The sequence below is a fragment of the Bufo bufo genome, chromosome 8 (assembly GCF_905171765.1).
Source record: "Bufo bufo chromosome 8, aBufBuf1.1, whole genome shotgun sequence".
Lineage (NCBI taxonomy): Eukaryota > Metazoa > Chordata > Amphibia > Anura > Bufonidae > Bufo > Bufo bufo.
The window spans coordinates 47,983,024-48,052,733 of NC_053396.1; the positions used below are offsets into that span (position 1 = coordinate 47,983,024).

Below are 69,710 nucleotides of genomic sequence, written 5' to 3' on the forward strand. Positions count from 1 at the left end.
GTAAAACTTTCTCTGCGCATGATGGTGTCCGGTGGCAACGTGTTGTTTGTTATGCATGCATGTGCACTTTCCCTTTAATGCTGTTGCCCTTACCATTTCTGGTATGTATGGAGTTAAGGTGTGTGCTAGGTGGAGCCGGGTGTGGCCTCTTGGGTCTTATTGTTCTGAGTTGTGAGTCTGAGGTCAGATTGTCTTCAATGTCTTGAGAAGCTGGTGCTTTTCCATCTGCCCAGTCCTTGAGGGCCACCTTATGGGACATCAATGTCACCTGATGTCTTCTGATGTCACCCCTTTGTGTCTGTTGCTGTATGTATGTTTGGTGTAGGTTTTTGTTTGGTGTTTTATGTCTGGCCTGTTTGGTGTTTCAGGTCAGCATGGATGCCGGACATGTCCTTTGTATGTCTTTACCTCCGGAAGAGGGTCCCTGGAGTTCCCCGGAGGGGAAACTACAAGAAGCTTGGCCTGGTGCCGCCATGGTTCATGCCTTATGGTGGTCCAGGATGTTTCTACTGGATTCTGTGTTTGTGCTGGGTCCTGCCTGGTGTGTGTGTTTGGGCCTATGCGCATTTCCAGTATCCAGTGGTTGCGGCATGAACAGCTCGAGTTGCTGTTGCAGCTGTGTCAGGTAGGTGTCCTTGTTGGTCCTGTTGGCAGTGGTGTTTTCTGCCTCTGGACACTTACCTGTCGTGTCGTCCACTGCTGGCTGCTTTCTTCCTCTTTGTTGCTTGGCCTGTTGAAGACTGCGATTCCTCCGTGTCGTGGAGGAATTGGTTGTCTCCACCTTATGACACGATATTGCAGGGACCGTTAGGGTCAGTAGGGCCCAGTTTCCAGAGTATAATAATTTAATCCTGTTCTTTTAGTTCAGTGGGCAACATATACTCATTTTTTAAGTGCACCTGCACTGCAAATGTGCCAGGGGAAGGGAAAATAATATAGGTAATCCATCCGTGAGTTCAGGGACCCAAGGGGTGACATATTCACATTTTATTCTGTAAAGTACCCCTGTGCTGCATATGTGAGTGTAATCAATACAGTAAATCCATCTGTTAGATTCTGGGGGGACAACTTTTTTATTTTTTTGCTAAAAAGTACATTTGCGCCCTGCACTGCATTTGTGATAGTGAAAGAAAATCTGTTAAATCCATCTGTTTAATTGTGGGTGAAAAAATCTTTTTTTTTTTTCTCCATAAAGTACCTTTGTGAACTGCGCTGCATTTCTGACAGTCCAATACAACTGTTAAATACTGCTGTTATATTGTGGTTTGAAAAAAACACCCTTTTTGTGCTAGATACTACATTTGCGGCCTTTGCTGCATTTCTGACAGTCCAATACAAGCTTTAAATACTGCTGTTATATTGTGGTTTGAAAAAAACACCCTTTTTGTGCTAGATACTACATTTGCGGCCTTTGCTGCATTTCTGACAGTCCAATACAACCGTTAAATACTGCTGTTATATTGTGGTTTGAAAAAAACACCCATTTTGTGCTAGATACTATATTTGCAGCCTTTGCTGCATTTCTGACAGTCAAATACAACCGTTAAATACTGCTGTTATATGATGTCATATGCCCCAAAAAAACAACCCAATAGATAAATAAAATCATTACACATTGTAGAATTAACAAAATAACTTTATTTATTGGTTGGGTATTTGAAGGCCGCGATGCTTATTACTTAACCAGCAATTGAATTATTTAATGATTAATTCACCAATCTTTTAACAATAAATATAATTATAGAAATCATTTCTACCAATAACTAATAAACCTCGAAGTCCACTTAAAAGAGTGACTTAACCCCCACATCGCCAAATCGCAAGCGAAGTGGCCCAATAAACATCGCAAGCCTTTTATTTAATACCATTATCTATCATGTTCTGAAGATCAGAAATGAATATATCACACCCTATATCAGATAGCTGGTCATGCTTGGCATGGTAAAGTCCTCTAACAAATCCCTCAAGTTCAACATGTCTATAAGAACGATGTCCTATCTTTTGCATGGAAATCTCCATCTTTTTATTAATCCTTTTCCTGATTGTTTCCAAAAAATATAATTCGGATTTGGACCAAGCAAACTTGGGGATGATGTCCGAAAATACCAGGACAGAATTATCCAGTAAGTGGCGTATTTTATGCAACAACTCTTTCAGTTCATAAATTAACAAGTATGTTTTAATTCTGCCCAATTCATGAGTACCAATGTGTAAAATAAATAAATCAGGTTTAGACATTTTAGAAAACATGTAAATGACTGTCGTAAATATTAGAAATTTTAAGGCCTGAAAATGCACTCCAAATTATGGAATAGTCTTTGGAAAAACCTAAGTTTAACGTAGATTGTCTACAGGTAGATCTTCTCCTTGCCAAATCAATAAATTCGTCCCCAATAATCCATACAACTTTCGCTGCTCCTGAAATTAATGAATAAGAAGGTTAGGCCGAATGTAATAGCTATAACAATTGGACCTCCATCTACCTATACGTTTGATATTAGTATTGTCTAAACCAATTTGAGCTGCATAAGCCACTGCACCTATTCTGAATGAATGTGCGGAGAGTTTGAAGTTTGAATAACCTAAATCATTCAAACATTTATGAAGAATATAATTAAACTGGTATTTAGACAGATGGGAGCCATCGAGGTGGTTAAATAAAGCACAGGTTTTCTTAGCTACAACCGTTTAATCATATTAACAACAGGATAAATTGACTTTACAGAAAAACTATTCATGTAAAGCCAAGTACCTTTACTAAGTTGATCTGTCTTGGATTTTTTAACATTTAAATTCATATAACTGCTCCCTATTATTATGTCCGACTTCAAAATTGGAGGATTTGAGTGTTTATTATCGGCAGCAATCTTACTTATCCTTAAAGCAGCGAAAAATGCTAATGAGAATGCGGTTGAAAATAATTGTACTTCATAATCGGAGGAACAGACCGCCACTAACTGGCCTACAACATTTTGCAATAAATCAATAGATAGAGGTCTAGTTTTTTCGTTGGGCACTGACTTTCTTTTAATACTTTTAATAATTTGTTTTAGTCTAAAATTATCCAAAATGGAGTTGAAACCTCTAACTTTAAAAAAAAAGGAAATACCAGATAATTTTTTTGATATAGATTCGGCCTGTAAACCTTTCTTCCACAAATGTAAAGTAAATGAAATGCTCAGAATTAAATTTGAATGGGGAAAACTTTTGAGATTCACAATAGAGTTTCCATTCAAGCCATGCGGCAGAATAAGCTGCCCATGTATTCTTAGCTACCGAACTTGAGATAAGTTCGTTAATTAGTCGTCCGTTATTTCCCATAGTTGAATAGGACATGGAATTCCCGTTCGGGAGACTCGAAGTGCCATCGAGAAAAACTCAGTGAAGCGCTGTCGGGACAGAGAATCAGCAAGATAATTAACTTTCCCTGAGATAAATTTAGCTTTTATCCAAATATTGAATTTAAGGCATTGTAATACTAACTTGCGAAGTAATGAAGAAACCAATGAGGATTTGGAAGATAAACAATTTATCGCAAAAACTACTCCTATGTTGTCTGATCGTAAAAGTATTCTCTTATTCTGAAATTCATTAGTCCAAATCGTCAATGAAGCCAGAACAGGGAATAATTCCAGAAAGACTAAATTTTTTTAATACTTTGTACACTGCTCAAAAAAATAAAGGGAACACTTAAACAACACAATGTAACTCCAAGTCAATCACACTTCTGTGAAATCAAACTGTCTACTTAGAAAGCAACACTGAGTGACAATCAATTTCACATGCTGTTGTGCAAATGGGATAGACAACAGGTGGAAATTATAGGCAATTAGCAAGACACCCCCAATAAAGGAGTGGTTCTGCAGGTGGTGACCACAGACCACTTCTCAGTTCCTATGCTTCCTGGCTGATGTTTTGGTCAATTTTGAATGCTGGCGGTGCTTTCACTCTAGTGGTAGCATGAGACGGAGTCTACAACCCACACAAGTGGCTCAGGTAGTGCAGCTTATCCAGGATGGTACATCAATGCGAGCTGTGGCAAGAAGGTTTGCTGTGTCTGTCAGCGTAGTGTCCAGAGCATGGAGGCGCTACCAGGAGACGTGGAGGAGGCCGTAGGAGGGCAACAACCCAGCAGCAGGACCGCTACCTCCGCCTTTGTGCAAGGAGGAACAGGAGGAGCACTGCCAGAGCCCTGCAAAATGACATCCAGCAGGCCACAAATGTGCATGTGTCTGCTCAAACGGTCAGAAACAGACTCCATGAGGGTGATATGAGGGCCCGACGTCCACAGGTGGGGGTTGGGCTTACAGCCCAACACCGTGCAGGACGTTTGGCATTTGCCAGAGAACACCAAGATTGGCAAATTCGCCACTGGCGCCCTGTGCTCTTCACAGATGAAAGCAGGTTCACACTGAGCACATGTGACAGATGTGACAGAGTCTTGAGACGCCGTGGAGAACGTTCTGCTGCCTGCAACATCCTCCAGCATGACCGGTTTGGCATTGGGTCAGTAATGGTGTGGGGTGGCATTTCTTTGGAGGGCCGCACAGCCCTCCATGTGCTCGCCAGAGGTAGCCTGACTGCCATTAGGTACGGAGATGAGATCCTCAGACCCCTTGTGAGACCATATGCTGGTGCGGTTGGCCCTGGGTTCCTCCTAATGCAAGACAATGCTAGACCTCATGTGGCTGGAGTGTGTCAGCAGTTCCTGCAAGACGAAGGCATTGATGCTATGGACTGACCCGCCCGTTCCCCAGACCTGAATCCAATTGAGCACATCTGAGACATCATGTCTCGCTCTATCCACCAACGTCACATTGCACCACAGACTGTCCAGGAGTTGGCAGATGCTTTAGTCCAGGTCTGGGAGGAGATCCCTCAGGAGACCGTCCGCCACCTCATCAGGAGCATGCACAGGCGTTGTAGGGAGGTCATACAGGCACGTGGAGGCCACACACACTACTGAGCCTCATTTTGACTTGATTTAAGGACATTACATCAAAGTTGGATCAGCCTGTAGTGTGTTTTTCCACTTTAATTTTGAGTGTGACTCCAAATCCAGACCTCCATGGGTTGAAAAATTTGATTTCCATTTTTTTATTTTTGTGTGATTTTGTTGTCAGCACATTCAACTATGTAAAGAAGAAAGTATTTCAGAAGAATATTTAATTAACTCAGATCTAGGATGTGTTATTTTTGTGTTCCTTTTATTTTTTTGAGCAGTGTATTATTGTTCCAGATTAAGGGCCATCGTTCAGCAGACCAAAAGTTGTTGAAATAAGCTCCATACCCAATGGCACCAGAAGCATCTGTATACAGAGACAATGTGTCAGAACCGACAAACTCTTCCTGCCAAATTGTATGACCATTAAAATCGCTCAAAAATTGCAACCAAATTGCGATATCATCTTTTAATTGTTTTATGATACGAATGTACCCCGCATCCCCTGACGAAGCCACAGCTAGTGGCGAAACATGTCGGGAGGGGTGGTATAGAGCGGAACATCTTTTAGTACAGTGCACAGTGTTAGGGAAATTATTACTAACATGCGGCGGTATTTAGCCGAGTAGACAAGGAGAGTGTTACAGCACAGGAAATGACTACAGTGGCGGTTGTGTCTGTAGGATATAGCAATAGAGGACGGAGTGCAGACTGAAATCAGTGGCAGAGAGGAGGCAAACAGTGGCTAGGGAGACTGGTGACATCACTCAGCCTTGTGGCTGAGACAAACAGCCATTCAATATAGAGGACTAGCAACATTGTTATCTTTCTAGCAACCTTGAAAAAAGGTACTAGATAGTAGCAAACATTGGCAGGAGAGGCATATTCACCAGTGCTCCTGTAGGTGATCCACTGTTAGCAAATTGAATCAGTAACCGCCAGTGGTGATACCATCCCATACCAGCTGGTGGGATGAGGTTACCCCATTTAGGGATCCCGATTCACCGTATATGTAGTCACCTCCTGAAAATGTAATCACACTACTCCGGCACTACCCCATAACATACACTGAAGCACTGATGATTTTAAAGTGTATTGTTGTTTTGTATAGAGTGTTTTGTCCATCAAACAATAAAGACAAAAATTTTAACATTTGTTAGGGACCCATACAGGGATTACAGGTCTCAACAGACCATTGCTACAATTATATAAATATCCCGAGGGTCTCTAAAAGGGACTTTGATTGTATACAATGTGAGAGCTAGGCGCAGACTTACCTGATGTGGCAGCATATAATCTATTAGAAAAACCCTTCCCATGGGAATCACGCGGGAAATGAAATTCAAAGAACCAAGAAGCGACTGGAGTTGCTTAAGGGTAATTTTTTCCTTTTTGGATGTAAAATTTAACTGCTGAATTGTTTGCTGAATTTTTTCCATTGGTATGCTAAATTCCATAGTAACTGTGTTTATAAAAATTCCCAAAAACTTCAAACTAGTAGTGGGATATACAGTCTTATCTAGGGCTAAAGGAATGTTGAAATAATTAGCAATACCAATGAATTTATTCAAGACATTCAAATAATCATCGGAGTCTTTACGACCTATAAATAAAAAGTCATCCAGGTAGTGCAAAATAAATCCGCTACCTGAATGAATATCTACTACCCAGTGCAAAAAGGTCGAAAATGCCTCAAAATAAAAGCATGATAATGAAGATTACACTTACCGGTAATCAAATTTTCCAGACCCCACGACAGCACCATAGAGAGAGGGATCCACCCCCAGGGACAGGAAACCTACAGTGGATTACAGAGCAAGAGAGGGACTCCTACACCATTAATCAGTCTGAGCTGAACAGCATATATTCGCATAAACAATACAAATCTTGAAAAAAAAAATATATTTTTTTTAAAACAGAAACTACCACCAAGGGAGGGGGATTAGGAAGGGTGCTGTCGTGGGGTCTGGAAAATCTGATTACCGGTAAGTGTAATCTTCATTTTTCCCCTCCCCCACGACAGCACCATAGAGAGAATTACAGAGGAAGAACCCTTCCTAGGGAGGGACCACCGCTTGCAAAACCTTTCTACCAAAAGAAAGATCAGAAGAAGAAGAGTGCAGATCCAAACGGTAGTGATGGAAAAAAGTAGAGGGAGAAGACCACGTGGCTGCCCTACAAATTTGCTCGATAGAGGCCCCTGACCTTTCTGCCCAAGAAGTGGAAACAGAGCGAGTAGAGTGAGCCTTCACCGAGACTGGAGGAGACAGGCCCTCCTCCAGGTAAGATTGTATAATGCCCAGTCTAAGCCACCTAGACAGGGTACTTTTGGTAGCCTTCTTCCCTTTATTTGGTCCTGAAAAGAGGATGAATAAAACAGAAGACTTTCTCCATTTTTTTGTAATTTTGAGATACTGAATTAGGCATCTCCGCACATCTAGAGTATGAAATGTCAACTCTCCAGAGTTTTTGGGATGGTCACAAAAGGAGGGAAGAATAATCTCTTGAGACCTATGAAATTTAGACGACACCTTGGGTAAAAAGGCTGGATCAGGCACAATGATAACTCTATCCTCCAGAATTGTAGTGAAAGGGGGTTAATGGAAATGGCCTGTAACTCGCTTATCCTTCTAGCAGTAGTGAGGGCCACTAGCAAAACAAGCTTGAACGTAAGAAGCTTTATGCTTACAGAATCAATAGGCTCAAAGGGTACTTTTGTTAAGGAGTTAAGTACAACATTAAGATCCCACGGGGGAACTCTAGGGGATGAAACTGGCGTCATCCTATCTACCGCTTTAAAGAATCTAGTGATCCATGAATTGGAGGCAAAGTTCTGCTCGAATAGAACTGACAGGGCAGAGACCTGTACCTTAAGGGTACTCTTAGCAAGACCTAAGGAAAGGCCTTTTTGTAAAAATTCAAGAACCTGGGAAATAGGGACAGACAAGGGTAAATGCCCTGGGTTCAGATTACTGAATTCAATAAATTTCTTCCAAGTTCTGGCATAGATGGAAATGGTAACAGGTTTTCTGCTTTTAAGCAAGGTCGTGATGAGCTCCTGGGAGAAACCTTTTTTGATCAATAGGCTCCGTTCAAATTCCATGCAGTCAGATGGAGACCACTGACCGCCTGATGAAAAACTGGACCTTGGGACAACAGATCTGGCAGGTCCGGCAGAATCCAGGGTTCTGAGATCGACATCGTCTGGAGCAGGGTGAACCATGCCCTCTTGGGCCAAAAGGGGGCAATAAGGATGACCCTTGCCCTGTCCTCTCTGATCTTTCTCAGGACTGCTGGAATCAACTGGAAGGGGGGAAAAGCATATGCTAGGGGAAAGTCCCACTTCAGTAGAAAAGCATCCACCCCATATGGGGATTCTCTTGGATTTAGGAAACAAAAGACTTCCACCTTTTTGTTCTGGCTTGTGCTAAAGAGATCTATGACTGGCATGCCCCATGACGCACTGATCCTGGAAAATACTGAGGAGTTCAGGGACCATTCCCCTTGCTTTAGTGGATGTCTGCTGAGAAAATCTGCTTGAATATTCTCCTTTCCCTTTATGTGGAGGGCCGATACGTGACTGACTTCTTTCTCTAGCAGCGCTAACAATTTTCCTGCTTCCCACTGTAGGGACGCTGACCTTGTCCCCCCTTGATGGTTCACATATGCCACAGTCGTCTGATTGTCCGAAAGAATTCTCACATGGCCTGTGCCTAATAGTGACAGAGCTGCTTTTACGGCTAGTCTTACAGCTACCAACTCTTTCCGGTTGGAAGAGAATGATTTTTGGACTGGTGACCAAAGACCCTGAAAATTGTATTGTCGAATGTGGGCTCCCCACCCCCAAGGGCTCGCATCCGTGGTCAGGACCATAGGATCTGGGTAGGACCATGGAACCCCCTGAACTAGATTGTCCCTGTCCAGCCACCAAGATAGACTCCTTCTGGTTGTATCTGAAATTTTTATCCTGACATTTAACATCCCCTTGTGTTTTTTGAAAGCTGTCAAGATCTCCGACTGTAACTGACGGGAATGAAGTTGGGCCCACTCTACCGCCGGGATGCAGGAGGTTAGGGATCCTAGGACTGACATGGCCTTTCGAAGAGTCAGGGATGTGGAAGAGAGGGATCTGACTTGATTCCAGATTTTTGTAATTTTTTCTTCTGGGAGATACACTTTCTGAGTCTCTTTCGTAAATATTCTTGGGGCCATAGTCAGGCCAAAGGGCAATGCCTGGAACTGAAATTGCCGAATCTGACCATCCATCGGAATTGCCACTCTCAGGAATTTTTGAAACCGCTGGTGCATTGGTATATGGAAGTAAGCGTCTTTTAAATCCAACACCGCCATGAAACAATGAGGAAAAAGAAGCTGGATCGTATTCCTCATTGTTTCCATCTTGAACTTTTTGAACACCAGAAATTTGTTCAAATCCCTGAGATTGATGATCGTCCTGTGTGTACCATCTGGTTTTGGAACCAGAAACAGGTGGGAGAAAAACCCTTTGAATTGTTCTTCTGGAGGAACGGGAATCAAAACATTTTTCTTGATAAGGTCTGAAACTTCTTTTATTATGGGAAACCGACCTTTTACACAAATGCTTTTTGTAATGGTGAATTTTTGCGGAGGCAAAGAATGGAATTCTGGTTTTAGACCTGAACAAATAATATCTAGAACCCAAGGCCCTGCAATCCTTCCCCAGGCTTCCTGAAAGAATTTTAGCCTTCCTCCCACCTCTAACCTGGCGTCATTGTTGGGATTGTTTCTTATTAGTAGAGGAAGGATTTCCGAACAGGAATCCTTTGCCCCCAAAATTTCTGGATCGGAATCTCTGATCCTTATCCCTGCCCTGCCTTCTGCCTGCATAATTTCTATAGGGACGAAAGGACTGCCTGCTCCGGGAACCAAAGATAGCAGCAGGATTAGGGACTGGAAACCTTTTCTTTCTATCGGCTGCCATTTCTAACAGATCGTCTAACTCTGGCCCAAACAAAAATTCTCCCTGACAGGGGATATTACATAACCTCTGTTTGGAGGCTATATCACCCCCATTCCAACTTTTTAACCAAAGAGCCCTACGCGCAGAATTGGTGAGGGAGGCTGACTGTGCGTTAAGCTTAATAGAATCAACTGACGCATCTGTTAGAAAGTCAGCTGCTTTTTGTAAAGTTGGCAACGAGGAGAATATCTGATCCCTAGGGGCTCTTTCTTTTAACTGCACTTCTAGCTGCTGTAACCAGAGAGCTAAAGTCCTAGCCGTGACTGTAGCCGCTACAGCGGGACAAAAGGACAAGGTAGAGGCCTCCCAGGCACCCCTAAGGAAGCCTTCCGCCTTTTTATCTAAGGGCTCTTTAAGCATGCCCGTATCTTCAAAAGGAAGAGAAGATTTCCTAGACACCTTAGAGATGGCCACATCAATTTTAGGAGCTTTCCCCCAAGAGGAAGAGGCCACTTCTTCAAACGGATATTTTCGTTTAAAAGCCTTAGAGGCAAAAACCTTCCTGCCTGGCTTCCTCCATTCTCTCTGAATCAAAGACATAATGCTGCTATGTACGGGAAAACAGCGACCCTTCCTTTCCTGTAACCCCTCGAACAAAGAGTCTGCTACAGATTTATCCTCCTTAACATCCTCAATGTTTATGGTAAATCTTAAAACTTTCAGCAATTTGTCTGTATCTTCTGAAGGAAAAAAGGTGTTGGACATAGACTCATCTTCAGATGATGAACCAGACGAGGACGACCCTTGAGGTGTGTCACTGTCGTCTGGAGAGAAGTCCTGAGGCAGGCCAGATCTTGCATTTTTATCTTTAATCGATGTTTTTTCCCTCTTGCCTGACTTAAAGGTATTTTTAACCTCCGTCTTAATGAGCGATCTAATATTTTCCAATAAGGATGGGGATTCGTCCGAAATGGTCTTGTCTATGCATTTTTGGCATAATTTCTTCCCATAAGAAGAGGATAGAGAAGTTCTGCACAGCACACACTCCTTGTTTTTTCTCTTTACCAGCATTTTCTTTGGTTTAGGCTGGAAAGGAGAGAGCACAAGGCATAACTTTAATAAAAAAACAAAAAACTGAGCCACTTACCCCCTGAAGATCAAAGAACTACCGGGATGGGATCCACTTCACCCTCTGCAGATTCCTGTCTTCTCTCTTCCTCCATTGTATTCAGGATGGAGGAGGTAGGGAGTCTATACACTTATAGGGAAAAAAAAGGGGTATAATTAGACTCTGATCCATAGCTCTGTTACAAAAGTAACAACTGCCAGGAGGCCCCTACATGTAGATCAGCACAGACCGTCCTGTATAGGCTCACTGACTGGTCTGGCTAGCCTCTCTTAAATACCCAAATGGACGGCGTTCATCTATCTGCCGCTTTCAGAAGCGCGCCCCATCCGGTATCCGAAACCGGAAGTCGCGCGATATGCGTTCCACGCCTCGATGAAGCTCTTCAGGGAAACCCGGAAGTGCGTCATGCCCTCTTTTGCGCGTACCGGAAGTGACCGCCCCACGTGTCCGGAAGCGCTATGCCGCTGCTCCAACAGAAAAACCAGTGGCAGAGCCTTGCATCCAAGGATAACCACCCTCCGGCCGCCCAGATGGCGCTTCCATGGGGCAGAGCTCTCCCTGAGTTACCCACATGTCTGCCGCAAGATACGGAGGGCCCCTGGAGCACCTCCGCATCCTAGGGTCCTCTCAGCCTGCCCAGCAGCGCGATAGACCCCGGCAGCGACCGGCAGCCCTCTAGGAAACTCCTAGGAAGCAAAGACCGACGGTAAGACCTAAAAAGGAAACTGTAGGTCTCCCACTCCAGGGACAGGAAACCACTGAATAGGAGGAGAGGCTCCACCCTTTTATTTCTGTAGGTTTCCTGTCCCTGGGGGTGGATCCCTCTCTCTATGGTGCTGTCATGGGGGAGGGGAAAAAAGTGAATCCCATGGGAAGGGCCATATCATAAAAGAATCTGTCAAGGAATTTAAAACCTAAGGAATTATAACCTATAGGGTTTATAGGTAATAATCTGAATGCTGATTTAATGTCAAGAAGAGCATGTCGACCCGCTTTTTCAAGAAATGTCAAGGCTTGGTCAAAAGACGAATATTTCACACTCGCTTTATTTTTATCTATTTCGTCGTTTAAAGAACTGCAATTAGGGTATGATAAATTGTGAATCAAACGAAAAGAATTTGGTTCTTTTTTCGGTACTAGTGCCAAAGGAGATGTACGGAAATTCAGAAAAGGAGGGGAGATAAAGGGACCAGCTATTCTACCAGCAGATATTTCCGACAATTTTTTTTCCTTAACAATATCAATGTTTTGTTTTACAGATAAAGCATTTTAAACAATAATACAGGGTGGGCCATTTATATGGATACACCTTAATAAAATGGGAATGGTCGGTGATATTAACTTCCTGTTTGTGGCACATTAGTATATGTGAGGGGGGAAACTTTTTAAGATGGGTGGTGACCATGGCGGCCATTTTGAAGTTGGCCATTTTGAATCCAACTTTTGTTTTTTCAATAGGAAGAGGGTCATGTGACACATCAAACTTATTGGGAATTTCACAAGAAAAACAATGGTGTGCTTGGTTTTAATGTAACTTTATTCTTTCATGAGTTATTTACAAGTTTCTGACCACTTATAAAATGTGTTCAATGTGCTGCCCATTGTGTTGGATTGTCAATGCAACCCTCTTCTCCCACTCTTCTTACACTGATAGCAACACTGCAGGAGAAATGCTAGCACAGGCTTCCAGTATCCGTAGTTTCAGGTGCTGCACATCTCGTATCTTCACAGCATAGACAATTGCCTTCAGATGACCCCAAAGATAAAAGTCTAAGGGGGTCAGATCGGGAGACCTTGGGGGCCATTCAACTGGCCCGCGACGACCAATCCACTTTCCAGGAAACTGTTCATCTAGGAATGCTCGGACCTGACACCCATAATGTGGTGGTGCACCATCTTGCTGGAAAAACTCAGGGAACGTGCCAGCTTCAGTGCATAAAGAGGGAAACACATCATCATGTAGCAATTTCGCATATGCAGTGGCCTTGAGGTTTCCATTGATGAAGAATGGCCCCACTGTCTTTGTACCCCATATACCACACCATACCATCATGTGCAGCACCTGAAACTACGGATAATGGAAGCCTGTGCTAGCATTTCTCCTGCGGTGTTGCTATCAGTGTGTGAAGAGTGGGAGAAGAGGGTTGCATTGACAATCCAACACAATGGGCAGCACATTGAACAAATTTTATAAGTGGTCAGAAACTTGTAAATAACTCATGAAAGAATAAAGTTACATTAAAACCAAGCACACCATTGTTTTTCTTGTGAAATTCCCAATAAGTTTGATGTCACATGACCCTCTTCCTATTGAAAAAACAAAAGTTGGATTCAAAATGGCCGACTTCAAAATGGCCGCCATGGTCACCACCCATATTGAAAAGTTTCCCCCCTCACATATACTAATGTGCCACAAACAGGAAGTTAATATCACCAACCATTCCCATTTTATTAAGGTGTATCCATATAAATGGCCCACCCTGTACAATCAGGACCAACAAACTCGGGTATGAAAAAAACCTTTGGAAAAACTATTAATCAAAAGATTAGCCATCGGAGTGTTTGGATAGGAGTCACCTTGCTTAAATGGTTGAAATTCTTTACTGGAATTTGGAAAGTGAATTCCTTGTTTCTTAAAACATTTAGTAGCCGAATGTGAACCGGCACAGAAAGAACATTTATGTCGGTATTTGCAGTTGAGTTGCCATTTACATATTGTCTCGTTGAACGCGAAACAGATACCTTTTTTGATATTTTGGTTACTGGATTGACGAAAAAGATGATTTTTGTTAGGAAGCATGAGGTTTAACCAGAGCCCTACGTCTTTGTTGCCCCAATTAAGATTTGGATAAACTGCAAGTTTTTGATGAAATGATTCGTCATATGAACACCAGCCTATTCCACCAAAATTCTTGTACACTTCTAAAATAGAGTCAACGTGGTAAAAAAGACCGGTACAAAGGGTAGGATAGTTTTCCCCTAAAACTGCTGCATATATGCAGAAGGCCTGCAGCCAGTTTAAAAAAGACTTTTGATATGGCTTTCTTTTGTCATCCAAATCAGATTTTTTGTCTTTTACTGCGTCATTTTTTAAGTTTTCACTTGAGGAAGGCAATAAAGAAAAAATTTCAATATATTCCTTTCTCCAAATTTTTTCCTTTACACTTAAGGGTAAATGAAACCCTAATGGAGAAACTTGACAAGCAAGAACTTCCTTTACAGATGTTTCTTTTATTCCTGAGCTATGTTCAAGTTCACGAATAACTATTGGCTCTGGGTTAATATTAGATAAATTGAAGATATGAGAAGATAACGGTTTGGTTGGAATAGCATCAGTCAATATATTATGTGAAATAACTTGACTGACGTTAGAAGAATCAGACCAAACATTAGCAGGTGTTTCAGCATGTTTAGATAAATATTGCAAAAATTCATTAAACAGTTGAATCTTCGAATGAGAAGAATCACTGTTAAATGAAATCATGTCTTGTTTAGAAGTGCCCTACAAGTTGCAGTCACTTAAATTCCTCACTATGGGTGGCTCACCAGAAGAATATTGTGCAGGAGGACGATCGACAGTTGGTGCAGGAGATGGCTCCTGGACGACCATTGGCTGGACGTTGCGACGTTGGTAATTCCTGCCCCCTCTAATAGAAGAAGATTCGGAGTGAATAATCTTCCTGTTGTTAGAAGGAGGCGCATATTAAGAAGGAGAATATGCCCTCTTATCCTTCCTCTGTCGCTTCCGGACCGGAGAGACTGTCCCAGAGTTACTGCGCATGCGCGCGCCAGTAACTGAGAATGGATCGATTCGCTCTGGGCTCGCGCCGGATCCTACGCAGCAGTCAGGATCAATTGATGGGAGATGCACTTCTTCCTGGTCCGAGTCAGCTTGCAGGCATTTTCTGAGCCAGTCTTCACCCCCATGATTCTCCGCCTTGAGAATAAGTTGTTTTGAAAGATCCTCCTTAGCGATGAAGATAGCAGGTCTGTATCTTGAAGTGATACTTACGTGAATGCGCCAGTAACATTATTTCTGTTCTTTTATAGGTTCTGAATGACTGTTGAAGCGATCTCCAATTAAATTCCTTCAATTCAACACGAGCACCCATAGAATCGGGGTTAACCCATTCCTAGAGCAGGTAAGTAATATATTTATAAACCTGTCAATCATTAATATTAGGTGCCATGACATCATGGCTCCCCTCATTGCATGCACAATATGGTTTGTTCCATTGTGGTTTGAAAAAAACACCCTTTTCGTGCTAGATACTATATTTGTGGCCTTTGCTGCATTTCTGACAGTCCAATACAACCAGTCAATACTGCTGTTACATTGTTGGTTGACAAATTCACATTTTTTGTGACTGTGAAATAATTGTATAAAATTTGCCTGTTGTATAAGTAATTGTATAAAATTCTTGAGTCACTGTTGTGTGACTCAAGAATTTTTTTCTCTTTTTGACACCGGCACTGCCTTACTGTCAGTGAACCTAATTGTTGACTATTGGCGGTTACATTGTCGCCTGACATAAACCATTTGTTAGTTTGGTGGGTGAACGCGGTGGGTTTCTATGAAATGACAAGGGGAATGACACAATGGAATGCCTATAGACTATAATTGGAAGTAAACTATGATCTTATTTGCAGGTAAATCTGTGTTATGTAGGAAATTAACCTTTACCGCAAGTGTTCCTTGGGTAGAGTAGCATATTGTAAAATGAAAATTACCTTGGATTATAACCGTTTTCTATAGAATGTAAAGGTGAATGACATAATGGAATGCCCATAGACTATAATGGGAAGCAAAATTTGATTTGGAGTCTAAACCATTTAACATATCAAGTAAATCTTTAGCAGGCTTACTCTTCAAGTTCAGTGGGATTATTTAAAATTTAGATTAAGTGGGATTATTATTGGTTTCCATGAAATGACAAGGGGAATGACACAATGGAATGCCTATAGACTATAATGGGAAGTAAACTATGAGCTCATTTGCAGGTTAATCTGTGTTATGTAGGAAATAAACCTTTACCGCAAGTGTTCCCTGGGTAGAGTAGCATATTATAAAATAAAAATTACCTTGGATTATAACCGTTTTCTATAGAATGCAAAGGTGAATGACATAATGGAATGCCCATAGACTATATTGGGAGGCAAAATTTGATTTGGGGTCTGAACCATTTAACATATCAAGTAAATCTTTAGCAGACATACTCTTCAAATTCAGTGGGATTATTTAAAATTGAGATTAAAGGGACACTGACAGGGCCAAAAAGCATATTAAGGTATATACTGTATATGACCGTACAGGTCTTATAAAGTGTATAAGAATCATGTAAGTATCCCCCCTGTCCACCTTATAACTACAGTAATGTGAAGTTTTATAACCTGCTGATATCGGGTTCAATCTGCCCAAGGGGCGGTGCTTCACCTCAGCTTGCGCCCAGCCAGCCTCGGCACAACTGCCATTTGAAGCGCCGCCCAGCTCATCAATATTCACTTCGCTGGGCAGCTACTAGTGTCCCCGGCTATCTTCAGCACATGCGCCCGGCACCCTCACTGGCCGGGATCGCATCGCGCCTGCGCACAGTCTCATTCTCAGAGGCTGCCTCTGAGAATGAGACTGTGCGCAGGCGCGATGCGATCCCGGCCAGTGAGGGTGCCGGGCGCATGCGCTGAAGATAGCCAGGGACACTAGTAGCCGCCCAGCGAAGTGAATATTGATGAACTGGGCGGCGCTTCAAACGGCAGTTGTGGCGAGGCTGGCTGGGCGCAAGCTGAGGTGAAGCACCGCCCCTTGGGCAGATTGAACCCGATATCAGCAGGTTATAGGTTATATATATATATACTTTAGCGACAACAGCACCTCTCGTCCCAGAGGCCACCCAGCTTTTGACCGGCTCCACAAAATTCGGCCCCTCATAGACCACTTCAACCAGAAATTTGCAGATTTGTATACCCCTGAGCAAAACATCTGCATAGACGAGTCCCTAATACATTTTACCGGGCGCCTTGGCTTCAAACAATACATCCCAAGCAAGCGCGCCCTGTATGGGGTCAAATTGTATAAGCTCTGTGAAAGGGCCACAGGCTATACCTACAAATTTCGGATCTATGAGGGAAAAGATCAGACCCTGGAGCCGGTCGGTTGCCCTGACTACCTGGGGAGCAGTGGGAAGACAGTCTGGGACTTGGTGTCACCCTTATTTGGCAAGGGGTACAATCTTTATGTGGACAATTTTTACACAAGTGTGCCCCTCTTCAGGCATTTGTTCCTAGAAGAGATTGGCTGCTGTGGCACCGTGCGACCTAGTCGCCGGGGCTTCCCCCAATGGCTCGTTACCACCCGTCTTGCAAGGTGGGAGAGGGCTGCCTTGTGTAACCAAGAACTGCTCGCGGTGAAATGGAGAGACAAGCATGACGTTTACATGCTCTCCTCCATTCACGCAGACACGACAATACAAATAGAACGGGCAACCCGTGTCATTGAAAAGCCCCTCTCAGTCCACGACTATAATGCGCTCATGGGAGGGGTGGACTTCAATGACCAGATGTTGGCTCCTTATTTAGTTTCCCGACGCACCAGACGCTGGTATAAGAAGGTGTCTGTATATTTGATTCAATTGGCGATGTACAATAGTTTTGTTCTCTACAGTAAGGCTGGGAGAACAGGATCCTTCCTCAAATTTCAGGAAGAGATCATCGAGAACCTCCTGTATCCAGAAGGTTCCGTGGCCCCATCCACCAGTGTAGTGAGCCGTCTACACGAGCGACATTTCCCCAATGTCGTTGCTGGTACCTCAACCCAACCGTCACCCCGAAAAAGATGTCGTGTCTGTAGCAGGAGTGGAATAAGGCGTGACACCCGCTATTTCTGTCCTGACCACCCTGCCCTATGCTTAGGAGAGTGTTTCCGGAAGTACCACACACAGGTACACTTAGCATAGGGATTGCATCTCACAGGACAGGCACACAGGGCTATTAGGGCCCTTTTACTCACAGCTGCTGCAAACCTCTCCTTTCACCTGGGATAAAGTGCATAATGTACTTTGCCACATCTTTGGGCGATTTGCGCTTTGCACATTGTCCCATGGGGAAGGAGAGGTTTGTTCTATAAAAGGTAAAAAAAATAATAATAATTACCGGTAAGTAAAAAAGTTAACGTTCAGTTGAAAAAGTTAAAGTTTATATGTTCCGTTCAAATTTTATTATAAAGTTAATAAATTTATTGCGTTGCGGCCTGTTTTTTTCTTTTTTGTTTCGTTTTTTTTACCTTCCAGGTGGACCAACCGATCGACTAGCTGCAGCACTGATGTGCATTCTGACAGAAGCATTGCGCTGCTGTCAGATTACACACAAGTCGGTGTATGCGGCGCTGCAAGACGAGATTTCTCCTCTGCAGTAAATGATATGTTTGCCGAGGCATATGAGCTGAGGAGGTGGCGGTGTTCATATACTTTGGCAAACACTTTGTATATATATAAAAAAAAATCCTGGCAATGATTTATTCATCCACATCGATTGATGTGAATGGAGAAATCTGGTTTGCCAGGGCATACGAGCTAAGTGGGTATGGATGTTGGGCGGAGCTCCTATGTCCTGGCAGACGCCTTTCCCCTCCTTTTTTTTTTTGGCAGAGATTTTTTCATCCACATTGATCGATGCGAATGAATAAATCTGTGCCGTTCATTTTTTCTTTTAGCCCAGAGGCTGAACGAAAAAAAAAAATCTCATTACCCGTATGCTCAATATAAGGAGAATAGCAGAAACTCCTAATGCTGGCCATACATGTAATGATTGCGGAGACCCTCAAATGCCAGGGCAGTACAAACACCCCACAAATGACCTCATTTTGGAAAGAAGACACCCCAAGGTATTCGCTGAGGGGCATATTGAGTCCATGAAAGATTGAAATTTTTGTCCCAAGTTAGCGGAAAGGGAGACTTTGTGAGAAAAAAAAATAAAAAATCAATTTCCGCTAACTTGTGGCAAAAGAAAATTTCTATGAACTCTCCATGCCTCTCATTGAATACCTTGGGGTGTCTTCTTTCCAAAATGGGGTCACATGTGGGGTATTTATACTGCCCTGGCATTTTAGGGGCCCTAAAGCGTGAGAAGAAGTCTGGGATCCAAATGTCTAAAAATGCCCTCCTAAAAGGAATTTGGGCCCCTTTGCGCATCTAGGCTGCAAAAAAGTGTCTCACATGTGGTATTGCCGTACTCAGGAGAAGTTGGGGAATGAGTTCCTAGAATTTTTTATATTTTGTCACAAGTTAGCGGAAAATGATGATTTTTTTTTTTTTCTTACAAAGTCTCATATTCCACTAACTTGTGACAAAAAATAAAAACTTCCATGAACTCACTATGCCCATCACGAAATACCTGGGGGTGTATTCTTTCCAAAATGGGGTCACTTGTGGGGTAGTTATACTGCCCTGGCATTTTAGGGGCCAGAATGTGTGGTAAGTAGTTTGAAATCAAAATCTGTAAAAAATGGCCGGTGAAATCCGAAAGGTGCTCTTTGGAATGTGGGCCCCTTTGCCCACCTAGGCTGCAAAAAAGTGTCACACATGTGGTATCTCCGTACTCAGGAGAAGTTGGGCAATGTGTTTTGGGGTGTCATTTTACATATACCCATGCTGGGTGAGAGAACCCTTGCCCCTGATGTGTACCCTGGGCCCTGATTTACCCTTGCCGTGTTACTGGACACCCTGATCCCCCAAACCCTTGCCTTATTGTATCCTTGTTTGTACCCCTGATCCTGTGCCACTGGTTCCCCTGATTGTATTTGTGGTTCAGTTACACCCCCCTGATGACCCCCACTGTATCTCCACCGTGTAACCCTTTCCCTACCCTGATTAACCCCTGGTGGTAACCCCTGCTCAAACCCTGCCACACACCCCCTCCCCCTCACTGTACACTTGCAGGGTATTTACCCTTGCATTGCTGTACAGTTCTGATATTATCCCCATTGTTAACCCTTTGTGTTTGTGGTCGGTTTACACCCCTGTGAGGCCACCATTAACCCTCGTCGTACCCCGTAGGGACAGTGAATAGTCAGGTGGGGTGGGCTGTTATTACTTGTATGTGTGAATTGTCTAGTTAGTTTATGGGTGGAATTTGGGATTGTGCTGTGTAGTGTAGCTAGGCTTGTATTGTGTTTATGGTAGTACTGTTTCTGTACTGCGGTGTGTACGTCTATATGTATATATATTCATATCCATTGATCCATGAATATGTATAGATATTAGCGTATTTCTAGACGTGTATAATTGTATTGTGTAATAAATATCCCTTATTGTTCATAATGCAGTGTATGGTGTTTTTAGTAGTCGCCGCCGTAGTATAGTGATAGTAAGGCGCATGCAGCTAGCATAGTGATTAGTGTAAAGCATAGCGAAGATATTGTGTTATTATTATATAAAGGCATAAATGGGCGGAGTTATCATTAGACGGCTCCTCCCATTTATGAATATTAATTATCGATATTTGCATAAATATTGGTGATCAATATTCCCCCTTTACATTAGGTATCGCCGCGTCCGTATCGACCGGCTCTATAAAAATATCACATGAGATAACCCCTCAGATGACCACCGTAAAAAAATAAAAATAAAAACGGTGTAAAAAAGGCCATTTTTTGTTATCTTACGTCACAAAAAGTGTAATAGCAAGCGATCAAAAAGTCATATGCACCCCAAAATAGTGCCAATCAAACCGTCATCTCATCCCACAAAAAATGAGACCCTACTTAAGATAATCGCCCAAAAACTGAAAAAACTATGGCTCTTAGGCTATGGAGACACTAAAACTTTTTTTTGTTTTAAAAATGAAATCATTGTGTAAAACTTACATAAATAAAAAAAATTGTATACATATTAGGTATCGCCGCATCCTTGACAACCTGCTCTATAAAATGACCACATGATCTAACCTTTTAGATGAATGTTGTAAATAACAAAAAAAAAAAGTGCCAAAAAGGCTATTTCTTGTTACCTTGCCGCACAAAAAGTGTAATATAGAGCAACCAAAAATCATATGTACCCTAAACTAGTACCAACAAAACTGCAACCCTATCCCGTAGTTTCTAAAATTAGGTCACTTTTTTGGAGTTTCTACTCTAGGGGTGCATCAGGGGGGCTTCAAATGGGACATGGTGTCAAAAAAAACAGTCCAGCAAAATCTGCCTTCCAAAAACTGTATGGCATTCCTTTCCTTCTGCGCCCTGCCGTGTGCCCGTACAGCAGTTTACGACCACATATGGGGTGTTTCTGTAAACTACAGAATCAGGGCCATAAATAATGAGTTTTGTTTGGCTGTTAACCCTTGCTTTGTAACTGGAAAAAAAATATTAAAATGGAAAATCTGCCAAAAAAGTGAAATTTTGAAATTGTATCTCTATTTTCCATTAAATCTTGTGCAACACCTAAAGGGTTAACTAAAATTGTAAAATTAGTTTTGAATACCTTGAGGGGTGTAGTGTCTTAGATGGGGTCACTTTTATGGAGTTTCTACTCTAGGGGTGCATCAGGGGGGCTTCAAATGGGACATGGTGTAAATAAACCAGTCCAGCAAAATCTGCCTTCCAAAAACCAAACGGCGCACCTTTCACTCTACGCCCCGCTGTGTGGCCGTACAGTAGTTTACGGCCACATATGGGGTGTTTCTGTAAACGGCAGAGTCAGGGAAATAAAGATACAGTCTTGTTTGGCTGTTAACCCTTGCTTTGTTAGTGGAAAAAATGGGTTAAAATGGAAATTTAGGCAAAAAAATGAAATTCTCAAATATTATCCCCATTTGCCAATAACTCTTGTGCAACACCTAAAGGGTTAACAAAGTTTGTAAAATCAGTTTTGAATACCTTGAGGGGTGTAGTTTATAGAATGGGGTCATTTTTGGGTGGTTTCTATTATGTAAGCCTCGCAAAGTGACTTCAGAGCTGAACTGGTCCCTAAAAATTGGGTTTTTGTAAATTTCTGAAAAATTTCAAGATTTGCTTCTAAACTTCTAAGCCTTGTAACATCCCCAAAAAATAAAATATCATTCCCAAAATAATTCAAACATGAAGTAGACATATGGGGAATGTAAAGTCATCACAATTTTGGGGATATTACTATGTATTACAGAAGTAGAGAAACTGAAACTTTGAAATTTGCAAATTTTTCCAAATTTTTGGTAAATTTGGTATTTTTGTATGCAAAAAAAATAGTTTTTTTTACTTCATTTTACCAGTGTCATGAAGTACAATATGTGACGAAAAAACAATCTCAGAATGGCCTGGATAAGTCAAAGCGTTTTAAAGTTATCACCACTTAAAGTGACACTGTTCAGATTTGCAAAAAATGGCCAAGTCCTTAAGGTGAAATAGGGCTGAGTCCTTAAGGGGTTAAATAAGAAAAGTTTTAAATAAAATAAGTATTTACACATTTTCTATAAACTTGTCAGTTTTCATTCTCAGTAATACCAACATGCTATAGAGGTTTCTTCAGTTCCCCCCTACATTTTACAAGTAAAATTCTGCTCAGGAATTACACTTGGAAATTTTGATGCAGCAGAGTCCCATTGCAATCAATGGGATTCCGCTGCACAGTGCACACTACAGAATTTCAGTGGTGAAGCTGTCCACTGAAATTTCTCTGTCGAAAGAATGAACATGTTCATTCTTTCAGCGGAATATTGAGCGGAATGCACTGCCAGCTATAGGGAACGGCAATGGCTGCGCTGCTCATGCAGCGACTAAATCAGTTGGGGCAGGACGCATTTGGAATTTCCGAACTGAACTTCTCAGCTTGGAAATTCTGTAGTGTGCATGGACCCGTAGTTGCCCCCATGTATCCTCCACCCCAAAATCAGAGCCCATTCCTAGTCCTAGGCCTATAGTTGGTGAGGGGGAGGAAAGCTGTTGTGTCTTTATTTAAAAAATTAAATTTCCATTATTCTCTAGGGTTATTCCACTTCCCATTATTCCCTTTGAATCCCCTTTCATCTCCACTTTATTATTTGCCACTGAACTTGGAGATTATGTCTGCTAAAGATTTATTTGATATGTTGAATGGTTCACACTCCAAATCACATTTTACTTCCCATTATACTGTATTGGGATGCCATTCTGTCATTCACATGTTATTCCATAGAAAACAGCTTTAATCCCAGATTGTAAATGTAAAACTATGTGCTACTCTACCCAGGGAACACTTGCGGTAAAGGTTAATGTCCTACATAACACAGATTTACCTGCAAATGAGCTCATAGTTTACTTCCCATTATAGTCTATAGGCATTCCATTGTGTCATTCCACTTGTCATTTCATAGAAACCAATGATAATCCCACTTAATCTCAATTTTAATAATCCCACTGAATTTGAAGAGTAAGCCTGCTAAAGATTTACTTGATATGTTAAATGGTTCAGACACCAAGTCACGTTTTACTACCCATTATAGTCTATATTCCATTATGTCACTCACCCAGGGGCAGACTGACAACTCATGGGGCCCCCGGGCAATAAGAGATTATGGGGCCCCTGTGTCCCCGCCCACCCTCAAGCCACACACAGCCCCACCCACATATTGCACCGCGTCGGCTCCAGGCTCATGTGGGACTTTGGGCGATAAAGTCTCAGTGGGCCCCCCTATACAGTGATAACTCTCTGAGTACAGATAATATAGTAGATGTCCCCTGCAGTTCTATGTGACAACACAGATAACAGTGATGACTATCTGAGTACAGAAAATGTAGTAGTGTTACCTGCAGTCCTATGTAAAAACACAGACAACACTAGTCCTGATAATGTGGTAGTTACCTGCAGTCCCATGTAAAACCACAGATAACACTAGTCCTAATAATGTGGTAGTGTTACCTGCAGTCCTATGTAAAACTACAGATAACACTAGTGCTGATAATGTGGTAGTGTTACCTACGTCCTTAGTGTGCCTCCCTGTCTCACTCCCATGGACTCCATGCTGCCTCCTCTTCCTTCTTCTTCTTCTTGCCCCACACAGAATGTCCTGATGCAGCTGCATCAAAACATAGGAACACTGTGGGCATGGTGATGGTGGCACACACAGGGACAGAGACACACAGAGTACGGCCCAGACAGCTCGTCTGTAGACAGATCCCAGAAATCACAGAGAACATCTGGCTGAAAGAAAGAACCGAGCAGCTTCAGGTGGATCTCACCCTGGAAAGACAGCAGGTTGTATTCAGGGGTCTCTGTGTGCTGACACACTGTAACGCAGGTGCTGTAATGGAGGCAGCAAGGTACAGAAGGGCTGGGACCACCACTAGGATGAGGTAAGGGGCAGGAGGACACAGTAAGGAGCAGGACCCGCCTCAGGGTCATGTGGCCCCTTATACAAGTCCATTACACAGTATAGAAATAATACTCCCAGGAGGTGTGTGCTCAGAGAACCCCCTTTAACCGCCTCCTGGTGTTAATAAGGAATAGGAGGTAATTCATAACACAGATTTACCTGCAAATGAGCTCATAGTTTACTTCCCATTATAGTCTATGGGCATTCCATTGTGTCATTCCTCTTGTCATTTCATAGAAACCAATGATAATCCCACTTAATCTCAATTTAAAATAATCCCACTGAATTTGAAGAGTATGTCTGCTAAAGGTTTATTTGATATGCTGAATGGTTCAGGCACCAAGTCACGTTTTACTGCCCATTATAGTCTATGGGCATAATATTGCTAAATAACACATATTAACCTACAAATTAGCTCTGAAGGGACCAGACTGCGTGGGCTGCAGTGCAAGACTCAGAGAACTCTGTACATTCTCGGAAGTTCACTGCAGAACTGGCCTGGATGTATGGGCTGCGGCGGGCATGTGCAATCTATGAACAAGCCTCTGCATATAGAGCGCCAGCTCCCGACCCACGTGACCTTGTACTGCCACGTGATGTTGTGACGTCGGCGGGTCTGTACCATGCATGGAGATTAGCTGGTAACATCACTACAGTCCTGGTTTCTACTTTCTTCCTGTGACGTCATACCTACCAGGAGCACCTCCATTCTAGTCACTACTGCGGATTTGCTCCTTCCACTTACGACTTCATTTGGCGACTCAGTTGTGCGTCATATCAGAGGGACGGATAATATCGGCAATGAAGTGAGTTTGTTTTGTCAAGTCTCAGCGGTTGTGGATTTTCTCCGTGCAGGCGCCACAAGTACGGGACGGGACACAATGCTATTGGGCGCTGTGCCCTCGTGTGTTTTCTAGGATTGTGCGTGTTGCAGCTTGTTCAGGTCTGCGATTGCAGCTTTATGCCCCAGGTTCTGTCAGAAAAGCGGAGTAAAATCGCACAGCACGCCTTAGTCTGCCCGCCTTCCTTACCGACTCCGTGTGGACAGAGCCCCAGCTAGACATCCCCCCTTTGTTGTTATTCTAGACCTCATGGTTCTATGTAATCAGCAGTCACAGGTGATCCGCTCTGTTCCACTTCTTCCATTTCCCCTGTAATATGATGGTCATCAGTGGTGTCCCACAAACCCCCTCTGACTACTTGTCCATCAGTTTCTGCTGCAGGGTCATCACTTTGATGGGAAGAGTAGTTCTGCATGCTGCGCTCTCCTTCCTGCCCATTATGGGGTCCTCAGCTCACTAAAGTTAGCAAAAATCAGGTACGCAACCCCCTTTAGCTCAAATGTATTGTTGAAATAACGGGGGGGGGGGGGGCTAAAATAAAAAAAAGTTTATTGGTGTCCATAGAAAGTAGGTGAATTACAATCCAACTGGTGTGCGGTGTCACGTCCACGAGCCAAGGTACAAGTTACCAACTGGGATCTCGGTGAACCCCATCAGGCGGTATGGCACAGCTTCGGGGTTTGGGCGTGCGGCTGATGCAACCCCAGACCTGTGCCTGTGGGAGACGCTGCCAGCGCACAGTGCTCAGCTTGTCCCTGATATACGAGCTGTGCAGGAGAGGGTAACCAAACCAGAATGCAGGGGACACATCTGTAGACGTCCCACTAATGCCGAGCTCGCCCTGCACATACTAGCCCTTCAGCTCTATGCGTTTCTGCATCAAATAAATGCCTCATCAGGAGCAGCTAATGTGAGCGTGGAACAGAGCGGCAATACACTGCGATTAGGCACAAAAAGAAGTGCTACCCCGCACACAGGGGCAGCGATCCGGCGCTAGGATGGCCGTGAAAGGCAACGAGTAGAAATGTGTACAGGAGCCTTAAAGGGGTTGTCTCACTGCAGCAAGTGGCATTTATCATGTAGACACAGTTAAAACAAGCCACATACATAATGTTGGCTGGGCTCATTTTTCCGTCACATTATACACTGCTCGTATCCAGCGGTTATGACAGCCTGCAATCCATCAGCGGTGGCCGTGGTTGTACAGTATAGCCAAAGGTGCTGACCACTGATGGAATGTAGGATGGTCATAACCCCTGGATCCGCGCAGTGGTTAATGTGATGGAAAACATGAGTCCAGCCAACAAAGGAGGCAATATGGATGATAACTATACATTAGTAAGTAGCTTGTATTAACTGTGTCTAAATGATAAATGACATTTCCTGAAGTGAGACAGCCCCTTTAAGGCTTTGTTCACAGTTCTGCGTGGAGCCTTTATAAAGGGATGCGGTCATAATGGGCAGGAAGGAGAGCGCAGCATGCACAACTACTCTTCCCATCAAAATGATGATACTGCAGCAGAAACTGAGCACAGTCCATTAGTAAGTGCCTTGTATTATACGTAATAAATGCTATTTGCTGAAGTGAGACAGCCCCTTTAAAGGGAACCGGTCACCGGGATTGTGTGTATAGAGCTCTGAACCCTGACAACCCCTTTAAAGTATGACGTTATGTCCTTAAAGGGAACCTGTCACCTGGATTTTGGGTATAGAGCTGAGGACGTGGGCTGCTAGATGGCCGCTAGCACATCTGCAATACCCAGTCCCCATAGCTCTGTGTGCTTTTAGGCTAAGTCTACACGGGGCGGCTATTCCGTATTAGGTAGGGCTACTACGTTAGGGTCCTTAATAGGGTTATTACCTCCCTAATTAGGTTTCATTAACAACTACTAACCATTATTAGACAATCTATATCATCCTGACCCTAGTATTCTATTATTATTTTTTCTTTTGTCCTTATATATTGATTGATTTATTATTACTTGGAGGGATTCATTGACTATTTTATTTATACATATTAAAAGTTATATTTTAGAATCATGGTATTACTGTGACTAAATAAGTCTACATGACGACATTTTGTTGCACTAATGTCGCGCGTCAATTTTTATAATGGCAGTCTATGGTGTCGCACTGCAACATGCTGCGACGCAACAGTCGCAGAAAATCCATTCGAGATGGATTTTTCTGCGACTGTTGCGTCGCAGCATGTTGCAGTGCGACACCATAGACTGCCATTATAAAAATTGACGCGCGACATTAGTGCAACAAAATGTTGCGCTACAAATGTTGCAGTGCAATTGTGCCCTATCTGTTGCGCGACAAATGTCATCGTGTAGATGTAGTATTATTGTGTAAAAAAAAAAATGATTTGATACATATGCAAATTAACCTTAGATGAGTCCTGTATGTGAGATTAGTCAAGGACAGGACTCATCTCAGGGTAATTTACATATGTTTTAAATAGTTTTTTTTTTTTTTTTACACAATAAAAGCACACAGAGCTATGGGGACTGGATATTGCAGATGTGCTAGCGGGCATCTAGCAACCCATGTCCTCAGCTCTATACACAAAATCCAGATGACAGGTTCCCTTTAAGGACATAACATCATACTTTAAAGGGGTTGTCAGGGTTCAGAGCTGAACCCGGACATATTCCCTTCTTCCTCCGCTCGGCCCCTGTGACATGATGCTCCACTTCCGCCTAGCAGAGACCTGGTACATCACCTAATCTGCTGAAAAAGCCCTTGCCCTCCACTATACAGCTCATATTAGAGGGGCCTGGTGGGGAAGAACCCGGACAACCCCTTTAATAGTAAGCTACAGCCTACAGTGGTAGATGTGACGCAGGAGACTTTTACCCATGCTGTGTCATCTCTACTTAAGAAATCCATGTTTTCAGTGCTGCATTTCGGATGTGGCAAAAAATGCATTAGTTTTGCAACAACTTATCCATGTTTCTATTGTGTTTCCTTCCACCAAAAGGAAACACAAGGCAATTACATTAGGCCTCTTTCACACTTGCGTTGTCCGGATCCGGCGTGTACTCCATTTGCCGGAATTACATGCCGGATCCGTAACACCGCAAGTGAACTGAAAGCATTTGAAGACGGATCCGTCTTCAAAATGCGTTCAGTGTTACTATGGCACCCAGGACGCTATTAAAGTCCTGGTTGCCATAGTAGTAGTGGGGAGCGGGGGAGCAGTATACTTACAGTCCGTGCGGCTCCCGGGGCGCTCCAGAATGACTTCAGAGCGCCCCATGCGCATGGATGACGTGATCCATGTGATCACGCCACCCATGCTCGTGGGGCGCCCTGACGTCACTCTGAAGCGCCCTGGGAGCCGCACGGACGGTAAGTATACTGCTCCCCCGCTTCCCACTACACTTTACCATGGCAACCAGGACTTTAGCGTCCCGGCAGCCATGGTAACCATTCAGAAAAAGCTGAACGTCGGATCAATGGGCATTAATTCCGGATCCGGCCTTGCGGCAAGTGTTCAGGATTTTTGGCCGAAGCAAAAAGCGCAGCATGCTACGGTATTTTCTCCGGCCAAAAAACGTTCCGGTCCGGAACTGAAGACATCCTGATGCATCCTGAACGGATTTCTCTCCATTCAGAATGCATGGGGATAATCCTGATCAGGATTCTTCCGGTATAGAGCCCCGACGACGGAACTCTATGCCGGAACAGAACAACGCAAGTGTGAAAGAGCCCTTAGCCCCTTCAAGACTAAGCCAGCCCTCCGCCCATGACAGCACCCTTAAGAGACCGCCTCCGTCCGAAACAGGAACTTCCGTGGAGAGCTCTTAAGGAGGGGCTCTGCCCCTATAGCACCGGTTAATTGTGAGAACTTGTCCTAATGTTACTTAACCCCTTCAGGACCCTGCCATTTTTCACCTTAACCCCTTGGCAACCGGAGGTTTTTTCATTTTTGCGTTTTCATTTTTCCCCCCTATTTTCCGTGAGCCATAACATTTTTTTATATTTCCGGTCACATAGCTGTATGAGGGCTTATTGTTTGCGGGACAAGTTGTACTTTCTAATGCCACCATTAATTATGGCATAAAATGTAGTGGGAATCGGGGGAAAAATTCCAAATGTGGTGGAATTGGAAAAAAACGCAATCCCTCCACCGTTTTACGGGTTTTGTTCCAACGGCGTTTCGTTTACAGCAAAACTGACCCGCGCCCTTCATTCTCTGGGTCAGTACGATTACAACGATTCACCCCCAAACCTTTTTTTATACTTATGTCTACTGAGCTGTTTAGGGGCTCATTTTTTACGGAACAATCTGTACTTTTTATTGATACCATTTTGGAGTGTGTGTGACTTTTTGATCACATTTTATAAAAAATTTTGGTGTAAGAGAAGCAATGAAAAAATAGCAAATCGGCCATTTTCATCCTTTTTTCCATTACGTCATTCGCCATATTGGATTATTTTTTTTTCTATTTTAATAGTATGGGCGCTTTCGGTCGTGGTGATACCCATGATGTTTATATTTATTGTTATTTACAGCGGATATAAAAAGTCTACACACTCCTGTTAAAATGTCAGGTTTCTGTTCTGTAAAAAAATGAGACAAAGATAAATCATTTCAGAACCTTTTCCACCTTTAATGTGACCTCTAAACTGTACAATCAAAAATAACAAACAAAGAAATCCCTCAAAGGAGTTGCTACGCAACTATTTACCATAATTTAAATTTTTTAACGGTCACTTGGACCAAGCGTATTTATGCAACTCCTCCGACTAGTATTATTAAAACTCAATTTTATTATAGTCCTTTTAAAACCACCATATTACTTGGGAACATATTAAAACCTTCAGGAGTAACAATTTCAGGGTCAGTTGCCAGTTGTGCACATCTTGTATCTCATGTACTTAGACTTTCCTAATGAATTTAATCATCTAGTGAAATAGAATCTCCTATACCAGAGACTTATAGCGGGCTCCCTGACTTACTCCTGCCTAAAATACAACACCCTGTGTCCCTACATGTTTCGCCGAGCCTGTCGGCGTCTTCAGGGGAAACTAAACAGGTCTATAAACTGTACAACTCAATTGAAAAACAAACTTATATCTTTTAGGTGGAGGGAAGAAAAAAAAAAAAGAAAAAAAAAATAATATGGTTGCATAAGTGTGCACACCCTTAACCCCTTAGGGACCCATGACGTACCGGTACGTCATGAGTCTAAAACGAGATTGCGGCGCTGCGGGGGTTAATCGGAACAGGATGCCCGCTGAAATCATAAAAATAAAAACGGTGTAAAAAAAAGGCATTTTTTTTGTCATCTTGCGTCACAAAAAGTGTAATAGCAAGCGATCAAAAAGTCATATGCACCCCAAAATAGTGCCAATCAAACCGTCATGTCATCCCACAAAAAATGAGACCCTACCTAAGATAATCGCCCAAAAACTGAAAAAACTATGGCTCTCAGACTATGGAGACACTAAAACATGATTTTTTTTTGTTTAAAAAATGAAATCATTGTGTAAAACTTACATAAACAAAAAAATTGTATATATATTAGATATCTCCGCGTCCGTGACATCCTGCTCTATAAAATTACCACATGATCTAACCTGTCAGATGAATGTTGTAAATAAAAAAAATATAAAAAACGGTGCCAAAAAAGCTATTTCTTGTTACCTTGCCTCACAAAAAGTGTAATATAGAGCAACCAAAAATCATATGTACCCTAAACTAGTACCAACAAAACTTCCACCCTATCCCGTAGTTTCTAAAATGGGGTCACTTTTATGGAGTTTCTACTCTAGGGGTGCACCAGGGGGGCTTCAATTGGGACATGGTGTCAAAAAAAACAGTCCAGCAAAACCTGCCTTCCAAAAACCGTATGGCATTCCTTTCCTTCTGCGCCCTGCCGTGTGACCGTACAGCAGTTTACGACCACATATGGGGTGTTTCTGTAAACTACAGAATCAGGGCCATGAATAATGAGTTTTGTTTGGCTGTTAACCCTTGCTTTGTAACTGGAAAAAAAATATTAAAATGGAAAATCTGCCAAAAAAGTGAAATTTTGAAATTGTATCTCTATTTTCAATTAATTCTTGTGGAACACCTAAAGGGTTAACAAAGTTTGTAAAATCAGTTTTGAATACCTTGAGGCGTGTAGTTTCTTAGATGGGGTCACTTTTATGGAGTTTCTACTCTAGGGGTGCATCAGGGGGGCTTCAAATGGGACATGGTGTCAAAAAACCAGTCCAGCAAAATCTGCCTTCCAAAAACCAAACGGCGCACCTTTCACTCTACGCCCTACTGTGTGCCCGTACAGTAGTTTACGGCCACATATGGGGTGTTTCTGCAAACTACAGAATCGGGGCAATAAATATAGCATTTTGTTTGGCTGTTAACCCTTGCTTTGTTACTGGAAAAAATGGAAAATTTGCCAAAAAATTGAAATTCTCAAATTTCATCTCAATTTGCCAATAACTCTTGTGCAACACCTAAAGGGTTAACAAAGTTTGTAAAATCAGTTTTGAATACCTTGAGGGGTGTAGTTTCTAGAATGGGGTCATTTTTGGGTGGTTTCTATTATGTAAGCCTCACAAAGTGGGTTTTTGAAAATTTCTGAAAAATTTCAAGATTTTCTTCTAAACTTCTAAGCCTTGTAACATCCCCCAAAAATAAAATATCATTTCCAAATTGATCCAAACATGAAGTAGACATATGGGGAATGTAAAGTAATAACTATTTTGGAGGTATTACTATGTATTATAGAAGTAGAGAAATTGAAACTTGGAAATTTGCAATTTTTTAGTAATTTTTGGTAAATTTGGTATTTTTTTAATAAATAAAAATGTTTTTTTTTTTTACTTCATTTTACCAGTGTCATGAAGTACAATATGTGACGAAAAAAAACCAATCTCAGAATGGCCTGAATAAGTCAAAGCGTTTTAAAGTTATCAGCACTTAAAGTGACACTGGTGAGATTTGCAAAAAATGGCCAAGTCCTTAAGGTGAAATAGGGCTGAGTCCTTAAGGGGTTAAGTCATGTAAGGGTGCGGGTCCTTAAGGAGTTAATATAAATATCTCTAAATGTCTGTGAGCGGGACCTATGTCCCGGAGCGGCATTGATCGTGCACACGGGAGTACACAGCATCATGTCTCGGAGGGCATACAGTCGTGTGCGAGAGGCCTAAGCGTAATCCTGAATTTCCCCTACGCCCATGACAGCACCCTTGGGAGACGACTAGAATAGTAACTACCTAGTGGGGGACAACTGCTTGTAAGACCTTTCCTCCAAAGGATAAAAGGCATTAGAGTACAAATTTAATCTATAAAGCCAGCCCTACATATCTGCTCTATAGAAGCATTAGCTATTTCTGCCAGGAAGCATAGATGGATCTTTTTGAGTGAGTTACGAAGCTTAAGGCCGGAGACTCATCCGCTGAACAATAGGCTAAAGAAATAGCCCACACTATTCATCCAGCCAAAAGTCTAGAGGAAACTGCACAAACAGTTGAGAAGACTTCCTCCATTGACTGGTAACTTTTAAATATTCATGGCAAAACAATTACCGTTAAGTATAATCCTGAATTTCACCTTCCAGACCAGGCCTATTTTTGCAAGTCTGACATGTCACTTTGGGGTGATAACTTATCTAAACAATTCTGAGAATGTTTTCTCTTGACACATCATACTTCATGTTAGTGGAAACGTCGATATATATAACCTTTATCCCTAAAAAAAATATTTTCAGAAAAAATAATTTAATTTCTCTGCTTTTAACCACCTCAGCCCCCTTAGCTTAAACACCCTTAATGACCAGGCCACTTTTTACACTTCTGCACTACACTACTTTCACGGTTTATTGCTCGGTCATGCAACTTACCACCCAAATGAATTTTACCTCCTTTTCTTCTCACTAATAGAGCTTGCATTTGGTGGTATTTCATTGCTGCTGACATTTTTACTTTTTTTGTTATTAATCGAAATTTAACGATTTTTTTGCAAAAAAAAGACATCCATATATAAATTTTTCTCTAAATTTATTGTTCTACATGTCTTGGGTAAAAAAAAATGGTTTGGGTAAACGTTATAGCGTTTACAAACTATGGTACAAAAATGTGAATTTCCGCTTTTTGAAGCAGCTCTGACTTTCTGAGCACCTGTCATGTTTCCTGAGGTTCTACAATGGCCAGACAGTACAAACACCCCACAAATGACCCCATTTCGGAAAGTAGACACCCTAAGGTATTCGCTGATAGGCATAGTGAGTTCATAGAACTTTTTATTTTTTGTCACAAGTTAGCGGAAAATGATGATTTTTTTTTATTTATAGTTTTTTTCTTACAAAGTCTCATATTCCACTAACTTGTGACAAAAAATAAAAACTTCCATGAACTCACTATGCCCATCACGAAATACCTTGGGGTGTCTTCTTTCCAAAATGGGATCACTTATGGGGTAGTTATACTGCCCTGGCATTTTAGGGGCCCAAATGCGTGCAAAGTAGTTTGAAATCAAAATCTGTAAAAAATGGCCGGTGAAATCCGAAAGGTGCTCTTTGGAATGTGGGCCCCTTTGCCCACCTAGGCTGCAAAAAAGTGTCACACATGTGGTATTGCCGTACTCAGGAGAAGTTGGGCAATGTGTTTTGGGGTGTCATTTTACATATACCCATGCTGGGTGAGAGAAATATCTTGTCAAAAGACAACTTTTCCCATTTTTTTTTATACAAAGTTGGCATTTGACCAAGATATTTATCTCACCCAGCATGGGTATATGTAAAATGACACCCCAAAACACATTGCCCAACTTCTCCTGAGTACGGCAATACCAGATGTGTGACACTTTTTTGCAGCCTAGGTGGGCAAAGGGGCCCACATTCCTTTTAGGAGGGCATTTTTTGACATTTGGATCCCAGACTTCTTCTCACGCTTTAGGGCCCCTAAAATGCCAGGGCAGTATAAATACCCCACATGTGACCCCATTTCGGAAAGAAGACACCCAAAGGTATTCAATGAGGGGCATGGCGAGTTCATAGAAATTATTTTTTTTGGCACAAGTTAGCGGAAATTGATTTTTATATTTTTTTTTCTCACAAAGTCTCCCTTTCCGCTAACTTGGGACAAAAATTTCAATCTTTCATGGACTCAATATGCCCCTCACGGAATACCTTGGGGTGTCTTCTTTCCGAAATGGGGTCACATGTGGGGTATTTATACTGCCATGGCATTCTAGGGGCCCTAAAGCGTGAGAAGAAGTCTGGAATATAAATGTCAAAAAATTTTTTACGCATTTGGATTCCGTGAGGGGTATGGTGAGTTCATGTGAGATTTTATTTTTTGACACAAGTTAGTGGAATATGAGACTTTGTAAGAAAAAATAAATAAATTTCCGCTAACTTGGGCCAAAAAAATGTCTGAATGGAGCCTTATAGGGGGGTGATCAATGACAGGGGGGTGATCAGGGAGTCTATATGGGGTGATCACCCCCCTGTCATTGATCACCCACCTATAAGGCTCCATTCAGATGTCCATATGTGTTTTGCGGATCCGATCCATGGATCCGTAAAAAACATACGGACATCTGAATGCAGCCTTACAGGGGGGTGATCAATGACAGGGGGGGTGATCAGGGAGTCTATATGGGGTGATCACCTCCGTCATTGATCCACCCCCCTGTCATTGATCACCCCCCTATAAGGCTCCATTCAGATGTCCGTATGTGTTTTGCGGATCCGATCCATGTATCCGTGGATCCGTAAAAAACATGCGGACGTCTGAATGGAGCCTTACAGGGGAGTGATCAATGACAGGGGGGTGATCAATGACAGGGGGGTGATCAGGAAGTCTATATGGGGTGATCACCTCCGTCATTGATCACCCCCCTGTAAGGCTCCATTTAGATGTCCGTACGTGTTTTGCGGATCCGATCCATGTATCAGTGGATCCGTAAAAATCATACGGACGTCTGAATGGAGCCTTACAAGGGGGTGATCAATGACAGGGGGGTGATCAGGGAGTCTATATGGGGTGATCAGGGGTGAATAAGGGGTTAATAAGTGACAGGGGGGGGGTAGTGTAGTGGTGTTTGGTGCTACATATTACTGAGCTGCCTGTGTCCTCTGGTGGTCGATCCAAACAAAAGGGACCACCAGAGGACCAGGTAGCAGGTATATTAGACGCTGTTATCAAAACAGCGTCTAATATACCTGTTAGGGGTTAAAAAAATCGCATCGCCGCTGGCAGGCTGGAGATCCACTCGCTTACCTTCCGATCCTGTGAACGCGTGCGCCTGTGTGCGCGCGTTCACAGGAAATCTCGCGTCTCGCGAGATGACGCACGGATGCGTCCAGGAGGAATGAATCAACCACCTTCCGGACGCATCCGTGCGTTAGGCGGTCGGGAGGTGGTTAAGACAGTGATACTTCAATTAGTTATTAATTAACATTCACCATATGTCTACTATATGTTGCCATCATTTTGTAAATGTAATTTTATTTTTTTTAAGACGTTAGAAGGCTTAGAATTTTCAAGAAAATTTCCAAAACCAACATTCAGGACCAATGCAGTTGTGAAGGAACTTACATAGTAGAAATCGCCAATAAATCAACCCATTTTAGAAACTACACCCCTTAAATTATTCCAAACTGATTTTACAAGCTCTTTTAATGCTTTAGGTGTTCCACAGGAATTTAAAGTGGTTGTCTCATCTGAGACAATGGGGCATATTGCACGGATATGCCCTCATTGTCTGATAAGTGCGAGGTCCCACCGACCCGCACCTATCTCCTAAACGGAGCCCCGCAAAGTGGTGGCTGGAGGACTCCAGTCCGGCCACCACCAAGTGCTCTCCCCACAGAAGTGAATGGGAGCGCACTGCGTATGATGGGCCACTGCTCCCATTCACTTGTATGGGCCCAATGGAATCGGCTGAGCCAGCGCTGGGCTATATTCAATTGCCCATAGAAATTAATGGAGGGCGGCTGCGTCCTCGACCACTTCCGGGGCTCCGTTCTCGATGTAGGTGCAGGTCCCTAGAGATATGGCCCTAGAGACAACCCCTTTAAATGCAATGAAGGTGACATTTTAAAAATTAATTAAATTAAAGCATTTTTGCAGAATTTTCATTTTAATCCATTTTGTCCTGTAAGGCAGCAAGTGTTGACAGCAAAACAAACCTCAATATTTTTTACCCTGATTCTGCAGTTTACAGAAACACCCCAAATGTAGCTGTAAGCTCCTGTATGGGCACATCTCAGGGCTCGGATGGAAAGGAGTGCCATATGGTTTTTGGAGGGCAGATTCTGCATGTCGGGGAGATTGAGGGGAAGTTTCATTATTTTGTCGGATAAATTGGAGTCAGGAGATCTCCTTTAGGCCACTTATCTCGCATCTGCGGGATCCCCTGCTCGCCAGCGGTCTCAGTTCTAATGCCGAGCAGAGGGAATCGGGAGGGCTCGCTCTAGTTGATCTGGAGCCTTCTCTCAGATGGCGTCTTCTTCCTTGTCCTCGGTGGGTTAAGCTGGAAACGTGTAGCCGGTCGCGTCAGGGTAACAATCCCAGAAGTTTACACCAGGAGGCGGTGTGCAGCTTCTGGATTCACAGGTGAAAGGGCGGCAAGCCACGGTCATTACTGATCTGAGGTCTGTGGAGGTGAGATGTCAGGACCAGAGCTGCAGTCTCCCAGAGAGCTTGATGCTCCACCGCAGTCTCCTGTGAGTCATCTGCGGGGGTTAATATGTTTCCACTTTTTTATGATATACTGATGGGGTCACCAGGGGTATGGGGAGCACCCATATGTGGTGATTATTTAAGTTTGAGGAGTGTTTGGGTGCTATCACTCTGGGAGCTGCACACTCTTGGCTTTTATCACCATGTTGCATACATAAGGTCCTTCTGATTTTTGGTTGTTTCTTGCTGTAGAATCTGCTGAGCTTTGGGGTGCCACTTAATTATATTTTAACAAAATAATTACTGGATCTTTAAAAGGGGATTTATTAATAGTACAGCGAATAGGCTCCATTCACACGTCCGTGGTGTGTTGCAGACCCGCAAATTGCGGATCCGCAACACACCCGCCCGGCACCCCTATAGAAATGCCTATTCTTGTCCGCAAGCTGCAGACAAGAATAGGACATGTTCTATCTTTTGCGGAGCTGCGGTCCCGAAGATCAGGGCCGCGCTCCGCAAATGCGGATGCGGACAGCACACTGGGGAATGTTGATTGATAGCTATTTTATGAGGCATTACTATCTGCCTTAAAAGTAGAGAAACTAAATGTAATAATTTTTTTTTATAAATAAAGTAAAAAATATTGACCTAAATTTACCGCTACTGCTGAAGTACAAAGTGTCACCAGAAAACAATCTCGGCTTGGATAAGTAAAAGCATTCAAAAGTTATTACCACATAAAGTGACAAATGTCAGATTTGCAAAAAATAGACCTCGGCAGGAGGGTGAAAACTAGCCTGAGGTAGAAGGGGGTTAACAGATCAGTTTTTATTGTTCCTGTGACAAAACAGATTACATGAACATACTGTATTTTTCACCCTATAAGACACTCCGGCACCATTAAACTCACCTAGGTTTTAGAGGGGGACGATCAGAAAAAAATATTTTTCATTACATCTCAGGTCAGTCCACCAATGTTAATAAGACTTCAGATCAGACCTCAATAAGACCTCAGATAAGAGCCTCATATGCCTCTCTTCAGCCCCCCCATATGCCTCTCTTCAGCCCCCCTCCCCCATATGCTTCTCTTCAACCCCCCTCCCCCATATGCCTCTCTTCAGCCCCCCTCCCCCATATGCCTCTCTTCAGCCCCCCTCCCCCATATGCCTCTCTTCAGCCCCCCTCCCCCATATGCCTCTCTTCAGCCCCCCCCCTCCCCCATATGCCTCTCTTCAGCCCCCCCCTCCCCCATATGCCTCTCTTCAGCCCCCCCCTCCCCCATATGCCTCTCTTCAGCCCCCCCCTCCCCCATATGCCTCTCTTCAGCCCCCCCTCCCCCATATGCCTCTCTTCAGCCCCCCTCCCCCATATGCCTCTCTTCAGCCCCCCTCCCCCATATGCCTCTCTTCAGCCCCCCTCCCCCATATGCCTCTCTTCAGCCCCCCTCCCCCATATGCCTCTCTTCAGCCCCCCTCCCCCATATGCCTCTCTTCAGCCCCCCTCCCCCATATGCCTCTCTTCAGCCCCCCTCCCCCATATGCCTCTCTTCAGCCCCCCTCCCCCATATGCCTCTCTTCAGCCCCCCTCCCCCATATGCCTCTCTTCAGCCCCCCTCCCCCATATGCCTCTCTTCAGCCCCCCTCCCCCATATGCCTCTCTTCAGCCCCCCTCCCCCATATGCCTCTCTTCAGCCCCCCTCCCCCATATGCCTCTCTTCAGCCCCCCCCTCCCCCATATGCCTCTCTTCAGCCCCCCCCCTCCCCCATATGCCTCTCTTCAGCCCCCCCTCCCCCATATGCCTCTCTTCAGCCCCCCCTCCCCCATATGCCTCTCTTCAGCCCCCCTCCCCCATATGCCTCTCTTCAGCCCCCCTCCCCCATATGCCTCTCTTCAGCCCCCCTCCCCCATATGCCTCTCTTCAGCCCCCCTCCCCCATATGCCTCTCTTCAGCCCCCCTCCCCCATATGCCTCTCTTCAGCCCCCCTCCCCCATATGCCTCTCTTCAGCCCCCCTCCCCCATATGCCTCTCTTCAGCCCCCCTCCCCCATATGCCTCTCTTCAGCCCCCCTCCCCCATATGCCTCTCTTCAGCCCCCCTCCCCCATATGCCTCTCTTCAGCCCCCCTCCCCCATATGCCTCTCTTCAGCCCCCCTCCCCCATATGCCTCTCTTCAGCCCCCCTCCCCCATATGCCTCTCTTCAGCCCCCCTCCCCCATATGCCTCTCTTCAGCCCCCCTCCCCCATATGCCTCTCTTCAGCCCCCCTCCCCCATATGCCTCTCTTCAGCCCCCCTCCCCCATATGCCTCTCTTCAGCCCCCCTCCCCCATATGCCTCTCTTCAGCCCCCCTCCCCCATATGCCTCTCTTCAGCCCCCCTCCCCCATATGCCTCTCTTCAGCCCCCCTCCCCCATATGCCTCTCTTCAGCCCCCCTCCCCCATATGCCTCTCTTCAGCCCCCCTCCCCCATATGCCTCTCTTCAGCCCCCTCCCATATGCCTCTCTTCAGCCCCCTCCCATATGCCTCTCTTCAGCCCCCCCTCCATATGCCTCTCTTCAGCCCCCCCTCCATATGCCTCTCTTCAGCCCCCCCTCCATATGCCTCTCTTCAGCCCCCCCTCCATATGCCTCTCTTCAGCCCCCCCCCTCCATATGCCTCTCTTCAGCCCCCCCTCCATATGCCTCTCTTCAGCCCCCCCCCCCTCCATATGCCTCTCTTCAGCCCCCCCCCCCTCCATATGCCTCTCTTCAGCCCCCCCCCCTCCATATGCCTCTCTTCAGCCCCCCCCCCTCCATATGCCTCTCTTCAGCCCCCCTCCCCCATATGCCTCTCTTCAGCCCCCCCCCCTCCATATGCCTCTCTTCAGCCCCCCCCCCCTCCATATGCCTCTCTTCAGCCCCCCCCCCCCTCCATATGCCTCTCTTCAGCCCCCCCCCCCTCCATATGCCTCTCTTCAGCCCCCCCCCCCTCCATATGCCTCTCTTCAGCCCCCCCCCCCCTCCATATGCCTCTCTTCAGCCCCCCCCCCCTCCATATGCCTCTCTTCAGCCCCCCCCCCCCCTCCATATGCCTCTCTTCAGCCCCCCCCCCCTCCATATGCCTCTCTTCAGCCCCCCCCCCTCCATATGCCTCTCTTTAGCCCCCCCCCCCTCCATATGCCTCTCTTCAGCCCCAAATAAAAAAATCACTTACCGCTACCTTTTCTGCTCCGGCCGCCGCCGCTCCTCGCCACCCGCGCTTGGTAATCCTCTTCAGTCTGCTGTGTGTGGCGCGCCCTCACATGTGCACAGCCTTCACAGTAGGTGGACAGTAGATGTGAACTCAGCCTAAGAATATGACCACGTCCAGTAGATGTCTTTCCACAGTAAAGTCGCATGAAAGTTACTATATGACTGACAGTTTTCTTTAACTGGCATGTAACAATCTCCGATATTTCAACATGGTTGGAAACTTTGCAATAAATCACCTTTCATGTAACTTTGTCACACTGTTGCCCCAGTCGAGCATAACAGAGACCAAATGTATTTGCATGGTCAATAAAATGTATTAGTATTGTGTATTATGTGAGCTATCGGCACTGGAAAGTTTCTGCTCAGACTTTGTGAATATGTAAAAGTGGTTATGGTTATATGTGTACATGACAGAATGTTTATAACTTTCCTTTACTCTTTTGCAGTCCTTTAACAAAAGTAAAGTTGATAAATGAGCTCAATGCTCGTGAGGCAAAACTTGGTGTAAAGGAGTCTGTGTCGTGGCATCAAGACTACAAAGACAGTGCTTGGATCTTTATGGGTTAGTTAAACAGCATATGTGTGATTATGTTAAATAGAATGTGTCACCAGTTTTCTTCTGCCCTCACTTACAAGTCCTAAAGGCTCCAGCACATGCCAATGAGCCCCCATATTCATGAGCCTATGGCTCTCCCCGCCGACTTGACTCTGTCAGTAGTTTCTCCAGCTGAATCGGCAGCAGCTGGATGGGGAACACCAGGACCCCATCAATAATCGGGACTAGTCATTATGCTGTGGAGCTGTTCAATAAAAGATTTTGGCAAAACGGCTGTATCAATTAAAGAAAGTGCCCCAGCATTTTCTAAGGCAACCTGTCCCTAGTTTATGTTGCCCTTACTTAGGACACCATAACACTGGTGTAAGGAAATCTATTGTGTTAACAATGAACCATTTATGTTAGAGCTGCTGTTATAACAGTGGTGGTCAACCTACCACATTACTGGCCAGGTAATATCTCAGAACGACTGCTATGGTGCAGTGGCGTGCCTAGGGTGTTTGGCACCCAGGGAGGGTCCTTTCTCTGGCAAAACCCCCCCCCCCCCCCCCCCCAAAAAAAAAAAACTTGACTACAAACCTTACATCCAGGGACATCTCCTGTCATGTAGACCTTCTCTTTCCTCTTCTCCTCCGTTAGACCGCCATGACAAATTATTTCAGCCGAATCTCGTCTATACAGAGTTTGTAACACAGACACGTTAGATTTCTCAGTTTTTCCATCAACCCCCCCATCCTGGTGTCCCCACAGTGTCATCCTGCTGCCACCCCCAATACTGTGCCCGTTGTGCCCCCCAATGCCTCAGGTACTAATCTGCTGAAAAAATTGTGACCCCAGTAGACCTAATTGGGGTCATTTATCAAACTGGTGTAAAGTAGAACTGGATTTCCAAAAGAGCTGTCAAATATGAAAGGTGGAATCTGATTGGCTGCTATGGGCAACTAAGCCAGTTCTACTTTACATCGGTTTGATATGTCTCTATAGTGTCCACAGCAGCTATAATGTCCCCTATTGTGCTCCAAGTAATAATCCCTGTATAATGTCCCCAGAAATAATAGAATTGCACCAACAGTGCCTCCTCAATAGCAACTCCCCCACACTGCCCCCATATAGTAATTTGCCCCCCACACAGAAATTTCCCCCACGCCGCCCCCCGTAAAGCAGTGTCCGTCCTCCCCCGCACAGCAGTGTCCACCCTCCCCCCCCCCCAGACTTCCCTGTGCTGCTGTGTGCGTGACATCATCACGCACACCTGCGCCGGGATTTCACTACCGCATAGGCCTCAGGCTTACTAGGCCTGAAGTCTATGGTGGTGATCAGCAGCGAGGCAGGGAACTATGCGCTCCTGTGCCCGCCACAGTATGTGGCCGTCAGCGCTCCAGCAATGAGGGCTTCTATTTGTATTGATGGAAGCGCTCATTGCTTCTGGCACCCCCCTGAGGGCCGGCACCGAGGGCGGACCGCACCCCCTGTCCCCCTCCCTAGGCATGCCAATGCTATGGTGTTGTGTCTGTAGGTTGGTGTGGTCCAGTGCCAAGGGGGCTTAGCCTGACATCAGGGATGCTGTTGGTCTGCTGCATCAGCAGTGGTTGCCATGTGGTGCTGCGCCAAATTAGAGTAGGGACCTTCTGAAAAGTGGCCACCTTGATGTGGTGAGTGGGCCTATGCATTTTGATCAAAACATATACAAAGTGCCTCATGGACATGCTTATAAATTAGGCTTAGTAACAGTAGATCAATGCATAGCATATAAATATGTGATCCATGTCTTTTTTGAGAGAGAAAAAAAAAAAAGACATGTTTGTGCTACTTTCTTGGTTGTTTTTAGAAATCCTTTAGACTTCATTGGAGAGAAAAGAGCTCCTCTATGTCAATGCTACAATCTTTGGATGTGTGATGTTTATTTCAGTCATTCGCTCATAGCCCAAGTCTAAGGTGGAAAATCCCCTTTAAGTTGCTCGTTTTTAGATAGATGTTACTTTAAACCCATTATTGACCTGAAAACCGTTTTTTTTTATTTTCTTTTTTGTTCAGGTGGGTTTCCCTATGAGTTGACAGAAGGTGACATTATCTGCGTCTTCTCACAGTGAGTTTACTATTTGTCCTACTTGTTTCCCTGTCCTGCTTATAATACTGATAATAAACATTAAAATGATCTTTTGTCTCAAGAGGAAAAATCCACATTAACTGGGGAATGAACAGAACACTTACCTGGTGACCTCTGTTTTATTTTTGTAGTTGCATATCTGATAATTCATAGTTACATAGTTAATACGGTTGAAAAAAGACAACGTCCATCAAGTTCAACCAAGGGATAGGTGGGGACGCGAATCCCAGAAGGAAGTGAGACTCAGATTTCTACACGTTTTCATAAGCATTTATGTTTTTTACTTTTAAGAATTTGTCTAAACCCTTTTTGAAACTGTCCACTGTTCCTGCTGTGACCACGTCCTGAGGAAGTCTATTCCACAGCTTCACAGTTCTTACAGTAAAGAAGCTTTGATGCTGAACTTTTTCTTCTTCAGTCGGAGGCAGTGCCCCTTGTCTTTTGAGCACATTTTACATGGAACAGCTTTTCGCCGTATTTTTTGTATGGCCCTTTTTATATACTTTTATAGGACAATCATGTCCCCCCTTAGACGTCTCTTCTCAAGACTAAATAAATTAAATTATTTTAATCTTTCTTCATAACTAAGACCCTCCATGCCCCTTATCATTTTAGTCACTCTCCTCTGTACTTTTTCCAGCTGCAGTGCGTCCTTTCTACTGGTGCCCAGAACTGAACTGCATATTCCAGATGAGGCCGCACCAACGCTTTGTAAAGTGGTATCTGTAAAGAATAAATCAAGGCAACTGGACTTACTGTAGATTTCTTGAAAACGTTTAACTCGTTCTTCCAACGAGCTTTCTCAATTCTGAGTGACTGTACAAAAATTCTCTGGGAATAAATATGTAACTGAATCAACATCTGGTAATTATACCCAGCATGGGGTCAGAGGTCATTATACCCAGCATGGGGTCAATGGTGTTGATTCCATTATCCTAATTGGAGTCAGTAGGTGATAATGACCTCCCAGAAAAAGGTGTCAAGACAGCATTGTATGTGGCAGACAATAAATAACCTCTATTCAAGCTTAGATCTAAAAGAAACAGGTCACAGCTTTGAAGACAGTCAAGTACGTGTTTTGGATAAGGAGGCCGATTGGTACAAACGAGGTGTGAAGGAGGCCATCTACGTAAAAATGGAGAAGCCAAGCTTGAATAGAGGCGGGGGGGGTTAGACATCTATTGTCTGGCACATACAATGCTGTCTTGACACCTTTTTCTGGGAAGTCTTTATCACCTAATGACTCCAATTAGGATAATGGAATCAACACCTTTGACCCCATGCTGGGTATAATGACCTCTGACCCCATGCTGGGTATAATTACCAGATGTTGATTCAGTTACATATTTATTCCCAGAGAATTCTTGTACAGTCACTCAGAATTGAGAAAGCTTGTTGGAAGAACGTTTTCAAGAAATCTACAGTAAATCCAGTTGCCTTGATTTATTCTTTACAGATATACCAATACCTGGATAAATGAGAACCATCACAGACATTTTGTAAAGTGGTAGTATTACATCCCTGCCCCGCGAGTCCATGCCTCGTTTAATGCATGACAATATCCTGGTGGCCTTAGAAGCAGCTGATTGACATTGTATGCTGTCATTTAATCTATCATCCACAAGGACACCCAAATCCTTCTCTATAAGTGACTCTCCCAGTGTTACATCCCCTAGGACATATGAAGCACAGAGATTATTACTACCAAGATGCATAACTTTACATTTGTCCACATTGAGCCTCATTTGCCAAGTTGATGCCCAACCACTCAGAGTGTTCAAGTCAGCTTGTAGTTTGTGGACATCTTCCATAGACTGTACAGTTCTACACAGCTTAGTGTCATTCCGTGGCTCCTCTTCTGCCATCCAAGATGGACGCACTGCTTCTCAGTATAAAAGGCAGTCTGAGAAGCGGTGCAGCCATCTTGAATGGCAGAAGAGAAGCTTGGGTATTGACAGATCTGCAGCTAAAAAGATTAAAGGGGGGGCAACATGTAAGTGTTCTTGAACCGGATGCTTGGTTTAAAGCAACTTTATTTCTTAGAGTAATTTGAAATAATAAAAAAAAAAAAATAGTCAATTGATTTGATTAATAAATCATAAATTTTGAATTGTTTTAAACATCTGCTCTCTGTATAATACACCTACTTGTAGTGAACCAACATCTTCTAATGTTGTCTACTCTATACCAGTACTTGTGGATTTGGACTCTACTTTAAGATTGCTCTAATATAAGGGCATGCTTTACAGTCTATAGACACCTTTGAATGCATTTTTATTATTGCATTCTTCTTATTTTGGACTAAAAATATTTTTTTAAATTTGGCATTATTAAAAGTGTTCAACAGTTTGTCTTGTACAACCTTCTGTTTTACTGCATCTGCAGACTGTTGCTTCTCCTTAAATTCTGTCAGAGAGCTGCTCCAAAGAATCTATTGCCCTTATCTTTACTTTTCCCTACCATCCTCTACGATGGCACGTATGCTGAGATGACCCTTTTCCATTGAGGTAGGAACGGGAAGAATAAATTTGATTCTCCTCTTTCAGTGTCTTCCTGTCCATTCCAGGTGGGGAGAGGTTCATCCAGCACCACAGAAGTTGGTGTGAGTCTGTTCCTGTTCTGCTATTCAATAGGTTCTGCTGTACCAGATGACGTTGGAGAGGGAGTGAACTGTTTGCCTTTCAGGTCTCTTCTGGCGGAGGATTCAAGGCAAATGTTGCCCTCTGATCTGAGGTCTGGAGATAGGAAACATATAGAAGGAGTTAATATTCTCTAGGCTGCTCTCCTGCAAACATGTGTGACTTGAGGGACAGAATTGAAGCCACTCGGTGTACTGGAATTACTGAAAAGAATAGCTCTGCGTTTTTTTTTTTTTTTTTTTTTTTAACCAAACTTTCTGAACCTTATACAAAAAAATGTATGTCAGAGATGTACGATTAGCATTGCTAGGGATCTGGCTCCTTCTTTAAATAAATAAATAAATAAATAAAAGGCAATTAAACAAGAGATGTGTTCAATGTCGGTGGAATTTTCTGTCTGATACCTTTTATATCTACCTCCAGACATAAGGAAAGTTATTAGTTCACCCTCTTCCTCTTTTGACTTCTGATTCCTCCTGCTCAGATTCGGAGTACAAAAACTATTTATTTTCCTCTGACAGTGCTAATTAAAGCAGTCAGGGTGACTTTGAATTTAATAGTAGAGCTCTGCTATGTCTGCCTTGTTTACAGGAGCCTAGAACTGTACACAGTACTCCATGTGTGGTCTGACTAGCGATTTGTAAAGTGGTAGGACTATGTTCTCATCACGGGCATCTATGCCCCTTCTGATGCAATCCATTATCTTGTTGGCCTTGGCAGCAGCTGCCTGACACTGGTTTTTACAGCTCAGTTTGCTGTTCACAAAAATTCCTAGATCCTTTTCCATGTCAGTGTTACCGAGTGTTTTACCATTTAGTATGTACGGGTGACTTGCATTATTCCTTCCCATGTGCATAACCTTACATTTGTCAGTGTTAAACCTCATCTGCCACCTATCTGCCCAAGCCTCCAATCTATCCAGATCCCTCTGTAGAAGTATACTGTCCTCTTCAGTGTTAATTACTTTACACAGTTTAGTGTCATCTGCAAAAATTTATATTTTACTATGCAAGCCTTCTACAAGATCATTAATATATATATTGAAGAGAATAGGGCCCAATACTGACCCCTGAGGTACTCCACTAGTGACAGTGACCCAATCTGAGTGTGTACCGTTAATAACCACCCTCTGTTTTCTATCACTGATCGAGTTACTTACCCACATACAGACGTTTTCTCCCAATCCAAAAATTCTAATTGTATATACTAATACTAGTAGTTTATTAACACTGAAAGCCAAAAGCGGCTAATTACCCAAACTTGACCCTGATATAAAGTGTATATAAAATGTAACTTTTATTCGTGCTGATTTAAAAGATCTCTTGTGAGACAACAAAAGTTAAAATTAGCTGCATCCAGTGCATATGCTATTTGAAATCATGCACTATACAGATTGTAGCTTGCAGGGGACGTGCACTATTCCCCCCAATGCTACACAAACGACCATGTCTGTCAAATGCTAATGTGAAACTGTGCAAGGATCACCAGTTACTTCACTGGCAATTGGACTCCCTTAAGGATAATGCAACACCATATACTAGTTGGTAGTTCAGACATTTTCACATGTGACGATACTTAATTTTTTTTTATTGTTTATATATTTTGATATGTAAAATTGGGAAAGGTGGGGGGTGATTTTAAACTTTTAATATATTGGTGTTTTTTTTATAACTATTAGGCCGCTTTCAGACGAGCGAGCGTCACACTCCGGTGCGATTTTCACGCACGGTTGCTAGGAGACGATCGGGATGGAGACCCGATCATTATTATTTTCCCTTATAACATGGTTATAAGGGAAAATAATAGCATTCTGAATACAGAATGCATAGTAAAATAGCGCTGGAGGGGTTAAAAAAATAAATATAAATTATTTAACTCACCTTAATCCACTTGCTCGCGCAGCCCGGCATTTCCTTCTGTCTCCTTTGCTGAACAGGACCTGTGGTGACGTCACTCCGGTCATCGCATGATCCATCGCATGATCCATCGCATGATCCATCGCATGATCCATCGCATGATCTTTTACCATGGTGATGGATGATGTGATGACCGGAGTGACGTCACCACAGGTCCTGTTCAGCAAAGGAGACAGAAGGAGATGCCGGGCTGCGCAAACAAGTGGATTAAGGCGAGTTAAAAAAAAAATTTAATTTTTTTTTAATCCCTCCAGCCCTATTGTACTATGCATTCTGTATTCAGAATGCTATTATTTTCCCTTATAACCATGTTATAAGGGAAAATAATACAATCTACACAACCCCGATCCCAAGCCCGAACTTCTGTGAAGAAGTTCGGGTTTGGGTACCAAACATGCGCGTTTTTTCTCACGCGAGTGCAAAACGCATTACAATGTTTTGCAATCGCGCGTGTTCCCGCAACACACCTGCACAAAAAAATTGGGCTGGGCATGACATTTTCAATAGATGTTCTAGTAGAAGCTTGTGGAGTTTATGTCTTTTCCGTCACCTGGGGAGCTGACGTGCTCCTCATCTCTGTTCTCTGATATTATAAGCTCATCAAAGCTCAATCCTTATCCTACTGTTGAGAATGTGGCTTAAATAAGTGTTTATGACCTCTTAGTAGTTTAGAGATGAAGGTTATTAGATGACCGGCACAAAGTGAGAGTCAAAGTACAAGTCACACAGTTAAACGGTTAACCCTTTGTGACAGAGTGGCTCAATATTTTTAAGGCCAATTGAAAATATGATTTTTAGCCAAAAATGAGTTAATTGCAATCAGAAACAAAAAATTGCCTCCAAAGGTGTACATAGCCTTTAAGGTCCTGCCAAGGTCTGGACTTTGATTGGGCCATTGCACCTCGATTTCTTTATCTTCCATTTTATTGTAAATTTGCAGATGTGCTTGGGATCATAGTTCTTTTGAATGACCCAGTTTCAGCCAAGCTTTAGTTGTTGGATAGATGGCTTTACAATACTTTGGTATACTGAGAAGTTCATAGTCAACTCAATGACTGCATGGTGCCCAGGCGCAATACAAGGCTGAAATACAATCCCAAATGATCACCCACCATCACCGTGCTTGACAGTTGGGATGAAGCTGATCAAAATCTGATGAACCGTGACCCACTGGGGTACACACAGCTGTATCTGAATCAAATTTCAAGACTTACAGAATGTTGAGATTTCCAACATTTGGAGCTTTTTCTTTTCAAGCAAACAAGAATCCCCTCCTTTATTATTCCCAATGGAAAGCTGTTGATGCCATCTTGAATGCGGACTACGCAACAGAAAATGCTTGCATTTTGCTGCTAAATCACTGGCAAATTTTGCCCATGTGAAAATGGCTTCATTCAGGGTATGTTCAACCAGCGCAATCTGTTATCAAAATACTACTAACAGATTTTTATTGATTGTAATGGAAATAACGCCACCATGTGCACATGATGGCTGTTTTTTTCCCACCGCTGATTTGAAATTTGCTTCCGATGCAGCATCCTATTTCTTTGAAGCAGACTTGGAAGTTAATAATGAAGTGCTAAAATAGCTTATATATTTCTGCACACCAAAAATGCACTGTTCACCGAGGTAGATCAGCCTGGAAATCAGGCGGATTTCCATGTGAGCATACCCTCAAGATGAATAAGCAGTAAATCTGCAGCTAGTTAACATACCCACAGGTAATCCTAGGGAGGCCACCACTGAATTTTCCTGTGTGAAGGAAAGTCTCTAGATGTTGTTGTATTTTTTATGGTTTTGTCTTTATCATGTTTTTTTTATGCAGATATGGGGAAATTGTAAATATTAATCTAGTCCGTGATAAAGTGACGGGGCGCTCTCGTGGATTTTGCTTTCTGTGTTATGAAGATCAGAGAAGTACAGTGCTGGCTGTAGATAATTTGAATGGCATCAAGGTTAGTCCCTGTCATATAGAACCTCTTAATGGTTACAATCTACAGTGTGTGTGTGTGTGTGTGTGTGTGTGTGTGTATATATATGTGTATGTGTGTGTGTGTGTGTGTGTGTGTGTGTGTATGTATGTATGTATATATATATATATATATATATATATATATATATATATATATATATTATAATATAATATTTTTTACCTTTTGTTCTTCTCTGGTAGTTGAAAGGCCGTACAATCCGTGTGGATCACGTGGCCAATTACCGGCCACCTAAAGATGGTGAAGAAGTTGATGAAGTGACACAAGCACTGAGGGAGAAAGGCTGTGGTGCTAGGACTCCTTCCCCGTCTTCATCAGAGGGAGAGGCAGAGGAATTACAAAGGCCAAAGAAAGGTATCTCTTTTCATATGATACAATTGCTGGACTTGATCCTAAAATACATAGTAATATAAAAGGGATAGGTCATAATATCAGACTCCCTTCAGCAACCAACAGCTGATTGGTGGGGGGTGCCAGGTGTCAGACCCGCATCAAGCTGATATTGATGAACTATCCTATGGATAGCTCATTAGTATGTTAGTCCTAAAACCATATTTAACACAACTCCTCTATTTCCTGTCATAACAGAAAAAAAGAAAAAGAGAAAAAAGGAAAGCAAGAACCATTCAAGTGAAAGAAGCGGTGGAAAAGTCATTAACCCGATTAAACAAGAACGTGATGATCCAGGGTATGAAAAATACAATACAAAGCAGCTGAGCTCCAGAGATAATCGGAATGCTTCCCCAACAGAGACTGGCTCAAGAAGTGGTCTGCCTCACTCTGACAAGCACAGAGCCCACCATAGTGCATCAGATAGACATACCGAACAGAGACATAAGTTACTGGAGAACAAACACCGAGATAATGGATCAAAAAGACCGAAAGAATATGAGAAAAGGGAACATGAGAAAATAAGAAAATGATGTTATTTCGTTATATAATAAATGACAGCAACACAAATTCTAGAACCAAGGCCATATACAGAACCGTTCTCCAAACCCAAAGGGGCTTTCATGGCCAAGAGAATTTTTTTTACATACACCATTTCATATCATCTATGATAGCTGTGTGCAGATTTTGCAGTTATGAATGTGTCAGCAGTAAAATGGATGTCCATACTGCCATTCCTTACAGCAGTCCTGTACCGTTTTATATGATCCCTTCATTTAATGGTTCTAGCTTTAGTCTATGTATAGATGTAGTTTTGTGGATGGCACCACTTGTCATAGAAGATATGTTGTTAAATTATTTTTTAAATATATGAAAATTAAATAAAAGTCCTGGTGCTGGAAAAACATTTACGGTACTCCAAATGCTAAGAAAAAAAATAAGCCTGGAATATCTTTATAGAGTGTTTCTTTCGGAATATAAGAATATATTTTAAAATTGTTTGATATAAGTATGGTTTTCCCCTAACCTATGACATCACCTATGCAAGGAGACATTCAATACAGGACAGAAATAGACAGCCTAGACTTCTATTATGACGGAATGCCTCTTATAGGCTTCTGTGGTGCATGCCATTATAGAATTCCGTTCTAGTCTGTGATAGCGGAATCCATAATGGGATTCTTAGATAAACCTGAACCTTGTACGCCGAACTTGAAAACACAAGTTTGCTCAACACTACTCCCACACCATACGACTGCAATCCATGCCTTATGTCTACCATCCCGCTCTCAATCTCTCATCACCTCCTCCACAACACTCAGGAGCCCTTAAGACCGGATTGTGCTCGCATGACAGATCGGGACCAGACAACAGCAGGGTTAGGCCTAGTCCCGCCCGCCATCTTGCCTCCGGACGGAGATTGCCGTACGGGAGGTCTGTCTCCCTGCGCAGGGGTTCGCTTGCTGCAAAAGCAAGGAATGCTGCTGGTGGGCACCCAGCCAGAATGCCTAAAGAACACAAAAGGCCCGCCTTGCCATTCCTGTGGCCTGCTTCTGACTACAGGCCTCTTCCTTTGCCACCATCTTTGGCAGGTTGCCACATCTTCACCAGCCCAGGATGCCATCTGACCCCTGGACCAGCCTGAACACAGCTCTGTCGCTGACGAGGAGGTTACGCAGTGATACCCTCCACACCTCCCCTGTAAACTCACTATATCTCTCCATAAGCTCCCAGGCCTGCACTCACATTCCTATAAGGGTCCACTCTACAGAAGGGCTGACAAATACATAAGTCAAAAGAAACTAGTACCGCATCCCACTAAGGGCTCTTACACTAGGCCCCAGCCAGCTTCTTTATTGTTCTTTTTCTGTTTTGCTCATTTTTATCTATTATCTCTCCATTTTTCTGCTTTGGGCTTATAGGAAATGTGTCTCCAAACATTTTATCTGCCAGTTAAAACCATATAGTGACACATCTCCTTTTTATTATCTGATTGCAGATTTTATTCTGTTTTCTAAATAGTATTATGGGGGCGGCCATCTTGCCTGAGCTGTTCTTAACAGCATTTACAAAGCATTAAGAAAATTGCTTTACGGCAGCCCCATGGTCAGGACACAATGGTCAGGAGGAGACCTCACTGACTTCTATGAGAGTCTTCTGGGCATGCTCTGTGACCTGTGCAGAGGTCATTGTACAAGGAAAGAATGGATAAGATTTGACAACCACCTACTGTGAGTGGTGGATACTGTTTTATCTGTGTCTTATCTGTACACAGGTGATATCTCCTTATCATTAACCCCTTAAGGAAACAGCCTTATTTCACCTTAAGGACCAGGCCATTTTTTGCAAATCTGACCAGTGTCACTTTAAGTGGTGATAACTTTAAAACACTTTGACTTATCCAGGCCATTCTGAGATTGTTTTTTCTTCACATATTGTACTTCATGACACTGGTAAAATTAAGTTAAAAAAAATCATTTTTATGTATAAAAAAATTGCAAATTTACCAAAAATTTGTAAAAAAAAAATTGCAAATTTCCAAGTTTCAATTTCTCTACTTCTATAATACATAGTAATACCTACAAAAATAGTTATTACTTTACATTTCCCATATGTCTACTTCATGTTTGGATCAATTTGGGAATGATATTTTATTTTTTGGGGATGTTACAAGGCTTAGAAGTTTAGAAGCAAATCTTGAAATTTTACAGAAATTTTCAAAAACCCACTTTTTAGGGACCAGTTCAGGTCTGAAGTCACTTTGTGAGGCTCACATAATAGAAACCACCCAAAAATGACCCCATTCTAGAAACTACACCCCTCAAGGTATTCAAAACTAATTTTACAAACGTCGTTAACCCTTTAGGTGTTCCACAAGAGTTAATGGCAAATGGTGATAAAATTTCTGAATTTAGATTTTTTGGGCAAATTTTCCATTTTAATCAATTTTTTCCAGTAACAAAGCAAGGGTTAACAGCCAAACAAAATGCTATATTTATTGCCCCGATTCTGTAGTTTGCAGAAACACCCCATATGTGGCTGTAAACCACTGTACGGGCACACAGTAGGGCGTAGAGGGAAAAGTGCGCCGTATGGTTTTTGGAAGGCAGATTTTGCTGGACTGGTTTTTTTGACACCATGTCCCATTTGAAGCCCCCTGATGCACCCCTAGAGTAGAAACTCCATAAAAGTGACCGCATCTAAGAAACTACACCCCTCAAGGTATTCAAAACTGATTTTACAAACTTTGTTAACCCTTTCGATGTTGCACAAGATTTTATGGAAAATAGAGATACAATTTTAAAATTTCACTTTTTTGGCACCAAGGACCGGTTTCATGCAAGACAATTTTCCCAGGGACCGGAAAGGGGGGGGGGGTTCTGGGGCGGGGCTTAGGGGGTGGGCGGAGCTGACTGATTCACGCGCATAACAAAACACAAGGTGCATATTAAAATATCTAACACTATATAATGACTATATAAACTGACCATGGTCTCTGCTGCACTGTACCGTATTTTTCGCCCTATAAGATGCACCTAGTTTTAGAGAACAATGAGAAAAAAATATTTTTCATTACACCTCAGGTCAGACCAGCAATCAGACCCCCAATGTTAATCAGACCTCAGATCAGACCCCCAATGGCTCAGATCAACCCCCAAACCTTTAGCCATCTATCAGCCCCCAATGTCAGCAATAACCCCCCCAATGTCAGCCATAAACCCCCAAATGTCAGCCATAAACCCCCCCAATGTCAGCCATAAACCCCCCAATGTCAGCCATAAATCCCCCCCAATGTCAGCCATAAACCCCCCCAATGTCAGCCATAAACCCCCCCAATGTCAGCCATAAACCCCCCCAATGTCAGCCATAAGCCCCCCAATGTCAGCCATAAGCCCCTCATGTCAGCCATAAGCCCCCCATTAGCCCCTCATGTCAGCCATAAGCCCCCCATTAGCCCCTCATGTCAGCCATGAGCCCCCATTAGCCCCTCATGTCAGCCATAAGCCCCCATTAGCCCCTCATGTCAGCCATTAGCCCCTCATGTCAGCCATAGGCCCCCCATTAGCCCCTCATGTCAGCCATAAGCCCCCCATGTCAGCCATTAGCCCCTCATGTCAGCCATAAGCCCCCCATTAGCCCCTCATGTCAGCCCCAGGTCAGCCATCAGCCCCTAGTGCAAATAAAATAAAAAAAAACACTTACCTCTCCTGTTTCTGGTCACCATCGCGATCCTCTTCATTCTGCTGTCGGCTGGCTGTGTATAGCGGCGCACAGCGTGAGGTCACAGAGAGACCTCACGCTGTGCGCAGCCTTGCACAGCCGATAGCCGAGCCGAGGACCAGGAAGTGGTGAGTACAAATCCTTCATCCTTCACCGCTTCCTGGTCCTTCTGTACCATAATGGAAGCACTTCATTAGTACAGAGTAAAAGACTGCCCTGATCGCAGCGGCCCGTCTAACAATCCTCCATGGCCCGGTCCTGGGCCGCGGCCCGGCGGTTGGGGACCGCTGGTTTACAGAAACACCCCATATGTGGTCGTAAACTGCTGTATGAGCACACGGCAGGGCGCAGAAGGAAAGGAATGCCATACGGTTTTTGGAAGGCAGATTTTGCTGGACTGTTTTTTTTGACACCATGTCCCATTTGAAGCCCCCCTGATGCACCCCTAGAGTAGAAACTCCAAAAAAGTCACCCCATTTTAGAAACTACGGGATAGGGTGGCAGTTTTGTTGGTACTAGTTTTGGGTACATATGATTTTTGGTTGCTCTATATTACACTTTTTGTGCGGCAAGGTAACAAGAAATAGCTTTTTTGGCACCGTTTTTTTTTTTTTGTTATTTACAACATTCATCTGACAGGTTAGATCATGTGGTATTTTTATAGAGCAGGTTGTCACGGACGCGGCGATACCTAATATGTATACAATTTTTATATTTATGTAAGTTTTACACAATGATTTCATTTTTGAAACAAAAATAATTTTTTAGTGTCTCCATAGTCTAAGAGCCATAGTTTTTTCAGTTTTTGGGCGATTATCTTAGGTAGGGTCTCATTTTTTGTGGGATGAGATGACGGTTTGATTTGCACTATTTTGGGGTGCATATGACTTTTTGATCGCTTGCTATTACACTTTTTGTGACGTAAGATGACAAAAAATGGCTTTTTTTACACCATTTTTATTTTTTTACGGTGGTCACCTGACGAGTTAGGTCATGTGATATTTTTATAGAGCCGGTCCATACGGACGCGGCGATGCCTAATATGTATACTTTTTTTTTTATTTATGTAAGTTTTACACAATGATTTCATTTTTGAAACAAAAAAAATCATGTTTTACTGTTTCCATAGTCTAAGAGCCATAGTTTTTTCAGTTTTTGGGCGATTATCTTGGGTAGGGTATGATTTTTGCAGGATGAGATGACGGTTTGATTGGTACTATTTTGGCGTACATGCGACTTTTTTGATCACTTTTATTACCTTTTTTGGAAAGTAAGGTGGGCAAAATTTCAATTTCATCATAGTTTTTTATTTTTATGGCGTTCACCGTTCGGATAAAGTAACATGACCGTTTTATAGATCAGGTCATTACGGACGCGGTGATATCAAACGTGTAGGGAATTTAATTTTTTTTATTTTTAATCAGTGATAAATATGTTTTTTGATTTTTACTTTTTTTTCACTTTTTTTTACTTTTTTTTGACCCAGACCCACTTGGTTCTTGAAGATCCAGTGGGTCTGATGTCTGTATAATACAGTACAGTACACTATATAGTCTACTGTATTGTATTTTACTTACACTTTGTCTGAACAGATCTATGCCTTTAGCACAGATCTGTTCAGCACCATGGACAGCAGGATGCCTGAGAAGGCGTCCTGTTGCCATGGGAACCTTCCCCGTCTGCTCAGTTGTGGCCACAACTGCGCAGACGGGGAATGGTAAGGAGGGGGGGTCCCTCTGTGACCCCATCCTGTCTGGGGGCTGCAAAGGCACAGCAGCCCCCCGATGGGAGAGGGAGGGAGCCCCTGACTGTTAACCTCTGCTATTCCATACCGCGGTCAGCCGTTTATACCAGAGTGTCAGCAATGTGTTGACACTCTGGTATAACCACTGGCCACCAATGATTATTCAAAAGGGGGCGGGCGGGGGATCGCGATCCCGCCTGCCGCACCGCCCGCAACCCCCCCCTGCATCTCCCGCCGCCATAAAATCATTTGGGTGCAGGGGGGGTGAAAAAACTATATTTTAGGCATATAAAGTTTCTGATCAGAAACTGCTGAAAGCGCAGCAAACCGCAGGTCTGAATTGACCTGCGTTTTTTTGCGATCGCCGACATGGGGGGGGGGGGTATATAACTGCACTAAAGTGTTCTGTGTAGCCCAAGATGGTGCACCCATTACTAGCCTTAGTAGCCAGTGTGAAAACTGCAGGATTTTATGGTTTTTGTTTAAATATAGATGATAGATAAAAATATTTTTAAATATAGATTTATTGACATGGAAAATAAAAAATATCAAAAATTATTTTAAAATGTGTTTAAATCACATTTTTAGATTTAACAATAGATCATTTTCTGTTGACATTCCCTGGCTACCTGTTTAATAGTTATTGCAAGATTGCCATCTAGTGGAGCTTCTATAGATCTGCAACTACTAATCAAATCAACCTGTGCTACTTTACATCTGGACAGTTTCACCCCACAATGGAAGTAATGCCAGAAGTTCTACAACATGACTCAGCAGAAGCTTGGAAACCACCGATGCATCCCTAGGCGAAAATACATTGAGAGAAAGAGATACTTCTCCCATTCCTATTATTGTTACAGTCCGGCACATCAGTGTGAGACATGTCTCCAGCACCTTATAAATCTGGAAAACAGCCTGGGAGTCCTTGTTCTGCACCTAAGCGAGTCTCACAACCAGTTCTCCCTTCATCCTCAACGGATGACTCCTGTGCATCTGTTGGAGACCCAACTCCATCCCCTGACTCCCTCCCAGAGACATTGTCCTGAAACTTCATTATCACCAGACTTGCAAACAACTACTGAGAGCTGCACATTAGTCTCTGGCCCTGAACTTTCAAGGCCATGGCTACCAATTATTCCCTGCCTTGGTCCCTTCTACTATTGCGAAATGCAGGGCTCTCAGACCGTATCAAGAGATTTTATAACGGCCATAGGTCCATTATAGTTGGGGATTCCCCTTTAAGCGCATTTTTGACTATCAAGGAAAAACTCACTCTATCCATTCCCCAGAAGGAGCACGCCATTGTTTTGACTGCCTGCATCTCCATCCCTCCTCACCAACGAAGTCCCCGGAGTCTTCCCTGACTCCGGACCGACGTCATTATACACTCATACACCCTAACTCTGCTTCATGCTCCCCACCTGCCACTTTACTTTCAATCTCCTACCAGCACATTCTTGACTTTTGTTATTGAGGCAACCAGAATGCACTTGCTCTCCAGAACCACTCATTGTGAAGGTCCACTACTACACTTAAGAGAACTCTTCCCAGTGGGCTAACTAGTTGGATCAGACTGTCACCAGTTTTTTGTTTTCAATTGCATGCAGGGCGGTGTTGATTGGCCACATTAGGTGGTGCCTTATCCCCAGGCTGACCTGCCTCCTTGTTACTAGTTTGTAATGTTACGTTAAAATGCACAAAATTGTCCTCTGGTTAGCGTTTATCTATTAAAGGGATTCTGTCATCAAGATTTTTGATATGGAGCTGTTCATATCATCCTCTCAGTCTCCATTATCTAATTAAATATATACTAGTTTTACCCCCACCTGTCCTTTCATTTTGGATAAAAATCGGTTTTATTAATATGCTAATTACCTTACTAACTCCTGTCCCTCCGGCTGTTTGTGCCCAGCCGCGCCCCTTATCTTGTAGCCCAGCGCCGCCCCACTGCTAATTATGCACTACTCTCATTGCCGATGGTGCGTCGTAATCTCGCGCATGCGCCCTAAATCCACTGGTCAGCGCCCGCGCGGTGTCCTGGCAGCAGCCTCAGCGAACGAAGCGCGCATGCACCAGCTGTCTGTGCACTTCGCTCGCGGGCGCTGACCAGTGGATTTAGGGCGCATGCGCGAGATTACCACGCACCATCGCGATGAGAGTAGTGCATAATTAGCAGTGGGGAGGCGCTGGGCACAAACGGCCGGAGGGACAGCCCCTTGGGCACGTTAGTAAGGTAATTAGCATATTATCTCGTAGCCCAGCGCTGCCCCACTGCTAATTATGCACTACTCTCATCGCCGATGGTGCGTCGTAATCTCGCGCATGCGCCCTAAATCCACTGGTCAGCGCCCGCGCGGTGTCCTGGCAGCAGCCTCAGCGAACGAAGCGCGCATGTACCAGCTGTCTGTGCACTTCCCTCGCGGGCACTGACCAGTGGATTTAGGGCGCATGCGCGAGATTACGACGCACCGTCGGCGATGAGAGTAGTGCATAATTAGCAGTGGGGCGGTGCTGGGCACAAACGGCCGGAGGGACAGCCCCTTGGGCACGTTAGTAAGGTAATTAGCATATTAATAAAACCGATTTTTATCCAAAATGAAAGGACAGGTGGGGGTAAAACTAGTATATTTTTAATTAGATAATGGAGACTGAGAGGATGATATGAACAGCTCCATATCAAAAATCTTGCTGACAGAATCCCTTTAAGCAAATAATCTACTTTTAATGACGAAACCAAAAGTTTCCTCCTTTTCTTCTTTCCCTCTTTCTTTTTCTCTCTCTCTCCTTCTTGTACTCCTAATATGGTATTATGGAATCCTCCTAAGCATCTGTGTTGTTTGATTCTTAGACTTTGACTGCCGTTGCACAATCCAACCATGGAGCTACTTATCGATGTTCTTCTAACATGACATGCAGCTTTTCTGTTTTATGTGTTTCCCTCTTGTGTCTCCAGCCCACCTCCCCTTCCTTTACCCCAATGTAGTGAGGTAGTAGGAGAATAATTAATCACTTTCTTCACTAGGGAGAGGGGCACAGGATGAACTCAATACACTTGAACCCTCTCTTCCCTCGCTTTTAAGGGTTGTCTATGAAACTTAGACACAACCTTTGGTAGAAAAGATGTATCCAAGCGGAACACAATTTTGTCTGGAAAAATCCTGAGTTCGGGAAATGTTTTTTTTACAGTACAAATTAATTTATGAAGTCATTGCGCAAAGTCTTGCGAGACTTCGCGAAGCAATAACTACGGCTCATCGGCGCCAATACATTCTAATACTGTACGGAGCTCCTGCTCCGTACAGTATTAGAACAAAGTTTTATGCGAATCGACTTCAGATGTTTCATCCGAAGTCGATTCGCTCATCCCTAATCGTAACCAAGTCTTTGAAATTCCAGGGTACCTCCCTCTGCAGGTGAGCAGGATCGAGCCACCAAAACAGAGAAAATACAAAAGTAGGGACATAGCTTCCCTGATTGGATAAGACTGTTGTTTCTGAAACCTCAACACCTTGGATATTAAGGTCTCTATCTTTTTAGGTTTTTCTCGCTCTTTATCATTGGGGGACACAGGACCGTGGGTATAGCTTGCTGCTGCCACTAGGAGGCGACACTAGACCTGTTAACTCCTCCCCTGCAGGCTATACCCCCTCCAGCCAGGAGAGAGCATATCCGTTTTAGCTTAGTATCCGTAGGAGGCAGACCTCCCTGCCTTAAGCAGGGTGGCTTCTTCGTTAGATTTTTTTGATTTTTCCCTTTTAGTTTTGGGAAACAGTCGCCCAGCCTCTCTGTTATCCCGGGGAGCAAGGCCGGTGTCAGAGTCCCTCACCGCTCGACCTCCCCACAGAAGCAAAAGGATGATCCAGAGCAGCCCAGTTCCCCTGCTTCCCGCCAGCCAAGGGGTCACCTAGGTCCGCCAAAGAAAAAGACCCTCCCGCCATACCAGACTCCTGCCACTCTGGTGCCAGCTACTGAGGAGGTGACCCTGCTGGAAAAGGTGACCTTGCGGGTCCACTTGGGGAGGGTGAAAAGAAGAGGATGAAGATGAGGTGAGTTCACGGGACTAGGTAAGTATGTTTAACCCTCTCCCCCCCCCCCTTTTGGCGGCAGTTGTTTTTTAAGGGGTCTATAGGGTTAAACCGGGCTCCATTTATCGTAGCCCAGGACCTCTGAAGGCAGGTCCTCTCACTACTGCGCTGTGCCGACTGTTACACGGTCATATAGGGGGTTAATGGACAAAGTCCTCTGGCACACAGCGGGCGGCCCAAGCAGGCAAAGAGGGGAGTGGAGGACGTCTGCGGAGTGGGCATCCTGGTCGGCCGGGCGCCGAAAAATTTAGGCCTACCTGTGTTCTTTCCTTCCCATGCTGGTATTTCTTCCCGGCCGGTGTGCGCATTTCGCGCACCGCTCCAGGTCTCTCTATGCTCCTGCCGATTGGCCGTGCATCAAAACTTTAGGCCCCGGCTTCGCGGCCTACTGGCCGCAACTTTCATCCTCTGGTATGAAAGGGGCGGTGGGCTGGCGTGAATTTTTCCCGCCTAGCTGTCCCCCTTCCCCAGAAGCCCGCTGAGCGCCGCCCCCGGTCTTCAAGGCACTTTTAACCCTTCCTGGCCAGCCACTTCTTTTAGGCCGGCACAGGATTATCTGGGGTTTAGATCTGCAGTGCAAATTTGCTTTAATATTGAAGAATTTAACCCCTTCCTGCCTCTTATCCACTTGAGGCTAGGCATCCCAGTTTGAAAAAAAATAAATAAATAAGGATTTACGTCAATACGGGCCCTGCGCCCCTCACCCTGACTGTGCGGTACCAGACTTAGCAATACAGTGAAGGACCCCTGAAGGATTCCCCATCCGCCCTCCAGGGCCGTTTGGTTGATTATCCTCCACCTGTGCAATCCAATGGAGGACCTCTGACAGTTCCCAATCCACCCTCCTGGGTCGTTTGGTTGATATTTCTCCACCTGCACAATCCAGTGGAGGACCTCTGGAACTTCCCAATCCACCCTCCGGGGTCGTTTGCGCAGGCGGTACATTATCAACCAAACGACCCCGGAGGGGGGATTGGGAAGTTCCAGAGGTCCTCCACTGGATTGCGCAGGTGGAGAATTATCAACCAATCTGGTGGATGGACCTCTAGAAGTTCCCATTCCACCCCCTGGGTAGTTTGGTTGATAAGTCTCCACCTGAGCAGTCCGCAACTACCAGGGGCAAGATTCTGAGGGGTAGGCCTACGCGCCAGCGGACCACAGCAGGACATCTTTTCTCCTCGGTCACCTCCACACTCCCACCCTTCCTCCCTGGGGTCACGCTCAGACACACCCTCCCTCCCCGGAGAGGGTCAGTCTGAGAGGGGGAGCACTGATTCAGACTCTGACATGAATCCGGAGCAATTTCCCAAGATTGTGTCTACGGTAGCTAGCAGTACTTGTATGAATTACCCCTTTCCATAGGCGGAGTAATTGCACTACTACGGGATACAGTCCTTGCCTTATACATTGTCCCCTGCCATAGGTGGACTAAGTGCAATAACACCGGTTTCAGTGCCGGACGTATGCATTCCCCCTTCCATAGGTGGCGGAATTGCATCCCCAATGGGTTCAGTACTTGCCGTATGCATTAGCCCCTTCCATAGGTGGCGCGATGACTATACCAATGGTTACAGCGCGTGCTGTATGCATTACCCCCTTACTTAGGTGGAGTTATTGCACTCCCACTGAGTACAGGACTCGCCATATGCAATAGTTCCTGCCATAGGCATTAACCCCCCTTCATAGGTGGAGTAATTGCACTACCACTGACTGCAGTGCTTGTCGTTTGCATTACCACCTTCCATAGGTGGGGTAATTGCACTACCATTGGATACGGTTCTGACTGTCGCACTATCCCCTTCCATAGGCGGAGTATTGAACTTCCACTGGATGCTATTTCATCAGTTGCATGCCATCACCGGGCTTCCTGTTGCATTACCCCCTTCCACTAGTGATCCGCTAACGGGGAGATAACTAAGCATCTTGGGATGCTGCCATTCAACTATGCCATGGCTCTAGATACCTTAGCTTCTTTCACAAGTGGGGCGTGGCAACAGTCGATACCCGCTGGTGCCAGGTACTCTTCATCTAGTGGTATATGGGTGCCACCAGTGGATACGGTGGCTATTTCCACATTGTATCCTTCTTTTCTTTTCGGTGCTGGTTTGGGGCATGATTATGACATCCTCTGTCTTCTCAGGGGGTTACCTAGCAACACTTGTGTCCCAGAGACCCCTCATCTCCGTGGGCCTCGACTGTTCCAGTTGGTCATGGTAATTATCCTCATCAATACGTACTGCGTACACCATTGCACATAATATTGTGAGTACGTTACAGTGGGTCGAGTGTTTCACTGACTCTGTATTCTCTATCCACCACTCCTCCTTATCTGGAAAAGTGGTTATGCTGGCACTCTGGTTTAGCTACTACAGCATGTTCTCCTCCGCAGGTTAAACTTTTACGCTGGTGCTCAAGTTCGTAGTCGCTGCAGTGGGGCAGCCCCCTCAGGTAGGGGTTCTACCCTGGCGCTAGCTTTGGCGGTTGCTCCTGTTCAGCGCCCTTCTCAGATTGGGTGTTTAAGGTTAGTTCTACTTAACTGGGGCAGTATGGTACCATGGCTTCTACTAGATGTCCTCAGGCCTCCCCCTCAGTTTTGCGCTGGCGGGGCAGGCGGTGGCTACTTCTGTGGGAGGGGTATTTGCATTACCACTACATACTATGGTTTCTTACTGCACAGCTCCTTCGTCGGGTGGCGGATTCTTCTAGCACTGAATTCGGTGGCCTCTGCGGTGTGGCCCCCTCCTCAGCTGGAGTATGGTGCTAGCAATAGAGTTGTGGCTCCCCTTGCATGGCCTCCTCCTCAAGCGGAGTATTGCACGGCCACTAGATCCTGTGGCTACTTCTGTATAGCGCCAGTCTCAGATGGGGAATGGGCTTTGGACCTAGCCTTTTTTTTTTCTCCTTCCGTCTTTTTTCCTTCTCTGGCTCAGAGTTCACAGCCACCCCGCAAGACTTGGTGGCTCCTAAGTTACTACCTTCCCCTCATCTGCATTTGTGCGGGGTATTCGTTTTGTGGCCTTCTCTTTCCAGCCATGTTCCGGATCCGGGTTTGCTGTCACGTCTTGCCACCGCTGATAGACGTTTCGTTCCTGGAACGGAACAACCTTTCTATTTCTTCTCCTCCTCGAGCTGAATGGTTGCCGGCCTCCCCCTTCTGTCTACCTGGCCAGTAGCCATGTGTGGTACTGCTCTGGAATCCCATCACTATTTTTATCTATGTGACCAGTGTTTCTCGGGCATGGTTGGGCCATTGGACGTCGTTATCACACTCCATCTGGCAGGAATATTTCTCTCATCTTGGTCCGGTTCATTTTTCCCAGTCTAGTTTATCAACCAGCTTCTCTCACTAGAAGTCTCACCACAAGCCTCTACGCCTCTGGCGGCATCTGTCTACCAATTTACTGCTTCCTAGGGAGCGTTTCTCTTTAGCAGAGGAGGATCCTGTGGTACTGGAATTTTGGTTCTGCTTCTAGGGTTAGGATTAGGGCCAGGTACCTGGTTTGGTCCAAACGACCTGTAGGTGCACAACCACTCTATATTTTATATTCATCTTTTATTTTATAGACTGGGTGTGTCTATACCGGTTGGGGCACCCACTCCATTTGCAACAGTTTGGTGAGCCATCACAAACAACCACTATTTGCCTTTCTCTTTCTCGCTGAGTTTTCATTGGGGGACACAGTACCCACCCAGTATGGATGTTTCCTTTTGACACTGATGTTTAGCGATGAGTTAGCCAGGTGTGTCCTCGTTTCGGACCACTGGCGTTTGTTGTGCATTTCTATTCTTTTTTTTTCTACTCTTATTGCTTGGGCACAAACTGATATTCTCTCTCCTGGCTGGAGGGGGGTATAGCCTGCAGGGAAGGAGTTAACAGTTCTAGCCTAGTGTCGCCTCCTAGTGGCAGCAGCAAGCTATACCCACGGTCCTGTGTCCCCCAATGAAAACTCAGCGAGAAAGAGATTTTACAGATGAGTTCACAAAAATCTTGTTTTTGATGTGTTGAATCTAGCAGGACGCCTAAAAATGTTATCTGCTGGGAAGGGGTTGGGCTGGACTTTTCCCAGTTTATTAACCGCCTTAGTTGATAGAGAAGCTGGCATGTCTGAAACACATTGGTTTCTAATGCAGATGCCGAGTTTCCGATTATTCGCAAATCGTCCAGGAACGGGACAATGATAATATTCAGCCTTCTGAAATGAGCCACAACCTCCACCATCACTTTTATAAAGACATGGGGAGCAGATGTTATTTCAAATGGAAGAACCTGAAATTGAAAATGGAGAGTTCCTTTTAGAAACACAGAAATTTCTGATGTGCAAGGCGGACTGGAATATAATAGGCGTCTCTGAGGTCTAGTGAAGCCATAAAGTCCCCTTAAAAAAAAAAAAAAAAGTTTAACATGGGAGATATTGTTTCCATTTTGAACTTTTGGTATTTTATAAACTTGTCTAATTTTTTAAAATTTATTATGAGACGATACTTTTTTTTTTTTTTTTTAACAAAACCTCTGTGGAAAAGTATCCTGTCTCCAACTGGTTTTGTGGGATCGGAACAATCACGTTCAGACTTAAAAGTTCGGAAATCCCTTTCTCCAATTCGTTCAGATACTCAGATTTCTAAACTGGAGTGATCTGTAAAACTTTCAGAGGAGAGGAACGGTGGAAGAAAATTCCATAACCTAGTAACATAGTCCTAGTAGGACCTCCCATCCAGGACAGGTTCACAACCCCCCCACAACTCAGTTCAGGTTTCCTGTCCTCCAGATAGGAGGTTCCTGAAGGAGCTTTGCTTCTAGGAAGATTTATGGATAGAAGATCAAACCCAAGGGCTGGGGAAGGTTTGGGTCTACTATACCGTATTGGGAACTATCCCATGGCAGCATAAGTCTCTTGTGGGAGCCGCTTTCTAAGTCTGCTTCCCCTCCGTCTCCTTCCCAATCCCCCACTTTTGTGGGAGCTGCTGTGGCTGTGCGTTTTGAGTTCAGCCTAGGTGTAATTCATCAGCAAGGTGGTGACATCACTTCCAGTACAGGCGCCGGACTAGATTGGGGAGTTTATGGACTGCTGGGGCCTCGGTGGAGGTGGAGGTTGCCGGGCGTTTTATAAATTGGCTCCGGGGGAAAGCAGCCAGCCATCCTGCACACAGTGCTGTGCTTCTGGATCCTCGGCTCTTTGGGAATATGTCGGAGCCAAATGGTCCTGGTTGCTCCAACACCCCTGAGCCTTTAAGGCCTTCTAGTCCAGTACTGGTCCTGAGGAGCGGGGTGTATCTGCAAAATAAGGTGAGACAAAAGTCGCAAACTTTTTTTTGCTTAACTGATGTATCAGATTCTTTTTTAACAAACCAGATTGAATCTTTTTTTTTTCACTTTATGGGGGATGTGTAATTACTAAGTCCCTTAAATAGTAGTGCTTCCACCTGTTTTGTTAGGTCCCTGGTACGCTTATTCCAAGCTTAGGAGGGATCCAAATTAACTGAGGGTGTATGCTGTTCTTACCCAGGTGCAAACGAGGGTAGAAAGTAGCTCAGTGCTGATGCTTCAGGGGAAGTACTTTAAGAGCTATATAGCTAGCTTTAGGTAAATTCTTGTGCTGCTTTCTCTAATTATGGGGGATATGTAATCACTAGTCCCTTAAATAGTAGTGCTTCCACCTGTTTTGTTAGGTCCCTGGTACGCTTATTCCAAGCTTAGGAGGGATCCAAATTAACTGAGGGTGTATACTGTTCTTACCCCAGGTGCAAACGAGGGTAGAGAGTAGCTCAGTGCTGATGCTTCAGGTGAAGTACTTCAGGGGCTATATGGCTAGCTTTAGGTAAATTCTTGTTCTGCTTTCTCTAACCTTTGTTTGTTCAAAGTGAGTGAGTTCTCTTTAGCATTGCTCACACTTGTAGCAGAGATAGCAGGTATTTCTATAGACTTGGGCAGCTATACCTCTATAGAGGCAGGATTGCCAATTTTTGGTATCTGAGGCTTTTTCAAAGATCTTTTCAAGATCCTGACCAAATAGCATTTTTCTGTGGAAAGGAATATTGCATAATTTCATTTTGGACGATAAATCACCTGACCAATATTTTAGTCAGAGGGCCCTTCTGGCCGAAACTGTCAGGGCAGTTGATCTGGTGGTCATTCTAACCGATTCAGCAGTGGTGTCAGAAAGAAATTCTATGGCTAGGAGCAATGGGTCTTTTAACACATCAAATGGGGTATTGTCTTTTAGGAGAGATTCTAATTGACACAACCACAACCATTAAGGATCTTGCGACAGAAGTAGCAGCCAGATTAGGTTTGAACAAAGCCACCGCACATCCCAAGATCTCCTAAGGCAAAGGCAAACATATACCTTCTTGTCATTAGGATCTTTTAGTGAACCCATGTCCTCAAAAGGAAGAGCATTAGTATTCTTTACTAGTTTAGTCAAAGATACATTCACCTTAGGGCATTGTGTCAGAAACATGTCATCCTCTTCGCTAAATGAAAGTCTACGTTAATGGTTCTTCCATTCCCTTTTAATTAAGGCATGTCAATTTTTGTGAACAGGGAAAACGTTTCTCTTCCTCTGTTCAAAACCACTAAACATTTCATTCTGAACAGACCTATGAATGTTTTCGTCTGAAAGATTTATAGTAGTTCTAATGGCTTTAATAAGCCCTTTAGTGTCTTCAGAGAAAAATAAATATCTTTTGAATTCAGAATCGGAACTGGATGATTCACCTGAATCAAAATCCGAGGAAGAGGGGTCAGAACTAGCAATTCTTGACTCCCTCCTTTTCCCTGAATAAGAAGGAGCGGGTTCAGATACAGAAAAAACTGACAGAGCAGAACGTATCTCCTGCTTAATCACCTCCCTTAATTCCTCCTTAAAGGGGTTATCCAACCATGGACATGCCCCCCCTCTCATTGATTCTACTTACCTGGTCGGGGGTCAGCCAAAGGCAGTCGGTGACGAGCCTCCCTAGCATCGTGGTTGACGCTAGGGAGGGTCTTCCCCGTCACCGCCTGCCATTGGCTGACTGCCCCTCCTTCCCCAACCACCCCCGCCCCGAGACCAGATGTTTTCATCCACGCACAGAAAAAGCACTGGTGGCTGTGCGAGTACGGGGAGTGGTGCGGGGAGCCAGGTAAGCAATTTTTAGATCGATTCTGATATGGAACATAAACCAGGCTTTTATACCCCTACTTACAGACCTTATCTCAGCGGGCCTTGATCATTCATTAGCTACGCAGCCGCAAACTGGAAACACATGGCAAAGTCCCTAGGCTTCCCCTCCGGCATATCCCTGCCAGAGCCAAACATAATGGTTAGTGGGGATGGCATAAAACACAACCGAAGGTACTCCCTGAGTGTTCGGTACTACATGAGCCCTCACTGTCATTGTATACCTCAACAGCGAGGAAGAAGCAGACGATGAGCCAGCAGGAATGCCTGAAACTCACACAGCACACCAGGTACCCAATATAGGGGTTGGGGCTGCCATCTGCCTCCATGTGTACAGGCAGCTTTTTCCATCTCTTCTCCACCCAGTGCTGCCTGCCCCCGAGTAGTCTCACAGCACTGCCATGAGAAACAACCTCTCCCCACCTGGAGACACTGAGGTGAACTGGAGAAGGGGCTAATTTTATTCTTCCTGTCCCTACCTGGTTGGAGGAGCGTCATCTCTCATTGTGTGCCGTCGTGGAGGATTAAATGGAAAAATACTTTCCCATACTGTGCTAGTCTTTAACTTGCCCACCAAAAGATCCAATGCCTTTCGATATTACAGACAAATCCACCCTGATCTCTGTCTTCAGGAAACGCACTTTTCCCAAACATCGGCCTTTCGCTGTATTTCCCCACTTTCTATACATCCAATGCCCCAACAAACTAGGAGTGGCAATTTGTTTCTGCAAATCAGTCCCATTCTCACACTCCCTCACTATTGCTGACCCTGAGGGCCACTATCTTGTAGTGGTTGGTACAACCCATGCTCCAGTGACCATCTCTCCTTCTGTACCCCAAACACATGGTAGATGCGATTTCTGACTGACCTATTCGCATTAGCTAACTCTGACAAAGTGGGCACAGAAATTCTTTGTCGCGACTAACAGTATCCGGAACCCAGACCTATATAAAGCTCCAACAACTTTGGCTCCTCCACCCACTCCTCACACCATGCCCTTTGACCTTTTCAAAACACTCCTCTTACAATACCAGTGGGTTTCATTGATCCCTAAGATCCTTACTTCACGCATTCGTACTACACCATAGCCGGACCACAGCCCTGTATCTGTTTCTTGATCATCCCCACCTTTCTAAACCTCAAAACCCTACCTGGACCCTTAAAGGGATTGTCTCACTTCAGCAAATAGCATTTATCATATAGAGAAAGTTAATACAAGGCACTTACTAATGTATTTTGATTATCCATATTGTCTCCTTTGCTGGCTGGATTATTTTTTCCATCACATTATACACTGCTCATTTCCATGGTTACAACCACCCCGCAATTCATCAGCGGTGGTCGTGCTTGTTGCACATTATAGGAAAAAGCACTAGCCTAGAGTCCCGACCACCAGAGAGGCTGACACTTTTTCCTACAGTGTGCAAGCACGACCATCACTCATGGATTGCAGGGTGGTCGTAGCCATGGAAACAAGTAGTGTATAATGTGATGGAAAAATGAATCCAGACAGCAAAGGAAGCAATATGGATAATAACGATACATTAGTAAGTGGCTAGTATTAACTTACTATACATAATAAATGCTATTTCTTCTAATGATTCCTGAGGTATTTTCTTCACTAAAACCCAGAGTAATATTTTATTTTTAATGCTGCATCTGTCTCCTCTCCAACATCCCTATAGGAGGCTCATAAAACGGTACTTTGCGGACTAATACAAACCGCAGCCCGCGGTAAACGAGACTACCAAGTAAACAAAAAGTTTCACAACTAGAGGCCATCTCTAATACAATTAAACTAGTGACGACAGGCACTCTTTATCTGAGATCACCCGGAGACAATGGGTAGAAAATTTATATTTATTACATCCAATATACATATATATAAAAAAGATAAAACCTAAGAAAAACTAGTAAAAAATAATAAAATAAAAAATCCAGCCAGTATTTGTATCAAATTGTATATATCATCAAACACGGCTCAATGCAACAAATAGCAAGGATGTCACAGCTATTGAAGTATTTGGTAAGTATCCACCTGCCGTATAGTTCACAACTTTACTAGTTGTACTATTTTACATTATGTCATAAAACCATATAACGGAACCCCATATGCATTGTGCAAATTATTAGGGATGACAATACCGATGTTGGATGTTCATCAATTTGTCATAATGTCCAACAAATAGATTTGAAATGGCCACAATATAAAAAGAAAAAATCATAACCAAAATGTCCACATGGGGTTAATCATCCCCCAAAATACTTCCGCCGTAGTCAATTATACTTTATATAGCCATCCAGAGCTTACTCATTCATATTTGTGCCACATGATTTGTATCCCATAATAGATGTAACTGAATTCAGTAGATAAGTCTTTCTGGCATATTGATTAGTAATAAATGTTAGTGGAATATCAAATGGCTACTTACACTGATAAACTACTTACATTAAACTCCAAATTCAATCCATATGGTTGTAATGCTTTCAGAGTAAAAATCCACTTTAGTTCTTTTTTCCTAAGTATTGCCTCCCTATCTCCACCCCTTCGTGACATCCCTAAGTAAGTAGTATTAAATAATTGATGTATATCGATCATTAGAATGTAGGACTATGGTCTAGTCTTTAAGTTGTTTTTAATATCTTTTCTGTTTTTCTAATGCTGTACCTTTGTATTTTATAGGTTGAGGTTGGTATGCACCTGGAACCTCTTATTTCATCACGAAATATATATATATATATATATATATATATATATAGAGAGAGAGAGAGGGTGAAGAGATTCGGCGGCCCCAGTCAGGGCTCAGGTGCAAGGTCCAAGGGATTTAGCTTCTCACCCTTAATATACGTATGAAA

General features: G+C 43.9%; 1 protein-coding gene across 2 annotated transcripts; it reads left to right on the forward strand.

Moving 5' to 3' along the window:
- Positions 1-25,000: 25,000 nt before the first annotated feature.
- RBMX2 (RNA binding motif protein X-linked 2) lies at positions 25,001-53,187 on the forward strand. Of its 2 annotated transcripts, XM_040442699.1 has the most exons (7): positions 25,001-25,130; positions 40,491-40,606; positions 42,635-42,686; positions 49,088-49,217; positions 49,436-49,607; positions 49,842-50,191; positions 53,151-53,187. In XM_040442699.1, the coding sequence occupies exons 1-6, from the start codon at positions 25,126-25,128 to the stop codon at positions 50,174-50,176; spliced, it is 810 nt and encodes a 269-aa protein (XP_040298633.1). In that variant the 5' UTR covers positions 25,001-25,125; the 3' UTR covers positions 50,177-50,191; positions 53,151-53,187. The 2 variants fall into 2 exon arrangements, with proteins under 2 accessions (XP_040298633.1, XP_040298632.1); XM_040442698.1 differs by lacking the exon at positions 53,151-53,187 and having other exon boundaries at positions 49,842-50,564.
- The last annotated feature ends 16,523 nt before the right edge of the window (positions 53,188-69,710 follow it).

Excerpts from the sequence above, each read along its gene's own strand:
- RBMX2 (XM_040442699.1), top strand. Across the intron at positions 49,218-49,435 it reads ATAATTTGAATGGCATCAAG|TTGAAAGGCCGTACAATCCG; the intron begins GTTAGTCCCTGT and ends CTTCTCTGGTAG. Across the intron at positions 49,608-49,841 it reads ATTACAAAGGCCAAAGAAAG|AAAAAAAGAAAAAGAGAAAA; the intron begins GTATCTCTTTTC and ends CTGTCATAACAG.